The 72,089-nt window shown below is 38.2% G+C and overlaps 1 protein-coding gene and 2 long non-coding RNA genes across 6 annotated transcripts; 2 read left to right on the top strand and 1 right to left on the bottom strand.

Moving 5' to 3' along the window:
- Positions 1 to 32,821: 32,821 nt before the first annotated feature.
- On the bottom strand, positions 32,822 to 37,284 carry LOC138906725 (uncharacterized). Of its 4 annotated transcripts, XR_011414323.1 has the most exons (7): positions 37,006 to 37,284; positions 36,630 to 36,915; positions 36,299 to 36,546; positions 35,189 to 35,397; positions 34,760 to 35,031; positions 34,315 to 34,677; positions 32,822 to 33,177 (listed from the first exon to the last, which is right to left on the bottom strand). It is a non-coding gene; the product is annotated as an uncharacterized lncRNA (long non-coding RNA). The 4 variants fall into 4 exon arrangements; XR_011414322.1 differs by lacking the exon at positions 32,822 to 33,177 and having other exon boundaries at positions 34,246 to 34,677; positions 37,006 to 37,269; XR_011414325.1 differs by lacking the exons at positions 32,822 to 33,177; positions 36,630 to 36,915 and having other exon boundaries at positions 34,246 to 34,677; positions 37,006 to 37,264.
- Positions 37,285 to 51,856: 14,572 nt separating this feature from the next.
- Positions 51,857 to 52,357, top strand: LOC117279663 (uncharacterized). The gene has a single exon (XM_033659219.1). It carries the CDS (start codon positions 51,857 to 51,859, stop codon positions 52,355 to 52,357), a length of 501 nt encoding a protein of 166 aa, XP_033515110.1.
- A 4,685-nt stretch (positions 52,358 to 57,042) lies between these two features.
- LOC138906724 (uncharacterized) lies at positions 57,043 to 61,143 on the top strand. The gene is made up of 2 exons (XR_011414321.1): positions 57,043 to 57,596; positions 60,888 to 61,143. It is a non-coding gene; the product is annotated as an uncharacterized lncRNA (long non-coding RNA).
- The last annotated feature ends 10,946 nt before the right edge of the window (positions 61,144 to 72,089 follow it).

The raw sequence follows: 72,089 nt of genomic DNA, 5'->3' as shown, positions 1-72,089 counted from the left end.
TGGTGGCATATCAATCGAAGTTTTGAACGCAGTGCAATAAGCCCATAATACATCATCCAATTTTCTCGCTCAATCAGCCCGATTAGCATTTACAATCTTGGTCAAAACACTCTTGATTTCTCTGTTTGACACCTCTACTTGCCCACTTGTTTGTGGGTGATACGGAGTGGCCGCCTTATGGAGAACGCCATATTTCTCTAACAATTTTGCAAAGGCTCGGTTGAAAAAGTGGGTGCCTCGATCACTAATGATCGCCCTTGGAGTTCCAAATCGGGTGAAGATATTTTTTTCCAGAAAACCAATGACTCCCTTTGCATCATTCGTTGGGAGTGCTACAACTTCCACCCATTTCACGACATAGTCCACAACTATCAGTATGTACTTATTGCCATATGAGCTGACAAATGGTCTCATAAAATTAATTCCCCATACATTCAATACTTCCACCTCTTGAATTGGGTTCATGGGCATCTCATGTCAATGAAAAATATCCCATGTCCGTTGGCACTCATCACAACCCTTCATCCAAAAGTGTGCATCTTTAAACAACGACGACCAATAAAAGCTCGACTCCAACACTTTAGCAGTTGTTCTTACTCCTCGAAAATGGCCTCCATATGGTGAAGCGTGACATGCTTGCAAAACAGAAGATTGGTCCATCTAGGGGATACACCTCCGGATCATGTTATCAATGCAAATCCTGAACAAATATGGTTTATCTCAAAAGTACATGCGACAATTGTTGACGACCAATTTTTACCCTCCCTTTAAAAATTAATTGTTTATGCTTAATAATTTATAATAAATGTGGTAAAATATTTTCTAATCAGTACTACCTATTATTATATAAATATATGCGAAAGTACTAATTAACAATGTTAAATTAATAATTTGATATTAAATATTTATGAATTATATTACCCTTACTATTTTATAATTATTAAAATAACCTTTATATTTTAATATACAAGTTTTACAATCAATCTAATAAATTAATCTTTGATTTTTAATTACATCGCTTATTACTTTAATTAATCCGAAATTAGTTTCATAATTCAATAAATGAAGTGTTTTAATAAATAAATAATTAGTTACAATAATTTATAATATATATGATAGTTATATTATAAAATGTTTTATTAGAATTAATTATGTTTAATTAAGTTAGTTTTTTTAAGGGGGTTAAAATCTCAACAGGTTACTATTGCAATTATCTAATTAAATACAATGTGGCCATATTTTAAATCAAATACCAACTGAAATAGCCCCACACACCTTGTCTACTTTGGCAATCCATGCCAATCCTTGAGAGCCAATGGCGTCGTGCCACATCACCCGTCTCCCTCAACAAAGAAAACACAAATAGATCTGGACCGTTGCCGTTTTCCTCCTTTCTTTAATCTTATTGAGATCTCATCTCCGTCGTCGGATTAAAGGGTTCCAACAACTTCCCTTTTTATAATTAAAACGTTTTAATAATTTCCATCTCCCCGAAATATCAGGGCCATTGATCAAACGATACAACGGCCCAGATTTCGTCCTTCATTTTAAATCCAGAGACGACCCTAAACCCTAATTCACTTTCCACCAAACGGCCCCCTTATTTCCCTTTCTTCTCTATTTTCTCTCAATCCCATTAACCCCATCAATCCTAAAACCTTGCACAAATTTGTGAAAGGTCACAAATCAAGCCCTAAAACATCCTTCATGTCCCTGTTAGCTGCGAATCTTGCCGGTTGTTGCGCCCCTTCTTTCTCACGGAATCGAGTTTCGACACGTGACAACTCTTTTAAAGGAAAGGGGTTAAAAGAGAGAGTCTCCACCTAACGGGTTTGAGGTGCGTTAAGGCACCTATTTGCAAGTAACTATGGTTTAACTAGTTTGCGTCAATAAAGATCGGGTAAGGGCTCAAATTACCTCGAGGAGAAGGTGTTAGGCATTCCTCGAGGTCCACAACTGTGGGTCCCGACCGAACTCGAATTATATGAATTATTCAAATATTCAAAGAGAAAAACAAGAAGTTAAAAAAGAATCATTATTAGAAGGTCCTTGAGTAAATACAAATAATTGGTTTAAAGACAAGATAAGGGGGTCCTAAGTTTTTTAGCCTAAAAGATCACCCCGTGCAATATAAATAATACTTCATAACTCCCTCGAGATGGGGTGTTACTCGTATTATTTAGCGGGCACAGACTATCATCTCCTGCTACCCGATTACTATCTTTAAGTTTTTTTTTACGTAAAGCGCACTAGTTGATTCTAAATCGTACCTTATGCGTGCACTACCCGTCCCAAAGCTATAGTCCAGGAGGCATTTGGACCTCTATCTTGGGTGGTTCTAGACTTAACTTAGGTTGCTCAAAATGATAAAACTAGACGACATACAAAACAAGTTGGACTTCATGTGAAGGCAATTAAGGGCTCAAGTTAGCCTCCACACTTAGACAACAAATGCACGCAAACAAATTAGGCGTTTGACAGTTTCAGAATTGAGACAAGTTAAAGCCATTAAGCTATATAGACATAGTTTCTATGTGACCTTGGAATTCAAGCGTGCAAGCAGTTTCAGAGCAAGATGCCATTTTAGAACGACCACTAAGAGACTACGCTGTTGCCTACTGATTATAGGTTATAAGAGGTTAAACCTATAAGCATGATATCTAGGTGATTTATACAGTAATTAGCAATGATAATTGCAGGAGAATATTCAGAATTGCTTATTTGGATCCTCTAGGCATGCTTTCTAATAGTGACAATGACACAGTGTTGAAAGTTCAACATGAAACGAGCAAGAAAATCAATAATTAAGACTGATTTTAGATCCTACATGCATGATTTCTATAGTCACAATTGAGGCCGATTTTAGATCCTATAGGCATGATTTCTATAATCAATAATTAAGACGGATTTTAGATCCTATAGACATGATTTCTATAATCAATAATTAAGATCTATAGGCAGGATTTTAAATGGCAGATTAGGTAGCATGTAAATTAACAGAATCCTATAGCGCCTAATGAGTATGCTATAATGCATATTGAGACATTAGTCATTTAATTTCCTATAGGCATGGTTTCTAGCATGTGGAAGCAAAATATGTCAAATAAATTAAATACTTATAGGCAGGTTATCTAACACACACAATAGCAGAACATATTTGAGCAAAGTAAAACACCTATAGCCAGGATTTCTACCCGTTTCAATGCAAGTATAAAGATAAACCCCATTTTTCCAATTTTACTAATACCCCAATTGTTATTACAATATTATTACAGACCCAATGAATGGCATAAATTACAGAGTAAAATAACTATAGTGAGCCTACAGCAGACCAAAGATATACCCAGCCAGGCCAGGCCTTCATTCTCAAGTCCGCATAGTTCACAAGAGTCCAGAAGTCATATCTTCATTTACATAAGGCAGCCAGAAACCAATTGATTCAGCTAGTAGGTGAAAACAGAGTTGAGCAATTAGAACCATGACCCTAGTGTGTCAGAGTTCCCAAGGGCTTCAAGGACCCAGGGCAACGCTCACACTAGGGAGGTTGATAGGGAAAATTCATAAAAAGACTAAGGACCAAATCCTAGTGTGTCAGAGCTCACAAGGGTCTCAATTGGACCTCGAGCAGTGCTCACACTAGGGAGGTCAAATGATAGAACCTATCTAGCCTTGGCTTTCAGCCGACTAAGAATAAGAACTCAAAAGAGACCAGGTAGTAAGTGAAGTAAACCAAGGTTGAGAGACAAAACTAAGGGATATAGACATAGTCAAGTTGCATATATAGCAGATAGTTTGACAAGTTATAGAGTTTAAGAACAAGCTTAGCAAAGATTTAGAAAAATAGGTTCAACACTTAGTGGATAAACAGTCCTACGTTAGCAAAGTCAAGGGAAAAACAGGTTTGCAGGATTGATGAAAAGTATCATACACAGCTCATAATATAAAAGAAAAGGTTCAAATTATACTAAGTATAAGTCCTAGTGTTATGAAATGGTCACACTAATTTGGTGGCAAAACTACATTTAGATATGATGGGGAAACAGATTGCTACAACTACTGGTGAATCAGGGGAGCAAAAACATGCTAAAAGGGACATATTGATAGAGAACTAGTCGTGATTGACAAGATTAAAACATGCTATATAAGCAAGATATAACCACCGAAATTCAGAATAGACTTGTGCCATAAAATTGATGTTAACATTCATATTTTGAACACAATTGACTAGTCGACTAACGAGGATACAAATTATGCAAGTAAAGCATGTTCACACAATAGGATTGATAGCCTTAAGCAAAAGTAAAACACCACTGAGATGCTTACAAGTGCAAAGATCCCAAACAGTAGTAACACATTGAGAAGAATTTAATTTACTCGAATCAAGTTTAGGCATGCTTAGAGCTATCAACATTATGAAGTTAAACGTTAAGTAGACCTAAATATTGAAGTATAATAAACAGATTCGCACACAAAACAACCCAGAAAACTCATTAAATTAACGAACTTCAGAAGTGAAGGCATATGAAAATTGCAGATACATAGGAAAGAAATTACAATGGTTCAGTAACTCACCAGTTAAACGAAAATACAAGAAAGAACAAAAGTCCAAAGTGTTCTGAACATCAATGAGAAGCAACAGCCTAGAATTTAGTGGCCTTGGATTTTAGCCGGCCTAGAACCTATAAAACGTGATAATGAAGAAATAACAGAATAAAGATTTAAATTTTAGTGAGATTATAACGATTCCAAAAAGAGTCCCCTTCTAAAGGGGAATGGGGATGGGTTTATATAGTGACAAAGATTGAACAAGTAAATAAGGAAAAGTGTCAATCAAACATTAGAAAGGAAAGAACATCACATGCAATCGAAATCAATAAGGAAAAGAGAGAAATTTCAAAACCCTAATTTTAGGGAAAGTACAAAAAATCATCAGAATCTAAAAATAAAAAAATCAAACGTTCCACAGAATAAGTTGAATATAGACAGAAACATCGCTTAAAATCAAAGAATCGAACCAATTTTGGTTCGATCTAAATATATCTGAAACCCTAATTTTTAGGGTAAGTAAGAATCAACAGAATATAAACAAATGTTCGAACTCACAGTAGCATAGGTTTTACATAGACGGAATAACATTCAAACAACAGGGATTTGAACCGATTTTGGTTCGATTTTGAGGAGATTTGCTTGCCATGTTTAGGAAAGCACTATAGGAGAGTAGCCAGTACCAGAAGGGGGTCGAGTATGGTAAGAAATGGCCGTATAATCCCATGTCTAGTGGGATTATGAGAGATTTTAGGGGAGGCAGCACTAGGGTTCTTACGAGGGAGAAGGGAGGTGAGGGAATGTATAGGCAGCGGATGAGGGGGAGTGAGATTAGGTTTAGGGGTTTGGGTAGTTAAAGGGGATGGTGTAATGTGGGTCGTTGGCCACGATTTAAAAGGGGTCTTGGGTCGGGTGGTTAAACGGGTCGCGACCGGGTTTAGGGGGTTGGGTTAATTTGGTTTAGGCTGGAGTATTTGGGCCAGTGTATTAGGTACTTTGGGCCATTGTTTGGTCCGAAAATAGGTTTAGTGTAGCTAGTTTTTAAATACCCAATATTTTAGCAAAGAATAATTTATAAAAGTAATTAATAAATAAAAAAATATTATTTGTGTACTAAAAGATTAAAAATAATAACTTAATATTATAAAAATATAAAAGGTTATCTTTTTCATAAATAATGTAATTATACATGCATATGGGCTATTATTGCAAAATGTGTAATTTAGCCTTAAAAATGCAAATGTAATTATAAGAAATGCACTGAAAATATTTAAATTCTCATATTGGTATAAATGATAAGTTTAGATGATTAAATTATCATAAAAAATAATTTGAAGGATAATTACTGGATATTTATACAATAAAAATGCAAAAATAAATTGGTTTAAAGTCTTTAAAAATTATGAAAAATACCTATATATGCTTATAAACTAATGATGATACATATGCACAATTTTGAAAGTATATATATATATAATTATATATAATATGAGAGAAAAAATGGGTATCAACAATTGCCCCTCTTTACCCGGGAATGATGAAAGAATTGTCGGGTAAAGAAATGATGACCGATTTTGACCGAATGGGGTGATTTTGAAAAATATAGGCCGAACCGTGATTTTACAGGAATCATGCCATGTGTAGTTATGGATCCAACGGTTGAAATAAACTAATGGAGTTGTTGTAGGAACGGACAAGCTTTTCTGGACAGGATGATATCGGGATTGTAAATGGATGTATTTGGGGGAGGGGGGAGGGGGTGGATATGGATATTTAAACGGTTATCAGATGGGAACGAGTAACAGACGGTGGTTGGCTTACGTTTGAAATAATTGCAAGATATGAACGTTGAACGGAAACTGGAGCGAAGATTGCTCCCGTTAGGAGAACGGTTACTTCCTGGATTACCTACAAAACTTAAAACACAATGCATGCAAGTATATATGGAGTATTGCGATAATTTAAACATGATGCAAATTCCCTTTAGACCATGAAAGCTGTCTTTGGACGATGGGGATAGTGTCCTCAGACCATGATGTCCCGGGCCATGAATCATGAGATAGGGGATTCGCAGGCCATGAAATGATGTTCTCGGGCCATGAGGATGGTGCCTCTGAACTATGACGCCTTTGAATAATGATGTGCAATATTGAGAGATCCTCAGGCCATGGCATGGTGTCTTCCGGCTATGAGGATGATGCCTTCGGACTATGACGCATTTGGACAGAATCGCAATATTTCAGCCCATGAGATGCAAAGACATGATGCAAAACAAGATAGAGCTTGGTCTAGTGTAAGATCGAGGGTAGAGCTTAGCCCCGAGGTAGAGAATAGTGCAAGGTTTCGAATAGCATAGAATTTGTGGTTATGCAAGTAGAGACAATGTTTCGTCTCTTGCAGGAATGGAGACAATGCTTAGTCTCGTGCAAAGGGAAGGCAGTGCTTAGCCTTATGCAATTAAGGAGGCAGGGCTTAGCCTCATGCAAAGATTGGAGACAGTGCTTAGTCTCATGCAATGGAAGGCAGTACTTAGCCTTATGCAATTAAGGAGGCAGGGCTTAGCCTCATGCAATGAAAGGCAGTACTTAGCCTTATGCAATTGAGGAGGCAGGGCTTAGTCTCATGCAAAGATTGGAGACAATGCTTAGTCTCATGCAATGAAGGCAAGGCTTAGCCTCATGCAAAGATTGGAGACAATGCTTAGTCTCATGCAGTGGAAGGCAGTGCTTAGCCTCATGCAATGGGAGGCAATGTTTAGCCTTGTGCAATTAAGGAGGCAGGGCTTAGCCTCATGCAAAGGTGGAGACAATTCTTAGTCCCTATGCAGGGGAAGGCAGTGCTTAGCCTTATGCAATTAGCCTCATGCAAAATTGAGACAATGCTTAGTCTCATGCAATGAACAGATAATAAGTAGTAGCAGAGTATTTCTTAGCTGGAAATGTGTTTGCGCTTGGAAATTTATTCGTTATGAAGACAGTGATTCTGAGGTGTGCCCGGATTTGAGAATATTTCTTGTTCCTACATCCAAAGGACAATCATGAGTTTTACGGGGGAAGATTGGTTCGCGCCTCCGCCTACCTGCTTTGATTTGCTTTGTATCGAAGTCTTACTTGAGTTACCACGGGTAGCATCTGGTTGTTTCATAAAAAAAATAAAGTTTTCAAAAATGTGCGTGCATATGATGAATGTAGTTATTTAAAATACATTAGTATGCAATATCAGATAAATTAGATTAACCGATGACTGTGACACTTTAGAGACATTGCGACTTCCTTAGAATTTTGAGGGTCCTCCTCAAAATTCTGCCCCAGTTTACTTAGGCAATTCTCTGACCGTTATGCATATGATGACGTTTGCTGGATTTGCTCCGGAATTTTGAAGATCCTCCTCAAAATTTTGCCCCAGTTTCTGGTTGTGGAGAAAATGAAAATTTTATTGAATTGTGACCGAACTCACAAGGCTACCTACGTATCCTCTCTTAAACGGTAATCAGGTTAAGCGTAGTTCAATTACATCAGATGAAGAAATGCGAACATTCTAAACATAATATCTTTTGACTGCGTCTGAATTGATAGGCTTTGGCCAAACCTCTCCGTCCATTTTTGCGAGTATGAGTGCTCTTCCTGTTAGTACTCGGTGAACCATGTAGGGCCCTTTCTAATTGGGCGAAAATTTCCCTTTGGCTTCATCTTGATGCGGGAAGATCCGCTTCAGTACCAATTGCCCCTATCTAGGGTTGACCCTTTGTTGAAAGCTCTGGACATCCTATTTTGATAGAGTTGACCATGACACACTGCATTCATTCTTTTCCCATTAATGAGAGCTAATTGTTCATCGCGGCTTATTATCCATTCTGCATCACTGAGTTTAGCTTCTTGTATAATTCTTAGAGAAGGAATTTCAACCTCGGCAGGAATGACAACTTTGGTACCGTAGACCAGCAAATAGGGAGTAGCCCCGGTTGATGTGCGGACTGTGGTACGGTACCCCAATAAGACAAATGGTAACTTCTCGTGCCATTGCTTGTGGTTGTCTACCATCTTCCTCAGTATTTTCTTGATATTCTTGTTTGCGGCCTCCACGGCTCCATTCATTTGAGGCCTATATGTTGTGGAATTCTTGTGCTTTATTTTGAAGGTCTCGCACATAGCTTTCATTAGGTCACTGTTGAGATTGGCGGCGTTGTCAGTGATGATGGACTCTGGAACTCCGAATCGGCAAACAATACGATCTCTGACAAAATCTGCAACGACTTTCTTGGTTACATCTTTGTAAGATGCAGCTTCGACCCATTTTGTGAAGTAGTCTATGGCCACTAAAATGAACCTATGTCTGTTTGAAGCGGCGGGCTCGATTGGTCCAATGACATCCATTCCCCAAGCGGCAAAAGGCCAAGGTGCACTCATTGCATTGAGTTCATTTGGCGGCACCCGTATCATATTTGCGTGTATTTGGCACTGATGACATTTCTGGACATACCTGATGCATTCTGTTTCCATAGTTATCCAAAAATAACCTGCCCTCAGTATCTTCTTGGCTAAAACAAAACCATTCATATGTGGTCCGCAAGTTCCAGAGTGCATCTCTTCGAGCAGTTTGGAAGCTTCCTTGGCATCAACACACCATAACAATCCTAAGTCTGGAGTCCTTCTGTACAGAATTCCTCCACTTTGGAAGAAATGGTTGGACAATCTTCGGAGCATGCATTTTTGAGTTTGATTTGCATGCTCCGGGTATTCTCCTTTTGCCAAGTACTCCTTGATATCATGGAACCATGGATTCCCGTCTACTTCTTCTTCAACATGAGCGCAGTAAGCTGGCTGATTATGAATCCTTACCGGAATGGGGTCGATCAAATTCTTGTCTGAATGTTGTATCATGGAGGACAAAGTGGCCAATGCGTCTGTGAACTCATTTTGGATTCTCGGGACATGTTACTCTATCTTCGTGAACCTCTTTATCATCTCTTGCACATGATATAGATATGGTAATATCTTGGTATTCTTTGTAGCCCATTCTCCCTGCACCTGATGTACTAGAAGATCTGAATCACCAATTACCAGTAATTCCTGGATATTCATGTCAACGGTCAAATTGAACCCCAATATGCAAGCCTCATATTCTGCCATATTTTTGGTGCACGGAATCTGAGTTTCGTGGATACCGGATAATGTTGACCTGTTTCTGACACCAAAACAGCTCCAATACCCACTCCTTTGAAGTTTGCGGCTCTATCGAAAAACATTCTCCATCAGTCATAGGCTTCGGCGATATCTTCTCCTACAAATGATACTTCTTCATCAGGAAAATATGTTTTTAGTGGTTCGTATTCTCCTCCTACAGGATTTTCCGCAAGATGATCCGCTAATGCTTGTCCCTTAACCGCCTTCTGATTCACATAGAAGATGTCGAATTTACTCAACAATATCTGCCATTTTGCCAACTTCTATGTAGGCATGGGTTTCTGGAAGATGTACTTCAGAGGATCCATCCTTGATATGAAATATGTGGTATAGGCACAGAAGTAGTGCCTCAATTTCTGGGCTATCTAGGTCAAAGCATAGCAGGTGCATTCCAGCAAAGAATACTGTGGTGTGAACTTCTTACTCAGATAGTATATGGCCTGTTCTTTCCTTCCCATCTCATAATGTTGTCCCAAGACACAACCGAAAGTCCCATCTAATACAGAAAATAGAGTAGCAGTGGTCTACCAGGTTCTGGCGAGATTAGGACTGGCGGTTTGGACAAATATTCTTTGATTCTGTCAAAAGCGTCTTAGCAGTCTTCAGTCTAACTGGTTGCAGCATCCTTCTTTAACATTTTGAAAATCGGCTCACAAATCACGGTTGATTGTGCTATGAAGCGGCTAATGTAATTAAGACGTCCCAAGAAACTCATCATGTCTTTTTTGTTCTTTGGAGGTGGCAAATCCTGGATAGCCTTAACCTTTGATGGGTCTAGCTCAATTCCTCAGCGGCTGACGATGAATCCTAATAACTTTCCTGCGGGGACCCCGAAGGCACATTTTGCTGGATTCAATTTCAAATTGTACCTCCGAAGCCGATCAAAGAATTTCCTCAAGTCTGCTATGTGATCTGTACTCTTCTTGGATTTGATGATGACGTCATCCACATATACCTCTATCTCCTTGTGTATCATGCCGTGGAAAATAGTTGCCATGGCTCTAATATAAGTGGCCCCAACATTCTTCAGACCAAACGACATAATTTTATAGCAGTACACCCCCATGGTGTGATAAAAGCTGTCTTTTCGGCATCCTCTTCATCCATCCAGATCTGATGATATCCCGTGAAGCAATCCATAAAGGATTGGAGTTCATGCTTGGCGCAGTTGTCGATCAGTATGTGTATAATGGGTAACGGGAAATCATCTTTGGGACTTGCTTTGTTTAGGTCCCGATAATCGACGCATACTATGACTTTCCCATCCTTCTTCGGAACTGGCACGATGTTAGCCAACCAAGTTGGATATTCAACCACTCTGAGAACCTTAGCTTTGATCTGCTTGGTGACTTCTTCTTTGATTTTCAAACTCATATCCGGCTTGAACTTTCAGAGGTTCTGCTTTACCGGTGGACACATTGGGTTGGTAGGTAGTTTATGAGCCACTATGGACGTGCTCAAACTGGTCATATCATCATAGGACCAAGCAAAGATATCCTCATATTCCTTCAGGAACCGAGTGTATTCTTCTTTCTCTAATGGTGATAGATGAATGCTTACACGTGTTTCCTTGACTGTTTCGGAGTCTCCTAGATTAACTGTTTCAGTCTCATCCAAATTGGACTTAGGCTTGTTTTAAAAGTTTTTCACTTCTCTGACAATTTCCTCGGGTATTATATCCTCTTCCAGATCCTCTGAATCATTATCCTTATGTTGTGTTGTCTCATTACATGTCACAGTCGTAAGTTCATCAGGATATGTAATAATAATGTTGTATAGAAAAATATAAAGAATAATAATAAATACTAAAAAAATAACAATGCACTAGATAAATCTTGAAAACGTCAAACAGGTACGGCTCGATGACCCGAGCAATTATTTCAAAACAAAACATGCTTAAAATAAAATACTGAAAATGTCTTAAATGCTCATAAAAATTGCTTTTAAAATAAATAATGCTAATTGCCAGGCTACCCAGGAACTCGACGGAAACTTGATGGTGCAGCAGTCCAGTTCTTGAGAATAACTCCCTTCTCCACTGTCTGAATAATGAGGCCTTTCTCCTCCTCCTCCTCAACTATCGCACTGCAATCCCTGTCTTCATCATCCAGAAACAGATTCCTTATACCAGCTAGAACTTCATCTTCTTCGGACTCCCATATCAAGTCAGCTTGATGAAATGACTGGCTCAAATGTGGTACTGGTAGCACTATAGGGTAATAAGGACCACGCCATGGTGGCGACCAATTCTGATACTCATGCCAGGTGTATTCATACCCAAGCCCAAAAGTTGTTCCGTGACGCTTTAACTGTATTGGTTTGGTGATCCCCTGGAGATTCTTACCGAGACCTTTTCCAGGCTCATACCCTGTCCAAGTCAATATGCCTTCTATCTTACTGCTCCACCATTTGTCCTTTTCAATTGCGTTGATGCGCTCAATGCGATGGTATGTTTCTCCACCCAACTTCCTCCTATTCTTAATGACCAGAACAGTTTGACTAGTGTAAATGGGATTACTTCCGTCCCTATGGATGATCACTTCCTGATGGTTCCACTCAAACTTCACGACCTGATATAGAGTAGAAGCTACGGCCCCAACGACATGTATCCAAGGTCGTCCCAACAATAGGTTGTAGGTAGCAGATATGTCCAACACTTGAAACTCAACATCAAACCAGGTTGGGCCCATCTGTAGGCTGAGGTTGGTTTCCCCAATTGTGGCCCTTTGAGACCCATCAAATTCTTTCACATTCATACTTTCTGCTCGTATCTCGTGTATGCCTTTACCCAATCTTTTCAGAGTAGTTAGTGGACATATGTTAAGACTCGAACCCCCATCTATCAGGACTCTGGCAATGAACTTATCCTCAAACTGCACTGTGATATGCAGTGCCCTGTTGTGACTTAGTCCTTCTGGTGGTAGCTCGTATTCATGAAAAGTGATCTTGTGGCTTTCCAACACTTGTCCTACCATATTGGCTATCTCTCCATTGGTAATGTTGTTGGATACATAAGCCTCATTCAAGACTTTCATCAACGCGTTCCTATGTGCCTCAGAATTCTGCAGTAGTGATAGAATGGATATTTGAACAGGGTTTTGTTCAAATGATCAACCACAGAATACTCCCTTGCTTGAACCTTTCTCCAAAGATCATCCGAGCCGGTTTCAATGATGGGCTTCCTAGAAGCGGCTTCTTTACTTGTTCCCCCAAAATGCTCGGGCGTATAAACCCTACCAGTTCTGGTCATACCTTGTGTTGCACCAGTTTCTTCCATTTTCCCCTTTCCTTTCCTTTCCTTCTCGCTTTCGCAACATAATCCCATGGTATAACATTAGACTTATAAGACAGTGTAAATGCTACCATCACGGTGAAGGGTGTTGTCACTTCAACCTCAAACGAAGTTGGTGCAGCTACTTCAACTTCAATTGGTGCCTGAGTTTGTACCATGATAGGTGTGAGAGTGACTGGAGATGTTTCAGGATTATCCTTTTCTCGAATGAGTCCAATTGACCCCTCTGGGTCCCATTCTTCATCAGTCTCTATCATATTTACCCCTCCGCCCCTGTGATCCGGGAGAGGATTGTTACGAACATTGGGTGCAGCCTCATTTTCCTGTATGACTTTGGTATCAATTGATGTCTGAATCTTATCCTTTAAAGTACGACACTCATCAATAGTATGATCTTTCATGCCTGAGTGATAGGCACATGTCTTATTTGGATTGACCCATTGAGAGGAATTTTCCATGGAGATAGCGGGAATGGGAGTAATATAACCGGCAACCTTCATTCTCTCGTACAGTTGGTCTATAGGTTCAGCAATTGAGGTGTATTGTCTGGGTGGTCTGCGGTTGAAATTTAGTCTAGGTTTTTGGTAGTTTTGGCTGGCTGGTGGTGAGTGGTAGTATGCGGGTTGGGTGTAATAGGTATGGTAAGTGGTGGCAGGTTGTTGGTATCTGGGAGGTGAAGACTGATATGTGGGTGGAGGTGTTTGGTATGTGAGAGGAGACTTCGGACCTTGGGCTACCATTACTACATCTACTTCTTTCTTCTTGGAGATACCTCCTCACCGCAGGGCCTTATTTGTGGCTTGGAGTGCTTCAAAATTTGTCACCATTCCGGTTTTGATCCCTTCTTCTATTCTCTCTCCCAACTTGATGATATAAGAAAATTTATGGTTTTCAATAACCATCAATCTTTTGTAGCATTGCAGATCCTGAGCTCTGGTGGAGAACTTATTCATCTGTTCTTCTTCCAGCGCTGGCCTTACTTTTGCAGCTTCAGACCTCCACCGAATAGCATACTCGCAGAAAGTTTCCATTGGCATCTTCTTGAGATTTTGAATGTAGAAAACGTCTGGTGCATTTTCTATGTTAAATCTGAACTGATCCATGAAATCTGATGCCATGCTTACCCAATTAACCCATTTCTTTGGGTTCTGGCTAATGTACCAAGACAGGGCGTCTCCATTGAGGCTTCTCATGAACAGCTTCATGTGGATTCTTTCATCCCTGCCAACTCCTACAAGCTTCTCACAATATGTTCTCAAGTGCACCTTCGGATCACCAGTTCCGTCGAACATTTTGAACTTAGGAGGTTTGTAACCCTCTGGCAGTTCTACAACTGGCTGAATACACAAATCTTCATAATTCGAACCCTCAATACCTTTGCCCCCTTCGACATTTTGAACCCTGTCGGTATGTTTCTTGAGTTCCTCTGCCATGTTCTTGATGAGCAGGTCCTTCTCGATGGATTCGGGTATGTATAGGGTCTGTTGTAGGGCGTGGGTTAAGGTTCCACATATATGGGATTGCTTTGGTGGACTCGAGGAATCTGTGCGTAATGGTAGTCATTGGTTGAGTTTTGAGGGTCAGAAGTAGGTTGTGGTGCATTCTGAGGAGTGTGGTATGTGGTAGTTTGTGGGTACTGAGTCGGATGATGATGATGCTGTGGAGGAGTTGGTACTGGTGGAGGATTAGGATTTTAGGGAGGCGTGACGTATTGATGAGGTGCGAGAGGATTTTGCGGGTGCTGGTTTTATGTGTTTTGAGGAGGTGTTGAGTTTTGGGCGTTTTGTTGGTTGATGTCGGGAACATTCAGGGTAAGGGAAATGTTTTCCAAGTTATGGATCTGCTCAATTCCCCTTGTAACTCTAGTATCATTTGCTCTAATCGCAAAACCAAGTTGTTATGTGCCGCCGGTGTACTCCGACCATCCGAAGTTTCAACATTCCCTACATGTGTAGCATTGTCTTTCCTTATACCGCCCAGATCATCCATCTTAGCCTTTCCTTTGTTCTTAGGATCACTTGGAGGAGGAGGAGGTAGAGGACCTCTAGATCTGGTATGATATGTCGATGATGCCAGTATGCGCAAACCAACCTTAGGGGATGGGAATAAACAAAGAAAAGAAGAAAAATAAAAGGTAAACAAGTCAATAAGGAGTATTAAAAGGATATTTACGATATTTAAACACGTATTGCGGAATTCGCATCCTAATTTAGGGACCTCATCGTGCCCAAGGTAGGCCTAGCGACATATAGCTTTGGAGAAAACTTAATGCCGATAACTGCACCATTTCATTAATATGATAAATAGACCAAATCTCTACTAAAATGACAATAATTATAAAGAGTCACTAGTGGCATTTGCCTTATTACAATCAAATTCTACAACGAATCTAGAAAACTTCACCCCTAATCTACTTGGTCCTAGAGGGACCTTCTCCAAGCTTGGCCTTCTTAGCCCCGTCAATCAGATTCCCCAGGTCGCGCATGCCCAATAGCAAATACGCCCTTGCTAGATGTCCTCCTTCATTGCCCTCTGCATTCTGACAATTCGAGACCCTTTTCCTCATCTTTCCCTCAAGTTCCATCAAACCCTGCTCCAAATACTCTAACCTTTCTGTTGATTTAGTAGTGATTCCCCGCCATTCCTTGATTACTTACATGTCCACTTTATGCTGTTCCAAATGCCTGGCCTCAGATTCAAAGACCCTTTTGCGCAACCTTTTTTTTTCTTATGCTTCAGTAGCGTCGTCTATGACCCTATTTCTCAAATCAACCCCTGGCTTGACCTCTCCTGCTATGTCATCGACCAACCATGATGGGTAGAAGTACAGATGGCCGACATGATACCTGTCTGGTTCGATGGTATCTATCTCCATAATAATCTTTTGATGTCACATGTGCTGTGCCTCGAACTTGAATGGAATGACATTCCCTTGGAAATCTGCCTTGTAATGAACCATTTTGGAAACTCGTGGTATAACCTGCTTTCTCCCAGCTTGCCTCATGACTCTGATATGAGCATAAGGATAGATTCCCCTTAATTCGATTAGCACTAGATGAGGAACATCTCTCAACCTGATGATGAATTCACTGCTAGAGATCCACTCGAACGTCCAATGTACATTGTCATCAGTCAAATTTCTAAAGAAAGGTACCAGCTCACAGCGTTTCCCGGTTGTGCAAACCTGTCTGGGATAAAAGTCATTCTCTTCGGATGGTGATAAGCTATGTGGTCATTTCATGGTCGTCGCGGAAATTCTTGACGGTTTTGTCCTCTCTGAAGGTGTTCCAACAACCATATTTTCAGCATCAGATTGCAACCCTCGAAATGCCTGTATCCCGTTTTGCAACGGTCTAAGACTTGGTACATCTCAGCCACGATCATTGGGACAATAGTGTAAGTTTCCCCCTCAATTCCTTCCATTAGGGTCTTAGTGACCATAGCTAGGCGAGTGTGGATCCTTTCTCCTTGTATCGGGAATATCAGCATCCCTAGAAAACAGACAATGAATACAAAAACTTGGCGGTGAGTCCAACCCAAAGAAGTAATGGCAAATTCATCATGGTAAAGGCGATATGACTTGCTGTGACCATAACACTCGTAAAGGAAGTCGAATGGTATGTAAAATTTCTTCAGACAGACTAACTTATCATTTTTCCTAAAACCCATCATTTTTAGGAAACCTCGAGAACTACGGTTTTCCGGTACCAACAAGCCAGGGCTATCCCATGGGAGCCCAGCGAAGCCTCTTATTTCCTCTAGAAGGGGAGTCATTTCTATATCACCAAAACGGAAGACAACCCTCTTCTCATCCCAGAACATGGTTGCAGCCTCAATTAACACATTGTTCCGCTGAATATCTAACAAAGAAGGTAAATTCCCGAGAACTATTTTCACATGATTTTTCTCACTCGGTGAGATATTTTCCCACCAATCTAGCAACAAAGTTGGGATACTTCGAACCATGCTGAACCTGGGGACTTTGTCATGCCCCAAAATCGAGGAGCGCGACCGGCGCTCATCCGAGTGAACCCGACTGAGCAAGCTTGTTAGATTTCATTAAACGCTTCCTTTTCATTCCCATTAACAGTATCATTCAATATTTTCAAAATAGTACGAGTTTATAGATTTAATGAAAAACATGTTGCCAAATACCAACAGTTCTAATCCAATTCCCAACATCAAATACCACCCACAACCTATCTACAGAGCCTCTAAGTACAACTGAAGAGTAATATGGAAATGCCGGCAACAAGTCCCTGGCTATACCTCAACCACAAACTACATGAGAAACAAAAGATACATGACCCCGAAATGAAGTGGGGCTCACAAAATCAGGTGAAAGGAGTATACTGCTATCACTGATCAATGCCACCTACTGTAGAACCACCTGCATCCATTAAAGATGCAGCGCCCCTGGCAAAATGGACGTTAGTATTGTCGAATAGCACTAGTATGTATAGCTAGAAATACTCTTTCAAAATAGAATGCCCATATGATCTATACGTGGAACACATATTATAATGTAATTGAAACAACCTGTACAAACAAGGACAACAAAAGGGGCACCTATTGTTTGCATTAATAATGTGTCTGATTAGACCGTCCTTAGTGTTCACATATCATATTATACACTTATGCATTTCATAGACCGTCCATAGTGTTTATTCATACCGTACATCTATACCTCTTATACACAATACACCTATGCGTTTCATAGACCATCCACAGGATTTCATATCACAATAGATTTCATAACACAATGTACCTATGCGTTCATAGACCATCCACAGGATTTCATAACACAATGTACCTATGCGTTTCATAGACCGTACATAAGATTTCATAACAAAATATACCTATGCATTCATAGACCATCCACATGATTTCATATCGCAATGTACCTATGCGTTCATAGACCTTCCACAGGATTTCATAACACAATGTACCTATGTGTTTCATAGACCGTCCACAGGATTTCATAACACAATATACCTATGCGTTTCATAGACCATCCATAGGGTGCGTTTCATAGACCGTCCACAAGATTTCATAACACAATATAACTATGCGTTTCATAGACCGTCCATAGGGTTTCATAACACAATATACCTATGCGTTTCATAGACCGTCCATAGGGTTTCATAACACAATATACCTATGTGTTTCATAGACCATTCATAGGGTTTCATAACACATTGGAAACAAAAGTACAAATACATACATCTCTTAACCTTTTCACACCACATATCACCTAATCCGTACTTGCAACCACTTACAACATTATTATTTCATTGGCTCTCTTAGCCATATATGTGACTCTTTATTCATGGCACAATGGTCATATTTCATATTCCACACTTTCATTTCTTCCCTTTCATAGATCATCATCATAATTATCAACAAGTAGAATATTTCGGAAATCACAACTTTAAATTCATTAGTAATGAAGGCTTTAAACACAATCGACTTCTTTCCAATAAATGGAGTAAAATGATTGGCAGTCAAAGCACAAGTTAAAATCGTATACAATTTTCACTCATGAATATGTAAGAACGCAAAACACATCGAAAATGACTTACAAAGCATAGCATTAACTAAAACAGCCACATATGGGCATCACTTGAGTTCATAAACTTTTAGCCGATTATATTGTCGAAGTCAATTTTGGAATAGTTGAGTCAAAGCTCATTTCATAATCTTTCTCACATTATTTCATTTCATTGACACCATTGGTCATAAGTATAACTTTCACTATTGGCACGTTGGCCACACTTTATATTCCCAATTTATTGATTTCACTTCCAACCATCTTTATAGGTTATCAACAATAAGACGGTACACATATGAGCAATTAAGAGTCTTAAGAATATTGAGATTTTCTCACACAATTTGGCATTCTAGTTTTCATTTGAAATACGATTCAAGCCACCACATTTTAATACGCAACCCATACTTTGAAACTCACGGAAACATTATGGAATTCAATTCCAAGAGAGAAAGTTTAGCCAACATACCCCAATTGAGCTTTCCTTAAATTACTACAACGTTCCGGAAATTCTAAAAATCCCAATCTATTTGAGACATAACAAAATTGAACCATAATTAGGAAGATATTCATGGTCTCAGCTCATTTGAGTATTTTATCAAACACTAAGTGTGGATTAAGGTTCAAGGTCCTTTTATGGAGGATCCCATCATCCCACAACCCAATCTTTACTATTTTTAGCTCAACAATCTTTCTACACCCTTTGATAACACATGCATGTAAAATAAATAACCCTCTTGCCCAGAAATTATCTTGCTTATTACCCATTTCTAGACAAAATTCGAAATTGATGGTTAAGGTGTAGAATCTTACCTCTAGGAGGAAGACCTAGTGAGTTTCCCTCCTTAATCTTCCAAAACTTGAGCAAGAATTGAAGAATCAATTATTGAGGAACACCTTCTCACTCTAGGGCACTCTCTCTCACTCTAAAATATCAGATTATCCCTAAAAAATGACCCAAAGAGTGTATTTAACGAAATAGGCATGGGTTTTAAAAAGCCATAAATGAAGCTCCAGAACAGGTTCTGCGATCGCATATACGACCGCATAATGGTTATGCGGACCGCATATCGGTCGCATAATTGGTGTCCAAAATGATCAAAAATCTGCGTGAGTCTGCGGTCACTATGCGGTCCGCATAACTGTTATGCGGTCGCATAGTACACCGCATATCAGTTACGCGGTCGCATAGTCAACCGTATAATTACTTCCAACTGACCCAATTAACTGCCTCGCTCTACGGCCATTATGCGGTCCGTAGAGTGATTCTGCTGTCACATAATGGACCACAGAAATACACTTTTCTGCCAAAAAATTTTCTTTAGTTTCCCGTGCATTGTTCAACCCAAAAGGTCCGGCACCATGAAACATTATTTTCTTTGCAAATCTTTTTTATCGGGCTTTACACTTAAGTACTTCGAAATTTTTTCGGAGTGTTACATTTTCCCCCACTTAAGATCATTCGTTCTCGAATGAGGGTAAAAATCCGTCATTAGCATCTTAAGCAACTCAGTTTGTTTCATACCATATTCGAGCAGCCCCATATTTGACTAACTCCCAAAATTTCCAAATAATTTCATCAGAGTTTCCCTTGTAACTAGGCCTATCCACCTGTGAGAGAATCCCTGAAATCAATCCTAACAATATATCCATTACCCAACAACGCATCACTGTATATATCAACTACACCTATCTCAACATTAGGGCATTACATTAACCAAAGTGGTATCTTTACAGGAAATGTACACATTTAAACCATAATGCATAGAAGGTACGTTTTTGAACCACAACTATTTGGTTCTACAAACAAGTGAGAATATTTCCTTTCCTCAACACTTTAGACCTACGAGTGATCTCCTGGACTCACAGGCTTAGCCATAGCACTTGACGGAGACAATCTTAACTTCCGGACTTATCTAACACGGATATCAAATAGTTGCTCCTCATAATCCAATTATCCATTAACATCACCTTCTTAGACATAGACACATAAAATACCGGGTACACGGAGAACAATAATAGGAAAACATCATACTCATAGTTTAGCCTATTTCCTTCAAGATTTCATAAGGCCTATTCTGATTACACATACTTTACCTTTATTAGCAATTCACATAACATATTCATAGAGAAAATATTTAGAATAACCCATTTACTTTCTTCAATTCTAAATCTCTACACCAAACACCCAAACTAAAACTTTTGCGACCCCCAACAATTACTCTAAGATGTGTTAGCTTGAATATGACCATAAAATTTTCTATCCAATATATTTGATCATGGGATGATGTTTCTTCTTTGACATGCTTGAACCTTTAACCTCCCATAGGTTTACTATAATAGGAACAACAAGGTTCGAGATTGGGCTGGAATTATTCAAGAATCCATCAATGTGCCGAGCACGGCATTTCAGGAGGTTATATCCTCAGAGACATGAAGGTTACTACCAATAGCGCTGACATGGTTAATCATTGTATGGCATCATTGATTCGACAAATGAGACTTAGAGTTGCCTAGTAGGCATTGATAATGTAGGGAAAATGTTCATGATTCTAAGATTTAAAAGAAATGAGTCATGAAAAGGACATCAACAATTGTTTCATTCCATTCGTGCCTTATTTGGCAATGGTAGGCCTCAAAGAGAGATAATACTTATGTGACACCAGTCGCCTCTTGGAATGTAGTGAAAATCAGTTTAACTCAAAACTAGAATATTCTAGCACCCTGAATGTGATATGGGTTTCAAGATACGCAAAGTTGCATTACACTCTTAACGGTATTTGACACAAGAAATTTATGCCACAAACCCATGAGAATGAAAAATAAGTTGATCATCTGTAAGATTATTATCTTTCTAACAACTTAACCTTTACCAATAATTGATCCTATATGAGAGGACTAAAGATACGATAAATTTTGTCTTTTAAATCAATATGCTCATCACAAGGTTGTTTAACTTTCAATCACACACAAGTGAAATCATGTAGACAGGACATCTTAATGTTTGGATGAAATCATGTATTGGTTAAAAAGAATGTACACTTTACTATGAGCTAGACATGTTCCTCCCATAATAATTCTCCAGCTACAATACCAGGCCACTTCATGGGTAACTACAATTCTAGAAGCAAAGTGAGTTACACACTCGGACATGATCTAGGTGGATATGAAAGTCGTACTAAGATGGGTGAACAAAAAGATCTTCTTGTGACAAATTCACGAAAACCTCAAATTCCCGAGAAACTTTATACAAATAAGTGACCATTTCAATTGACACGCACATATATAATAGGTGCCGAGATATGCTCTCATGTTACTTGGCAATTAAAAGGATTCATGATATTACTCATAAAGGAGTAAAGTAAATGTTCCAACCATAGGAGCCACATACATCGGAGAGAAAAATAGTGGCTCAAGAAGGACCTCAACACTAGGCCACTATGCATTAGATTTGATACCACATAGTCCGGTACCATGAAATATTATTTTCTTTGTAAATTTTTTTTCCCGGGTTTTACACTTAAGTACTTCGAAATTTTTTCAGGGTGTTACAGACTTCGTGTCTCATTTCTGCAAAATAAATAAAGTTAGTCCTTTTCCCTCTAGATTCGACTATTTACACATTAATGATTAGAATATTAGCACGTTTCTCCAAATAATGCACATATTATGATTGTACCCATTGGGATTTAAGGAAATCCCGGCGGGCTTTGGACAAGGATTGACTTAGAGAGTTATTACGCGGACAACATTCTAACCCATACTAGGTTTAGACATGATGCATGCACAGTTAATATAAGAGTGGGGGTTTTTAGAAGAGTCTAGACCGGTACCCTCAAGTAGACAACTTGAAAGGGGAAGGCACGGAACCGGCGATTGCACCGCTGATCGACTAGTTTTACCGCAAATAAGCCTTTTCAAATTTAAAAGGGTGATTTAGGAAGAGCGCGGATACTCATCAAGCGCCGCTATGGTATTACTTACGCACGAGTGGAATATGATGTGGAGCATGCTTTATGTAAAGATAAAACAACATGTTGTCAAGTATTTTGCATGATGAAGACAATAAACGTAGTATTAAATGGAGCGTAAAGACATAAAAAGAAAGGAAAACAAGGAAGAAGTTAGTTCGCGTAACGTGAAAGAATTGCAATAAAGCAAGCAAGGGAGGTAGGGGTAGGGAGAGACATGATGTAGCAAATTAAAAAATAATTCGGAGCAAGTGAACATGATTAGAAAATAAAGGAAAATGCACATTGTAAGCAAAGATTTGCATATTAATACAAATTCAAAATAAAGGGAAATAGGGGAAAGAGTGTGCATGTAGCCATAAAAAGGGAAACTGGAAGCGGGATGTTCATGTAACGATAAAGAACAAGGAAACACGTTCATCAAAAAAAACTAATTCATATAGACCAAGTTCGCTATGGTAAGAGCTTAGAAAATATCCTCAGCAGAGTCGCCATGCTGTCGCGCCCCTTCTTTCTCGCGGAATCGGGATTTGACACGTGATAACTCTTTTAAAGGAAAGGTATTAAAAGAGAGAGTTACCACCTCATGGGTTTGAGGTGTGTTAAGGCACCTATTTGCAAGTAACTCTGGTTTAACTAGTTTGCGTCACCAAAGATCGGATAAGGGCTCAAATTACCTTGAGAAGAAGGTGTTAGGCATTCTTCGAGGTCCACAACTGTGGGTCCCGGCCGAACTCGAATTATATGTCAAATAATCAGAGTGAAAAACAAGAAGTTTAAAAAAAATCATTATTAGAAGGTCCTTGAGTAAACACAGATAATTGGTTTAAAGACAAGATATGGGGGTCCTAAGTTTTTTAGCCTAAAGGATCACCCTGTGCAATATAAATAATACTTCGTAACTCCCTCGAGAGGGGTGTTACTCGTATTATTCAGCGGGCACATACTATCATCTCCTGCTACCCGATTACTATCTTTAAGTTTTTTTACCTAAAGCGCACTAGTTGATCCTAAATTGTAACTTATGCGTGCACTACCCATCCCATACCTATAGTCTAGGAGGCATTTGGACCTCTATCTTGGGTGGTTCTAGACTTAACTTAGGTTGCTCAAAATGATAAAACTAGGCGACATACAAAACAAGTTGGACTTCATGTGAAGGCAATTAAGGGCTCAAGTTAGCCTCCACACTTAGACAACAAATGCACGCAAACAAATTAGGAGTTTGACAGTTTTAGAATTGAGACAAGTTATAGCCATTAAGCCTTATAGACATAGTTTCTATGTGACCTTGGGATTCAAGCGTGCAGGCAGTTTCAGAGCAAGATGCCATTTTAGAACGACTTCTGAGTGACTACACAGTTGCCTACTAATTATAGCTTATAAGAGGTTAAACCTATAGGTATGATAGCTAGGTGATTTATACAGTAATTAGCAATGATAATTGCAGGAGAATATTCAGAATTGCTTAGTTGGATCCTATATGCATACTTTCTAATAGTGACAATGACACAGTGTTGAAAGTTCAACATGAAACGAGCAAGAAAATCAATAATTAAGACTGATTTTAGATCCTACAGGCATGATTTCTATAGTCATAATTGAGGTTGATTTTAGATCCTATAGGCATGATTTCTATAATCAATAGATAAGACTGATTATAGATCCTATAGGCATGATTTCTATAATCAATAATTAAGATCTACAGGAAGGATTTTAAATGGCAGATTAGGTAGTATGTAAATTAATAGAATCCTATAGGCATGGTTTCTAGCATGTGGAAGCAAAATATGTCAAACAAATTAAATACCAATAGGTAGGTTATCTAACACACACAATAGCAGAACATATTTGAGCAAAGTAAAACACCTATAGGCAGGATTTCTACCCGTTTCAATGCAAGTATTAAGATAAACCCCCTTTTTCCAATTTTACTAATACCTCAATTGTTATTACAACATTATTACAGACCCAATGAATGGCATAAATTACAGAGTAAAATAACTATAGTGAGCCTACAGCAGACCAAAGATATACCCAGCCAGGCCAGGCTTTCATTCTCAAGTCCACATAGTTCGCAACAATCCAGAAGTCATATCTTCGTTTACATAAGGCAGCCAGAAACCAATTGATTCAGCCACTAGGTGAAAACAGAGTTGAGCAATTAGAACCATGACCCTAGTGTGTTAGAGTTCCCAAGGGCTTCAAGGACCCAAGTCAGTGCTCACACTAGGGAGGTTGATAGGGGAATTTTAGAGAAAGACTAAGGACCAAATCCTAGTGTGTCAGAGTTCACAAGGGTCTCAATTGGACCTCGAGCAGTGCTCACACTAGGGAGGTCAAATGATAGAACCTAAGTAGCCTTGGCTTTCAGCCGACTAAGAATAAGAACTCAAAAGAGACCAGGCAGTAAGTGAAGTAAACCAAGGTTGAGAGACAAAACTAAGGGATACAGACATAGTCAAGTTGCATATATAGCAGATAGTTGGACAAGTTATAGAGTTTAAGAACAAGCTTAGCAAAGATTTAGAAAAATAGGTTCAACACTTAGTGCATAAATAATCCTACGTTAGCAAAGTCAAGGGAAGAACAGGTTTGCAGGATTGATGAAAAGTATCATACACAACTCATAATATAAAAGAAAAGGTTCAAATTATACTAAGTATAAGTACTAGTGTTATGAAATGGTCACACTAATTTGGTGGCAGAACTACATTTAGACATGACGGGAAAACAGATTACTACAACTACTGTGAATCAGGGGAGCAAAAACATGCTAAAAGGGACATATTAATAGAGAACTAGTCGTGATTGACAGGATTAAAACATGCTATATAAGCAAGATATAACCACAGAAATTCAGAATAGACTTGTGCCATAGAATAGATGTTAACATTCATGTTTTGAACACAATTGACTAGTCGACTAAAGAGGATACAAATTATGCAAGTAAAGCATGTTTACACAATAGGATTGATAGCCTAAAGCAAAAATAAAAAACCACAGAGATGCTTAGAAGTGCAAAGATCCCAAACAGTAGTAACACATTGAGAAGAATTTAATTTACTCGAATCAAGTATAGGCATGCTTAGAGCTATAACATTATGAAGTTAAACGTTAAGGAGAACTAAATATTTAAGTAAGATAAACAGAATCACACACAAAACAACCCAGAAAACTCATTAAACTAATGAACTTCAGAAGTGAAGGCATATGAAAATTGCAGATACATAGGAACGAAATTACAAAGGTTTAGTAACTCACCAGTTAAACGAAAATACAAGAAAGAACAAAAGTCCACAGTGTTCTGAACATCAATGAGAAGCAAGAGCCCAGAATTTAGTGGCCTTGGCTTTCAGCCGGCCTAGAACCTATAAAACGTGATAATGAAGAAATAACAGAATAAAGATTTAAATTTTAGTGAGATTATAGCGATTCCAAAAAGAGACCCCTTCTAAGGGGGGAATGGGGAGGGGTTTATATAGTGACAGAGATTGAACAAGTAAATAAGGAAAAGTGTCAATCAAACACTAAAAAGGAAAGAACATCACATGCAATCGAAATTAATAAGGAAAAGAGAGAAATTTCAAAACCCTAATTTTAGGGAAAGTACAAAAAATCGTTAGAATCTAAAAATAAAAAAATCAAATGTTGCACAAAATAAGATGAATATAGACAGAAGCATCACTTTAAATCAAAGAATCGAACCAATTTTGGTTCGATCTAAAGAGATCTGAAACCCTAATTTTTAGGGTAAGTAAGAATCAACAGAATATAAACAAATGTTCGAACTCACAGTAGCATAGGATGAACATAGACAAAATAATATTCAGAAAACAGGGATTTGAACCAATTTTGGTTCGATTTTGAGGAGATTTGCTTGCCATGTTAGGCAAGCACTATAGGAGAGTAGCCAGTACCAGAAGGGGGTCGAGTATGGTTAGAAATGGCCGTATAATCCCATGTCTTGCGGGATTAGGAGAGATTTTAGGGGAGGCGGCGCTAGGGTTCTTAGGAGGGAGAAGGGAGGTGAGGGAATGCAGAGGTGACGGATGAGGGGGAGTGAGATTAGGGTTAGGGGTTTGGGTAGTTAAAGGGGAAGGTGTAATATGGGCCGTTGATCTCTGAGATCAACGGCCATGATTTAAAAGGGGTCTTGGGTCGGGTGGTTAAACGGGTCGTGAGCGGGGTTTAGGGGGTTGGGTTAATTTGCTTTAGGCTAGGGTATTTGGGCCAGTGTATTAGGTACTTTGGCCCATTGTTTGGTCCGAAAATAGGTTTAGTGTGAGGCTAGTTTTTAAATACCCAACATTTTAGCAAAAAATAATTTATAAAAGTAATTAACAAATAATAAAAATATTATTTGTGTACTAAAAGATTAAAAATAATAACTTAACATTATAAAAATATAAAAGGTTATCTTTTGCATAAATAACGTAATTATACATGCATATGGGCTATTATTGCAAAATATGTAATTTAGCCTTAAAAATGCAAATGTAATTATAAGAAATGGACTGAAAATATTTAAAACCTCATATTGGTATAAATGATAAGTTTAGATGATTAAATCATCATAAAAAATAATTTTAAGGATAATTAATGGATATTTATACAATAAAAATACATAAATAAATTGGTTTAAAGTCTTTAAAATTATGGAAAATTATGAAAAATACCTATATATGCTTATAAACTAATGATGATGCATATGCACTATTTTGAAAGTGTGTGTGTGTGTGTGTGTGTATATATATATATATATATATATATATATATATATATATATATATATATATATATATATATATATATATATATATAATATGAGGGAAAAATTGGGTATCAACACCGGTTTCCATTCCATTTCCATCGATTGGATTTGAATCTCAAATGCGACACCCTAGACCTAAAACTATGTAACCTGAAAATTCATCAATCCTTCCTATGTTCTGTCGAATCGGAAGCATGCATGGCTATTATCTTCAACTTCATCATCATTATTCTTTGTCCAGAGTTCAAATGCAGTGACCTCTAGACATTAGGGTTTGACCGCTGGATCGAAGGCTTTAACAGCCATCCCCTCGTGCCCAGTTGAATATCTTCATTGTTTCCCCCTATTTTCCTTCTGATTTCACATGTTTACTATCATCATCTACCCTATCGTCACTCTCCACTATCTGTTTGAACCGATTGAAACCCTAAGTGGCTTGAATGCCACTATAAATAGGGCATTCAATGTCTCTACCTAACTGTTACGACCCAAAATCTCAACTTGTTGTGATGGCGCCTAACACATTATTAGGCAAGCCGACAATCACATAACAAATATGAATTGAGTTAAAAACATGGTTTGATAAGTTCAACAATGGAAAGTCTCATAAATAACTAATAAAAACAACTACAACTCAACTACAACAAATCCCAAATTCCTAGTGTCACCGAGTACATGAGCTTCTAATGTCAACATAGTGTAAAACTCTAGTACAACTATCTGAGAAAATAGAACAGTACTGAAATAAAATGAAAGGAAGGAGAGTTAAGGTCTGCGGGCGTCATAGCAACTACCTCGAGGTCTTCAAACAGGTACTATCACCACTCTAGCAACCACCGCGTCCAGATGTACCTGAATTTGCACATGAAGTATAAAGTGTAGTATTAGTACAACCGATCCAATATACTCAATAAGTAATAGGACTAACCTTGGGCAGAAAGCAGTGATGAACTCAGAAAGATACAGTCTTAATCAAAATAATGACAACACAGATATAACAAGATAATGACAGTAATAACTCAGAGAACTTCCATATCCAGCTCGTACATAGTACATAAATTTAGGCATGCTTTCAAGTTCAATAATTTAAGCTCAACACTGATAAAATATGCCAAGTACAACTAGCATGGGAAATGTTGCTTCTCTATGCCTACATATCAAATGTAATGCATCATAATGACAATCCCAGGTACTCACACTCTCTGAGTACTCAATCTGTCAATCTCAAACTCCCACTCATTACACACAATGACTCAGCACTGTACGGGTGCCTGTGCTCACTGCTGGTATGTCAGACTCCGAAGGGGCGGATCCTGCCCAAGCACTAATATAAAGCCTATAAGGCCTGCTGCGACGTGCAACCCGATCCATAATAATAAATAAGCCAATAAGGCCTGCTGCGGTGTGCAACCCTATTAAATAATAATAATAATAATAATAATAATAATAATAATAATAATAATAATAATAATAATAATAATAATAATAATAATAATAATAATAATAATAATAATAATAATAATAATAATAATAATAATAATAATAATAATAATAATAATAATAATAATAATAATAATAATAATAATAATAATAATAATAATAATAATAATAATAATAATAATAATAATAATAATAATAATAATAATAATAATAATAATAATAATAATAATAATAATAATAATAATAATAATAATAATAATAATAATAATAATAATAATAATAATAATAATAATAATAATAATAATAATAATAATAATAATAATAATAATAATAATAATAATAATAATAATAATAATAATAATAATAATAATAATAATAATAATAATAATAATAATAATAATAATAATAATAATAATAATAATAATAATAATAATAATAATAAAATAATAATAATAATAATAATAATAATAATAATAATAATAATAATAATAATAATAATAATAATAATAATAATAATAATAATAATAATAATAATAATAATAATAATAATAATAATAATAATAATAATAATAATAATAATAATAATAATAATAATAATAATAATAATAATAATAATAATAATAATAATAATAATAATAATAATAATAATAATAATAATAATAATAATAATAATAATAATAATAATAATAATAATAATAATAATAATAATAATAATAATAGATATAAAGCCAATATGGCCTGCTGCGGTGTGCAGCCCGATCCACAATATCACTCACAATCCGGCTCTCAGGCCCCAACTCAGTCATCAATCTCTCTAGTCTCACGAGCTCACAAATCTCGTACCACTCAATCCAAACAATGATAGCATGATGTAACAGTAAATGACAAGATAGACTAAGATATGATATGCAAATGAATAAATATGACTGAATATGCAATTGCAACTTAAGAAAATAACTCAACAACATAAATGACCTCAATGGGTCCCAACAGAATAAGAAAATAGCCTAAACATGATTTCTAACATGGATCACAACTCAATTACTCTAACACGTAGGAACTACACGGATAAAAACAAGACTAGATAACTGAACAGTACCACAGAATCAACCAAGTTATAATTACCATGGTGCGCGCCCACACGCCCATCACCTAGCATGTGCGTCACCTCAACACCAACCATTTAACACGTATTTTAGGAGTGGCACGAGTGACTGTGAGGTTTGCCCGAGGGGCTGTATATGAGTGATGTTTTGCCCGAGGGGCTGTTTATGATTTCATCATTTTTGCTCACCTTTGCATTTTTCCTTTGTTTGAAAACTGTTGAAAAATATCTTTAAATAATTTTTACTGGAACTGGGTTTAAACGAGATATTTTGATTCAAATCCTGATTTTAAAAGCATGTGGTATTTTACTGAGATTTCCTGATATGAACGTTATATGCTTTATTGCTCGTCACTACTGCTCAGTCTTTATTTATTGTTGTTACTTACTGAGTTGGCGTACTCACGTTACTCCCTGCACCTTGTGTGCAGATCCAGGTGTAGCTGGATACGGTAGAGGTTGTTGATTGTTCTGATTGCAGATTTTCCCGGGGATAGCAAGATAGCTGCCTGGCGATCGCAGCTCTGCTCTTCTCCCTCTTATCTTCCTCTAGTTGTATTTAGCTATTTTCCAGGTTGAGTTAGCCTTGATATTGTTAGACAGATTGTTGTAGATGCTCATGACAAATGACACCCCGATGTCGGGCTTTTCATTCCGCACTTTTATTTTGATTTGAACTCCTTTACGAAGGTTTTTATGTTAAATAACATTGAAATTTTCTTTGAAATAAAAACATCAGTTTGTTTTGGAAATGAGTCGGCTTGCCTAGTTCCACGATAGGCGCCATCACGACAGGGGTTAATTTGGGTCATGAAACTTATGGAGTACATTGGGTCGATTGTACTCATACTACACTCTGCACTTCTTGTGTAGATTTTGGTACCGGTCCCAGTTGTCCGTGAGGCGTATCAGCTCGGATTGATATTTGGAGACTCGAGGTAGATCTGCTGGCGTCCATAGACCTTGAAGTACCCTTCCACTTCCCCTATTTACTGTTCTTTTTATTCGAGACAGTTGTATTTATTTCAAACCCTATTTTGTAGAGATTCTAGAAGCTTGTGAACTTGTAACTCCAGATCCAGATTGTATTTAGATATTATTGGTTTTATGTCATTTTGTACTCCGTTTTTGCTTCATTTTGGCTTAATTGGTTTTACTTATTTGAATTGATTAAAAAATTGGCTTAAAGATCCTCTAACATTGGCTTGCCTAGCAAGTAAAATATTAGGCGCCATCACGGCCCCGAAGGTGGAAATTTTGGGTCGTGTCAAATTATGAGTGGAAGATGATAATAAGTTGATGATGTGAGCATAATCGGGTGAAATCAGAAAGAACAGAGGGAAAACATTGAGGATTTTTTACCTGAGAAGAGATAAGGTCGACCGTTGAAGTTCTCAACCCATTGGTCAAGCCCTAATGTCTAGAGGTCACTATTTTTGACCTCTGGACAAAGAATCGTGATGATGAAGCCGAAGATGCGGCTATGCATTCCATGGATTTGAAAGACCATAGCAGCAACACAGACGATTTGAGGTTTGATCGTCTAGCTAGGGTTTTCGGATTTAGGGGATTTGGAATTTAATGATGGAATAGGGAAAGTTTCAGTGAGAGTCGTGGGTAATGAAGACAGAAAGGATGATTTCTGGTCATGATTCATGACCTTGCACAAATTAGTGCAAGGTTTTGAGATTGATAGGTCTGTGGTATTGAGAGAAATGAGAGAGGAAGGGGAAAGGGGGCGGCCGAGCCTTTAGGGATATGATCAGGGTTTTGGGGGATTTGGTGTTGGTCTTTAGGTTAATATAGGGAGATGGGATCTTGGCCATTGGATCTGATAATCAACGGCCCTGAAAATCCGGGCATTAAAAGGTTTCTATGAAGAATTCTGGTGGCAATTGGATCCTTATGATCCAACGACTACAATAAATTCTACTGGGTGCTTCAAATTAAAAAGAACGTGGAGTTAAAAATCATGGGTCGTTGATCTTAGAAACGGACGACCTAGATCAATTGTGTTTGTTTTGTGTGTGATGGAGACGGGTGATGTGGCGTGATCTCATTAGTTTAAAGGGAATGGCATGGATTGTCGAGGTGGATTGGAGGGGTTGTTTAGATTGGGTCGTTTCGGATTGGGCTTGGTTATTTGGGCCAAAATTAATTTAAATGGTAGTCACTCTATGTTTAATTAAAGAATTACAATTATAGCCTTTTAGTCTTTTAACCCCTTTGAAATTAATTTAAATAAACTTAATCATTTTCAATAAAATATAGCAAAAATTACAATTATTAAATATACTACTAATTATTGTAATTAATTATTTATAAAATACCTTGTCTTTTACATTACGACATTAATTTCGAATTATTAACATAATAGTCTAATTAACTAAAAATTAAGGTGTAATTCATTAAATTAATTATAAAGCCTATGGGAGTAGTTGACACAACAAGAAAAATGGCCTTTAAGGAAGGGAAATATGGTCCTAATTAACTAATTGCGACGGGAAAAAGTTGGTCGCAACCAGTCGCAATAGCTTCCGCCGCTAAAGGTCAATAATGATGGGTCCAAAAACCTGGTTGTTAAATGTTTTTAGAGAAGGATAAAAAATCTAGTCGTTAAATACCTGTAGAGACTACATATCTCGTCCCAGTAGATGATTAATATATTATTAAAATTATATATTTTCTCATCGTAAAACAGTTTTAGCGACCACCTTTCTCTTCCCTATTAGACGATAAATATATTTTGGAAAATATATATTTTTCGGTCGTTAACCCGTTTTAGCGACCAGTCTTTAATTGGTCGTTATCTTTTAGAGACGAGCATCACTGGTCCCTATTTAAAATAATTGTATTAACTTTAACGACCGTATTTCTAATCTCGATCTTATTAATCACAAGTAGTCCTAAAGGTCGATATCACAAAAAAGTTATTTTTATCAACAAATATCAAATTGTTATTGAAATCTAGATATAAAAAGGTAATAAAGTTATTAATTACAATGTTAACATCCCATGATGTTAGTTTCAATATTTGCTCGACACCTTAACAAAAAAACTTAGCTAACATCCTGAGTTAGACTATGATGTCAAGTTTTACGTAACATTCTTAGCAAAATAATAATGAGCTTGTGTATCTTTCAAACTTGCATCTTGACTTATAGCTTCAATCTTCAAAACTTGTAAGTACAAAAGTTTGAAAAGACGATGAATAACTATTGGTAAAACAATATATGTAAATTTACAGTAGTAATGGTTAAACCGCTTACCCCAAAAGCAGTCTAAATTCATCAGGTGTTATCAAGCAATATCAACAAGGCTACAAGAATATAAAAAAATTAATTAGAAAAATTTTGAAACGATAAATCAAACTTCGGTCAGATTGACCACTGTCTATACAGAGTCCTTTTGTTTCTCTCTTATCATTCATAGGTTATCAAATAGACCTGTCAGATTCAGAGCCAAAGTCACCAATAAACTCAAGGAACAAGTCTTAGAATGTATACCGGAAACTCAAGCTTTGGGAGTAAATTTATACTTGTCAGGAACTAAGAGAGTCGAACTCCATTCACATAAATCAAGTGATAACAAGTTGACTAATTAAATCTAAGAACAATTACAAATATAACTAGAAAGATCATAACACTTCACAGACAATAATAACAAGAATCAAGGTACAAATACCAACAAAAGATTAAGATGCTTAGCTGAACACTAGAAACAAGATACATCAGCATCTTAGCGCTGGTGTCAATAAAAATACCCTTTTACTGTTCGAGAAAACAAAGTTCTAGGCTTTACTTCAAATGGCACAGTATTTATGCTGAAGGCATATCGATTTCTATCTAGCAGGGGTTCCAGCAATTAGTACTATTTTGCTAGGATAAGGTAAATCCTCGGTGATAACATTCCAGCTTCCCCTTTAGAAAGTGAATGCATGACACTCTTAATTTCATGTGGAAAGCTTATCTTGCTCACTTAATATGTAAATGAGATGAAACTTAAAATGTCAATGGTATTTTGGAATTAAAATCTAGTGTATGAGGAGTTAATAACTCTTATCATTTTGCTTTAACTGTACTGTGGATGACAACCGGGTCGGGCCGCTTTACAAACACATTATCCCACCAGCCTTTGCTCCAAGTCTTTTATTTGTTGGGCTGCTTTGGAAGGTAAAACTAAGAGCACCGAATAACAAGCTTATAGCTAAGATGGAAACGAAGATGAAATAACAAACCACTTGAATTATAACTTGAACTTGGTTTAGCAATATAGTTAAGATGGGAATGAAGATAAAAACACAAGGACCTTCCAGTATAACTGACAAGGCTTCGTCTGCCCATAGTATTTAATTTGAAGGAATATAAATGCATGAATTCAACAGAGATAGCAATAAGATAGAAATGACTATATAAATCAGCAAAAAATTTAAAAAGAAGGGTATATTGTTACTAACTTGGTCAGCAGACAAAAATAGTGGTCATTCAGTTGAAACGTGCGATGTCGAAGGCAAGACATGTGATTGTTTAGCAGTGAAGAATTCCTTTATTTTCCTCATTTCTTTCATCTCATCTTCTAAGGTAGACAAGCGATCATGTAAGGATTTGTTTTCCTCATTCAAAGATTTATTTTCCTCTTGAGTTGAACGTAGCGCGGACAGTAATTCAGCCTTTGAAGAAGTTCCACCTTTCAAGTCTTTCGCCTTTATTCCACCCCCAAAGCCAAATACATGGCTACGAGTTTGAGGTCGACAACATTTTTCTACTATCTCTATGGTAAGTAGAGATGGATCCGATTGAGCTATTTCTTCAATCTGAGCCTACAAAACATATGAAAAAATATTTTATATTAGAACCCATAATAGTTTCAAGTAATTTACATATTCAGTTTACCAAACATACATGTTTTTCAATTGCTTCAGGTTCAACAAGCTTGTTATTTTTCTTACGAGTCTCAAAGAAAAAATTGTTACCAAATTTAGTGAATTGTCATCTTTCCCGCCCTTTACATCAAAGGCAAACATGTCAAAAAACACCTCGTAAATATGTCCTTTAGGAAATTAGAGATTTTATGATAATACCTTTTGATAAATTATCTCTCGAATAGGCTTGCTACCAATATGATGAAGCATCTTCAACTTAGCTCGGTTTGCTGCATTCCTATTGCTTCTCGCCTTTGTGAAACAATAAGCTTAAATATAATTATTGTAACAAATTTAAATAGTATACTTAGGTTTTGTTCTAGATATAGCGGAAAAAAGATATCTGGTGCTAGGGGGAATCAGACTACAGATGCTTTGGCGAAATAGACTATTAAATTGTTGTGCATACCTGAAAACTTTCAGAAGAAAAATGTTCCTTTACTAACCACTCCCATTCTTTTTGTCTACTCCCTTTGGAATATTCTTAAGAGCATGTTGGATTGGCTTATCCTACACATATTTTGCATGCAAGTGTCCTCTCCATTTGTTCCATAACTCTTTCATCCATCCCAAGATATGATCACGATGATCATTCATGGCAACACTCTCAAATTTATCCTACAATAATCAAAATATTGGTTGAGTTAGTGCGTCACAAGAGTTCTCCTTATTCAAGGGTATCAGTAAAAGGGCAAGAATACAATCAAAGAACCTTCCATACAAAATGGAGACAGGCAACACATCACTGTTCATTTTCCAGGATCCAGGTGTAGATAAAATTGTTTGGTCACGGACTCACGGGAGAATATTGAACACAATTCAGGCTTTACTAGAACCTTACTGGTTGAAGCTCAAAAAGGCATATTCACAAACATAAGAGAGCAAAAAATTCCTGTAATATCTTTATTGTCCTCTACATTACATATCTAAAACCTTAGAAAGATTTATATATTTAGCTTTAACTCCTTTGCAATAAATTGTAGTCTGCTAGATATAATTCTATTTCTATCATAAGCTATAAAATGATCGTGTGGTAAAACAATTTAAGGTTTGTCGTATGCTATAAAAGATAAATTGTTAAAGACGAAATTCTATCTATCAACTGTCAAGTCGTAGAATTGATATATTAAAGTCAAATGCGCGCAATTTCAGCTAAGATCAGCCTACAATTAACTTGTATCAGCACAAAAATTTGGAAAACTCTCTGGCCTCGACCATGGAAAGAATCTCAAAAACTTATGATACATATAAAGTAGCATGCTTCAGCTACCTAGTACTGACAAAGAACATTTTAAAGAGGACAAAATGGCAAATATGCAGTAGCAATTTCATGTGTGAAAAAGCAGTTAGACTCACACATATAATTGACTGATATAACAAAATACTTGTAACAAACATAACTAATCAACTAAATTAGCAATTTGACATCTATTACAACATAGCCACATTTCACAGTAATATACTTTCCAGTGTCATCACGCTCAAAATGCACAGGCATACTCTTAACTACATTTGTTACCTCAATAGCTGCCCACATGTGATTCAACTTTTCTTGCTTAATATCATTCCACGATGATACTCCCAAAGAACACATATTGCGGTCACGAACTATTCTGCCCAAGTGCCTCGAAAACAATTTGCTATTTGCTCAAACCGTTCGATTGTTGTAAAAGGTTACTTTCAGCTTTTGTCCGACTTCAAGTGATGCAACTTCTTTGCACTTGTTCCTACCTCGAACTCTTTTTACCTTTCCAGGATTAGATGAACCTACAATTGTATAATTTTGTAAAAACTATAGCAACAAAATTTAGTTCTACAAATTAATAACATATGGATTCAAAATGTCATACATGTTTCAAGTGTTTGGGAGTGTTGTATAGCTTGATCAGTAGATGAAGGCAATAAAATATTGGTTTGCATAAGCTCTTTCTCAAGAACCAAGTAGTTTCTATCCATTGTACGACATTTCTTGATTAGAAGACATGGTAAAATTCGATCTTCTGCTTTTAGAAGGAGTTTGCATACGTTGATTAGCAAAAAGAGCATTCTTATGGAAAAATCCCACCTCATTTTCAGAAATCCCTAAAGAGGAGCACAAAGATGTAGGTGTTTGCTCCCGTCCCTTCCTTATAGAACCTGGACCCAAGAAGTGATATTAATAAAAGATTTGGCATTTATTTCAGTTATATATGTAATTAAAAATACAACCGATTTGAAAAAACTTACTTGTTTCAACTTTTTGGGTGTATCGCTTAACTTGATCAGTAGATGGAGGCAATGGAATATCAATTTCCATATACTCTTTCTCAAGAACGATAGGGTTTTTATGTATCATTCCTTGACCAGCAGATATGGTAGAGTGTTTAAGCCCTTGTCCTCGTCCCTTCCCTATAGCACCCGGTGAAAAGAAATCATATTACTAACACTTAAGCATTTAAATTTAGTTATGCAAATTAAAAATATTAGATTTAAAAAATAGTATTTGTTTCAATTGTTTGGATGTATTGCTTAACTAGATCACTAGATTGAGGGAATAAACTCAGTTGGCATATTCTCTTTCTCAACCAAAGATCTAAATCCTCGTCCTCGTCCTTGTCCCTTTCTTATAGCACCTGGCGCGACAAATGCATATTTGGCAGCAGTCTTCATAGTTGATTCCACCTCATTTTTAATCTTTGATGGTTTCATATTGAACCTGAAAAGAGCCAAAAGTAAAAAATAATTAAGAGAAAATGTGTGACAATATAATATTTTAAAAAATCATGTCATCAGAATATGTAATAATGAATATAATAATTCATAAAGAGATACTTCACCTCATTATTTCTTTTTCGTTTCGTCTGTGAAGGATTTTCTAAGTCTATAATATCATCATCCATTTGTTTCACAATCTCATAGGAATCACGAGGTTGAGTCTTCCTCACTACATGCCAACCTTTGTTGGAATTATCATTAGCATAAAATACTTGAAATGCTTGCTCCGCTAAAACAAAAGGCTCATTTGTTTTCAAAAATCTCCCTGGATTAACACTCACGAAGTACTCATCCTTTTTAACTCCTTTTATTTTATCATACGCATCAAACCAATTACATCGAAATAAACAAATTGCAATTCAATCAATTCTGTTAAAACTCCATAGTAATCAATATTCTCACTATCTTTATCATTCTCACCAACTACAACAACACCACAATTTTGAGTCCTTAACTTTTTATCATAATCCTCTACATGAAATCTATATCCATTAACAATGTAACCATTAAAATGTGTCGTATATTAGGTAGGACCACGTGAAAGTGAGAGCGGATCTTCCATGATCCGACTATCATCTCCTTTATGCAATTGTGCAATCTATCAACAAGATTAAGTTGAATACTTTAGAATGAGTAATACAATATTAAAATGTAAAATTTGACGTTTATGTATTACTCACCCTAACTTTAAACCATTCAATAAATTGTCAGTTCCATTCTGTATCAGACAAGTATTGCGCAGTATCCACATGAGTTTGTGCAAACACTCTACAAAGTTAAAGTGAACCATCAATGTCATATAGAAAAAAAATACCCTAAAGAAAATAAGGAAATAAGACGATATGAAAAAACTCTCCATACTCAAGATAAGGTATGACTTCATCACAATTCTTCAGTATGTATATATGTGCTTATTCCAATTCATTTGCTTCAAGCTCACATGGATCTTTAGCTCCTAGAGTTCTTCCAGGTTGACAAAATATAGATAATCCTCCATTATATTTTTTTAACCCCCCATAATAATTTCGTTCAGGACGATTGAATTTTGTGTCAATCTTATGCAGTACCTTGAACATAAGGTCATACATTCATTTGCAATGTAACCCTCTACAATAGAACCTTCTGGACATGCACTATTACCAATGAGAGATTTCAAAAAATATAGCCATCGTTCCACAGGATACGTCCGCCGATAATAAATAGGTCCAGCAATTTTAGCCTCACTAGCTAAATGAATAGGCAAGTGCACCATGACATCAAAAAATGAAGGAGGGAAAACTTTTTCTAATTTGCAAAGTGTTATAGGAATTTGTGCTTCAATATGTTCTAAGTCATCAATCCTTAAATCCTTTGATCCAATCACATTAAAAAATAAAGATAACTCAATAAGCGGTTCACACACTTCTTTGGACAACATACCACGAAGTGCAAGAGGAAGTATATGCTTTAGAAGAACATGGCAATCATGACTTTTTAACCTAGATATCTTGTGATCTTTCAGGTTCACACATTGAGAAGTATTAGATGAAAATCCATCAGGAACTTTTAAATTCTTTAAGAAAATGCAAAATTTGTGCTTATCTTCGGGAGGTAAAGTATAACATGCAGTTGAAACTTCAACTTTCTCCCCTTCTTGGATGGGGTGCAATTCTGGCCTAATGTTCATTTCTTGAAAGTCTAACCGAGTTTTAATTGTGTCCTTGGTCTTTCCTTTGACATTCATGATTGTCCCCATTATATTATCATATATATTCTTTTCAATATGTATAACATCCAATTGTGTCGCAACAAAAGAGATTTCCAAGATGGAAGTTCAAAAAAGATGATTTTCTTGTTCCAATTGTACTTTCGATTTTCGTGTGATATCTTCTTTCTTTTCTTTAGATCATTTGTTAACTGTATCACTTCAAGATCTTGCATTTGATTAAGTATCTCAATACCAGAACGCATTTTTGGTGGGAGCCTTTTCTCTTTTGTACCATCAAATGAATCCTTGTCATTCCTCCATTTGTGACTAACAGGAAGGTAACGCCGATGACCCATAAAGTACTACTTCTTACAGTTAGCCAATCGAATCGAGGAAGTGTCTTTATTGCAACATGGACATGCCAATTTTCCTTTTGTACTCCATCCAGATAAATTTTCATATGCTGGAAAGTCATTGATGGTCCATAACAAAGAAGCATACAACTTAAAATTCTGTCTAGCTGATGCATCAAAGGTCTCAATATCTTCTTCCCACAACTCATTCAGTTCCTCTATTAAAGGTTGAAGATATGTATCAATTGCATCTCCTGGACTATCTGGACCAGGAATAAGCATTGACAAAATAAAATTTTCCGGTTTCATATACAATCAAGGTGGTAAATTATAAGGAATAAGAACAACAAGCCAAATGCTATATGAGGTTTTTGAATTCCAAAATGGCTGAAATCCATCACTAGCAAGTCCAAGTCGAACATTACGAGGCTCAGCTGCAAATGAAGGATGAAGTTCATCAAATGACTTCCATGCCATTGAATCAGCTATGTGCCTCATTATCCATTATCAACTCATTTATCCTTATGCCATGTCATTAGAGTAGATGTCTTTGTAGACATAAACAACCTTTGAAGCCTAGGCTTTAATGGAAAATAACGTAAAATGTTTGATGCTATCTTCTTACCTTTTTTATTCCTTGTTTCCCCGCTATGTCTATCTATCTTCCATCTGGACGCACCACAAACTTTGCAAGAATCAAGTAAGCTATCCTCCTTCCAGTATAACATGCAATCATTAGTACAAGCATCAATCTTGTTATAAGAAACTCTAAGGTCTTGAATTATCTTCTTTGTCTCATAATATGAATTGGGCAAATTGGCACCATCAGGCAATAACTCCTCTTTTAACATTTTTAATAACATTGTAAATGATTCATTACTCCAACGACCCATACTTTTGATGTGAAGCAATTTAATCAAAGAGGAAAGCTTTGAAGCTTTAGAATTTTGGTACGGTGGCTGCTCAAAATCCTTCAGTAGCCTGTAAAAATTTTTCGCTTCAACATTTGGTTCCTCCTCAAGTAAATCGTCACAACCAGCATGTGTAGTTCCTCCATCAAGATTAGGATATAAATCTCTCAACAGTTCTTCACTCTCACATTCTTCTACTTCATCATCATCTTCATCTTCAGATTCTGATAGTGGCTCACCTAAATTTTCCCCGTGATGATACCAAAATGTATAATTTTGAATTATTCCATATACTTTCAAAGTGTCTCAACTGTCTTACGAGTTTCTAAAGTTGTATTACAATATTTGACACATGGACATCTTATTTCATACTCTTCTCCTGTTTTGTGAAAAGCATAATTCAAAATTTTTTGCACTCCGATTAAATAGGCTTCATCAAGCTGATTATCAACAAGTTGTATCCATTGCTTACTAGGTGCCATAATCTTAGAGAGTAGATAAAAATTAGATTTAATAAATAAATAAATGACAGGAAAAATACTAAGATGAACACAACTTATTACGATAAGATGCACACAACTGTGTTGAACTCTAAGGTCGCAATAAGGGATTAGGCTCTTTTTTTTTTCAAGTTATTGCTTTGTAATGTACAATCAGATGGCACTAAGATAAATAAAAAATTATAAATTAACTTGTAATTAAGATACTAGTTCCTAAACATGTATACATGGTTTCTTCTGCCCTGCCCCGAGATCGAAGTAAGTACTTAAACCCCAAAAAATTCAAACAATATACTTGACGACACAAGATCATAAAAAATATTGATTGCGACTAATAATACTGCTTGTTAGTAATTGGTGTGAGATCGTGAATTTCTCTGAACTATTGCTCATGCTATGGAAAAGACAAAATATGAAGACTCTAACATCAAATTGAAGGAACACGATCCAAAATACCACTTCTCTTGCCAATTCACAGCTGATTTGATTGCAATGAATTCAACAGATTTCATTATCACAAGCAATATCAAGAAATAGATGGAAGGCATAAGAATTGGAACTATGAAAGCAAAGAGCTAATTGTTAAAATTGTTAAAAGTCCCACATCGGTGGATGACAATTTTTGAATAGAAATTTCACCCTATAAAAGGAGGCCTAATGTTTAGGATTTAAATACACCTCTCATTTGCCTTTTTATCTTCTTCAGGCATTTGTATCTTCTCTCTTTAGTATTATTTCACTTATAATTTTGGAGTGAAATAAAATATTGATTGTGTCCGAGGAAGTAGGCAAAATTGGCCGAACCTCGTAAATTCTGGTGTTCTTTTATTGTTGTCTTATTGTCTTGTTTATTATTTAGTGGTTGTCATAATTTTTGGTATAGTAGTTGTGACTCATTCACACTATATACATTTGGCTTCCGCAACAATTGGTATCAGAGCCAAGGTACTGTCTAAGTATGCTCTGTGGTTGCAGCATAGTCTGATCTTCCACATCAGAAAAGATCTATCTTGGTAACTGAGTCAAGGTTCTGTCTGAGTATGCTCTGTGGTTGCAGCTTAGTCTGATCTTCCACACCAGAAAGGAAATAATCTTGATTTGTGTCGTCAGCTACTAAATAATATTTGTGTCAAAATGGGAGACAGTAAACAAGAAGAATCTACATCAAGTGTCAATAATACGTCATCGTTGGCATCTTCGCTTATGACAAGAATTGTGTCAAATGCGAAATTTGCGGTAGAAATTTTTGACGGGTCAGGACATTTTGGGATGTGGCAAGGCGAGGTTCTAGATGTTCTTTTTCAACAAGGGCTAGATCTTGCCATTGAAGAAAAGAAGCCAGATGTTATTGGAGAAGAAGATTGGAAAATTATCAATCGTGTTGCTTGCGGTACCATTCGATCCTACCTTGCTAGAGAGCAGAAATATCCATACACAAAGGAAACTTCTGCAAGTAAATTATGGAAAGCACTGGAGGATAAAATTTTGAAGAAAAACAGTCAAAATAAATTGTACATGAAGAAGAGACTGTTTCGCTTCACCTATGTTCCTGGTACCACAATGAATGAACATATCACCAGTTTCAATAAGTTGGTCACAAATTTGCAAAATATGGATGCAACTTTTGATGATGGTGACTTGGCCTTGTTGTTGTTGGGGTCACTTCCTAATGAGTACGAGCACCTTGAAACTACTCTACTCCATGGAAATGACGAAGTTTCTCTCAGAGAAGTTTGTTTGGCTTTGTATAGCTATGAACAAAGAAAGGGAGAAAAACAGAAGGGCGGAGAAGGAGAAGCACTAATTGTGAGGGGTCGTCCTCAAAATCAAACGAGGACTAAGAAGGGAAGATCCAAGTCGAGATCTAGACCCAGCAAAGATGAATGTGCCTTTTGTCAAGAAAAGGGGCACTGGAAGAAAGACTGTCTGAAGTTGAAGAATAAGGCTAGAAATAACAGTGGAAAGGCCATTATGGATTCAAATGTAGCTGATTGTGATGATTCAGACTTCTCATTAGTTACGACAGAGTTATCAACATCATCAGACATATGGTTGATGGACTCGGCTTGTAGCTATCATATGTGTCCCAACAAGGACTGGTTCGTGAATTTTCAAGAAGAAGAATATGGAGTCATCCACACAGCGGATAACAGCCCTCTTACCTCATATGGCATTGGTTCAATAAGATTAAGGAGCCATGATGGAATGATCAAAACATTAACAGATGTTCGATATGTACCGGGTTTGAAGAAGAATCTCATCTCTGTGGGAGCCCTTGAATCAAAAGGGTTCAAAATCATTGCAGAAAATGGAGTGATGAGAATATGCTCCGGTGCACTAGTAGTAATGAAGGCCAATCGGAAGAACAATAACATGTACTGCTATCGTGGTAGTACAGTTATTGGGACAGCAACAGTGGCATCCAGTGATGACAAAGAGGCAGAAACAACCAGGCTATGGCACATGCGCTTGGGACATGCTGGAGGGAAATCCTTGAAAGCTCTATCTAATCAAGGATTGTTAAAAGGCGTAAAGACTTGCAACTTGGAGTTTTGCGAGCATTGTGTCAAAGGAAAACAGACAAGGGTTAAATTTGGTACAGCGATCCATAATACTAAAGGCATTTTGGATTATGTACACTCTGATATTTGGGGTTCTTCCAAAACACCTTCATTGGGTGGGAAGCACTATTTTGTAACCTTTGTTGATGATTTTTCCCGAAGAGTGTGGGTGTATACAATGAAGAGGAAAGATGAAGTGTTGGGAATTTTTCTCAAATGGAAAACGATGGTGGAGAATCAAACAGGCAGGAGGATCAAGTGTATTCGCACAGACAATGGAGGTGAATACAAAAAATGATCATTTCAATAAGGTCTGTGAAAATGATGGCATCGTCCGACACTTCACTGTCAGACATACACCACAACAGAATGGAGTGGCAGAACGTATGAACCGGACTTTACTGGAGAAGGTACGGTGTATGTTGTCCAATGCTGGCTTGGGCAAAGAATTTTGGGCTGAGGCAATTACATATGCATGCCACCTCATTAATCGTCTACCATCTGCTGCTATTGATGGCAAGACACCATTTGAAAAATGGTATGGAAAACCTGCTGTAGATTATGACTCTTTGCACGTGTTTGGCTCAATTGCATACTATCATGTGAAAGAGTCAAAATTGGATCCGAGAGCAAAGAAGGCTATATTTATGGGGATTACTTCTGGAGTCAAAGGATACCGCTTATGGTGTCCAGAGACAAGGAATATTATATTCAGCAGAGATGTTACCTTTGATGAATCTGCCATAACAGATAAGGTGACAGTTGAAGATGTCAAACAAACTGGTGGTGCATCAAAGCAGGTGGAGTTTGAGGGAAAATTTATTTTTCCTATACAAGAAGCAGAGTAGGAAACTCATGAAGATTACCCTCTGGAAGAAGAGCCAGTAGAGAGGGAGATTCCAACTCAGGAACCTCGACAACAACTTGAATCAATAGCAACCAGCAGGCCAAAAAGGACAATAACGAAACCTGTTCGTCTCATAGAGACGGTTGCTTGTGCAACCTCAATTGTAGCTGATGGTGTTCCTACCACTTATAAAGACGCAATCCAAAGTTCAGAAGAAGATAAGTGGAGGATTTCCATGAATGAAGAAATGCAGTCCCTTCATCAGAATCATACATGGAAATTGGCCAATCTCCCGAAGGGAAAGAAAGCAATTGGGTGCAAATGGGTATTTGCAAAGAAAGAAGGATTTCCTAACCAAGAAGATGTTCGCTACAAAGCAAGATTGGTGGCCAAAGGATATGCTCAAAAGGAGGGAATTGATTACAATGAAGTATTTTCTCCAGTTGTAAAACATTCCTCCATTAGAATTATGTTGGCTTTGGTAGCACAGTTGGATTTGGAACTAGTTCAGATGGATGTAAAAACTGCGTTTTTACATGGAAACTTGGAGGAGGAAATCTACATGACTCAGCCAGAAGGATTCAAAGTTGCTGGAAAAGAAAATATGGTATGCAAACTTGAAAAATCGTTGTACGGATTGAAACAATCTTCTAGACAATGGTACAAGCGATTTGACAAGTTTATGTTGCGGCAAGGGTACAAGAGAAGCAAATACGATCATTGTGTGTATTTGCGCAAACTTAATGATGGTTCCTTTGTATATCTTCTCCTATATGTTGATGATATGTTGATAACTTCCAAGAATTCGGAAGAAATTGATAAGTTGAAGATTCAACTGAAGGAGGAGTTCGAGATGAAGGATCTGGGTGAGGCAAAGAAAATTCTTGGCATGGAGATAATAAGAGATAGACGTTCAAAGAAACTCTGTTTATCTCAGAAAGAATATTTGAAGAGAGTACTACAACGTTTTGGCATAGATAAGAAGACTAAGCCAATTAGTACACTACTTGCTCCCCATTTTAAGCTAAGTACTACTATGTCGCCAAAGGATGAAACTGAACATGAGTATATGTCAAGGGTACCATAGGCAAATATTGTTGGTAGCTTGATGTATGCAATGGTTTGTACGAGACCTGACATTTTACAAGCCGTTGGAGTTATTAGCAGATATATGCATAATCCAGGAAAGGAGCATTGGCAAGCTGTGAAATGGATTCTACGGTATATTCATAGTACTGTAGATGTTGGGTTAGTTTTTGAGCAGGAAGGCAATCGGTCTGTAGTTGGATATTGTGACTCAGATTTTGCGGGTGATCTGGACAAACGAAGGTCAACTACTGGTTATGTGTTTACTTTTGCAAAGGCACCAGTTAGTTGGAAGTCTACTTTGCAGTCAACAGTTGCTTTGTCTACAACAGAGGCAGAGTACATGGCTATTACAGAGGCTGTGAAGGAGGCAATTTGGCTTCAGGGGTTGCTAAAGGAGCTTGGTATTGAACAAAAAAATATTATAATTTTTTGTGATAGTCAAAGTGCTATTCAATTAGCGAAAAACCAAGTTTATCATGCAAGGACGAAGCACATTGATGTTCGGTATCATTTCGTACGAGAAATCATAGAAGAAGGTGGAGTCACGGTGAAGAAAATTCATACTACGGAGAACCCTGCTGATATGCTGATAAAAGTGGTGACTGCGGTCAAGTTTCAACATTGTTTGGATTTGATCAACATTGTTGAACACTAAAGATTGAAGATGAAGACACAGCCAAAATTTGTTATTGAGAGAAAATTGAAGATGTGAAATTTTGCCAAGGTGGAGATTTGTTAAAATTGTCAAAAGTCCCACATCGGTGGATGACAATTTTTGAATGGGAATTTCACCCTATAAAAGGAGGCCTAATGTTTAGGATTTAAATACACCTCTCATTTGCATTTTTATCTTCTTAAGGCATTTGTGTCTTCTCTCTTTAGTATTATTTCACTTGTAATTTTAAAGTGGAATAAAATATTGATTGTGTCCGAGGAAGTAGGCAAAATTGGCCGAACCTCGTAAATTCTGGTGTTCTTTTATTGTTGTCTCATTGTCTTGTTTATTATTTAGTGGTTGTCATAATTTTTGGTATAGTAGTTGTGACTCATTCACACTATATACATTTGGCTTCCCCAACACTAATAAGTAGGCACTCATATATATTTCAGCATTGCTCTTTCACTATCATCGAATACACACCACTACTCAGTAAATGTATTTGCTCAAAAGTTTGCAAATTTATGGATCTCATTCTTGAATACTTCAACCTATGCAGTAAAGATAGACCGGGACAGTATGAGAGCCATAGTGCTAGTTTTTAACATCTATCAGAATCATGTTTCCTTCTATTTCTTTTTTTGTATAGACACACACTCATATTTCTCTTGCTTAGTTATATGAAAGAAATATATTTGTGAATACACCGTTAAAATTTCTTATGGTATTACTAATACTACTGGTAAGACTAGGAGGTTTCATATTACCTAGACGAAGGACAAAAGTTTGAATATCATTCGCACAAAATTTTATGGTACAATTCCATAATAACAGCAAGGGAAGGAAAAGAGCAATCAATATATCTAAGACTACTTTCTTTTTCAAAAACAATATATCCAAAATTACTTTCAGATGCAACCGTGATGTTCAGGATAAAAAGCTAGCTGCAGAAACTACAAAGTAGGCAGAGACCAATGCCATCATTGATATATAATTATTCCCTCTTTTGAGAACTATCCATAAATACGAATAACATCATTGAACACATCAACTTCCAAACAGAACTTAACGTTCAACTTTTTGCCAACTAAGATGAGGAAGTAAAATTTATAAGCAACTGGTGAACTTTTAGCCATTTAAGAAATAATTATCTTTTTCAAAAAATACGCTACAAACATGAATTAACTAATTCGTCAGACACACAATACGCGACAAACATGAATAAACTTCAGAGAAATCAATTTATAAAATTAGGAATCCCAACCCAATAATATTTCCATTGATTAATTGACCTACACATGTATATTGCATCTTCTGTCATCTACCTAGCTTCTTCGGCGATTAGGATACCGAGTAGGTGGAATTTGAGAGGAGATTTTGCCATATTGTCAATATTTCCGCGGAAGCTTTTTTAGGCCCGGTTGCTAAAAATGTATTCTTGTTTGACAATGCCAATTTTATGTTCAATTTAATTCTCTGTAGGTGCTAATGTATATCATGCTATAATTTGCATACAGGTGAAGCTAAGTCATATTCAAAAGTTTCCTACACGGAAAGATTCTTATTTATGGTCATGTCTAAGTTTGTCCCAAAAGTTGACGGGGGTGAATAAACCTGATAGTTTCAGTATTTTGTTACTTATCAAGGAGAATAAAAACTTAAAACGAAATTGTGAAACCTTTTACCAATTTAATGTTAGAGAAGAAGAAGAAGAAAGAAGAAGTCGAATATAGCGAAGCAGTAAAGCGAATTCCAAACGGAGGATGAAAAACAGGGTAGACCTTCGATTCTCAAATCAACAAATTCGTAACCTTTGCTTTCACAAAACACAAATTTTGAGAAATGGATAGAGGGAGGCAGAGCTGCGTGCGTTATTGTGTTTAGAGACTAGGGCAGAACGATGAGTTGTGTTTTGGAAAAACAGAGACTTTCTTTAGTTTTTGGAATTTTTAATTTTAGTAAATTCGTTTTGGCGCCTAGTTTTTAGAAAATAATATTTTTTAATATTTTAGTATTGTATTTGGCGGCATTCTCTCCCGCTCATGGCCCCTCAATTATAATTTGGGACCAGTTATTAATTTCTGTAGGGACCAGATTTAATACCTTCGCAATAAAATACATAATTAAGGACCACAATATAATTTCGCCGCTATACATATACATTTAGAGACGGGATTATTAATTTGTCCCTAAATGTTGGTCGCAGATACGCCTTTTTCTTGTAGTGTGACTTGTAATGTAGTATGCATCTCCGCTTGCTGCGAGAAGTTGCATTGGAATGTAAAGTATCTCCGCGTGATGGGGTGATTGTACTGAAATATAAAGTATCTCCGCACGATGGGAGTTTCTATCTTTGAAAAAGGAATGTAATCATGCATGTAAGCTGCATGAGCAAATCGTCAAAACATTTGAGAAAAAAATAAAGAAAAAGGAGCATGCCCAAGAGGTACTCTTGACTGCGAAACTAAATTGTGGCCGTTGATTGTTGGTGACGAGGTTTGCAACTATCTATTCTGATCTCCGATGTGGCGGAGCGACGGTGTGGATCGCTCCTGTTGGCGAAGCGAACAACTTGCTATATACAGGGCTTCGATTGGCGAAGCTGAGGCTCGATTTGTACAAGCCGCTCCGATCAATTGAGCTGATGATTTGCTATATACAAGGTTTCAATTGGCGAAGCCAGCGGCTCGCAATATACAACATGCTCCGTTGAGTTGAGAAGACGATTAGCTATATACAATATACTTTTTTCTGTGTCAGCAGCTTGGTTCCAAGATACCTACAAGGATCTGAGAGTTAGTTTTAGTTATATAAGGAAAACATTTGAATAAGGAAAGAGGGGTGATAATTACGAAGGAATGGCTGATCAGTCATTGCCCTAGTGTGTTCCAGCACTTCTTTATGTCCAGTTGGTCCAGCATTCAAAGAAAGATTCTTAGCAGGGCGGTGTTGATTTGTGTCGAACGTAGTTCTGGATTTGCCCCTATCCCGATGAGGTTATGCCATGAAGTTCGGTAAGTGGAGCGAATTATGATATCTTTCGAAAAAATTTGAAAAATCTTTTGCTTTATGGAAAATGTCGTCGTTCATAATTATGACATGTTTCAGAAGTTCCTCAAATGCAAGCATTATTTCTTGACGACTTTGTCATGTTTATGTCGATCCTCCACGACGCTTCTCATGACGTGGCCTCTTACCGCTGCGATTTCATCCTAATCTAAACTAATGCATTACAAAGGTTTTCCTAGGGTTATGACCGAACCCTTTCAGGTTACCTGCGTACCCAAAACAGAATCAAGTCTAAACGTAGTTCGTGCGTAATGATAAATAAAATATGATGAAGATGACCGATCATGACTCAGGCAGCCTATGTATCCTAATAGAATCAGGTCAAAACGTAGTTCGATTACAATAGATGCAAAATGATGAGATTGAAAATGAAGTGGCAAAGTCTAACTCAGATTGCCTACATATCCAAATGGAATCAGGCAAGAGCATAGTTTAATTACAAAAGATGACTGAATCCGATGCAGATTGCCTACGTATTCCTTCCCAAGGAAATCAAGTCGTGGCATAGTTCCGACTACATATAAAATGATATAAGGATTTTCTATTACAAAGAAATGGGAGAGAGAAAAACCGCGCCCTGTGTGGGTTGCCTTCGTATCTCTCTGTGGGAAATCAGGTCGAGTGTAGTTCTGTTACGACCAAAACCTAACTCTATTGTCTTCAAACGTAGTATCTCTTGATTGCGTCTTAGTTGATAGTCTTCGTGCTGACTCTTCCGTCCATCTCTTCCAAGATCAGAGCTCTTCCCGACAACACTCGGTGGACCACGTAAGGACCTTGCCAATTTGGTGCGAACATTCCTTTGGCCTCTTCTTGATGAGGGGATATTTTCTTTAAAACCAACTTCCCCAGTATAAATTGGCAAGGTTTCACCCTTTTGTTGAATGCGCTGGCCATCCTATTTTGATACAACTGACCATGGCATACTTCGTCCACTCTCTTTCTCGTCAATGAGCTTGAGTTGCTCCTGTCTGACTCGTATCCATTCTGCATCGTCTAACTTGGCTTTTTGAATGTCTCTTAATGTTGGTATCTCAACCTCTATAGGTATCACAGCTTCAGTGCCATATACCAACATGTATGGCATTTCCCCAGTGGATGTCCTCATGGTGGTCCGATAACCCAGCAAGGCAAAGGATAATTTCTTATGCCATTTCCTATGATTGTCCACTATCTATCGTAGAATCCTCTTGATGTTTCTGTTGGCCGCTTCAACTGCTACATTCATTTTCGGCGTATAGGCTGTAGATTTACGGTGGACAATGTTGAACTTCTAGCAAATTTCTCTTATGAGATCACTATTGAGATTGGATGCGCTGTTAGTGATTATTGACTCGGGTATCCTGAACCGGCAGACAATGTTTTAACAGACAAAATTTGCCACTACTTCCTTCGTAATGGCTTTGTATGTAGAAGCTTTGACCCATTTGATGAAGTAGTCAATTGTTACCAAGATGAAACAGTGCTCATTTGATGCGGCAGGCTCCCATCTATTGTAATCAAAAGCCTATCAATGAAAACTAAAGTTTGCTCCGTATCGAAATGTGTTAAAATATGATTGTTCGTCAAACATTCGCGACATAGGCCTACCTCTGGCAAAGAGAGGTCCTTTGTATCTTAGGAAATACGCTTATCTAAATACGTGAATTAATTGCTCTATGTGCTCATATTTGTGCAATCTCTAAAACTAACTTATACTTTTCCTTATTTTCTCGCTTTATTACTTTATTTTATCCCTAAAGATAGAGTTGGTTTGTGTTGATACATAAACCTGCCTGAGACACCGTACAATCTGAGATCCAAGGGGAAGATATTTGTAACCGATGACCCGAACGGAACTATTCTAGTAATAGCCGACAACCCAGGGCAACGGGAGAAAAGAACGATGCCCGAAATGATGAGCACGTTGACAGAATGGCATAGGAAATGGAGTCACTAAGAGAAGAAGTACAAAAGATCTGGAAGCTGGCACATTTGGGCATGATGATGCTTTCGAAACCATCCCGCTTCTCTTCCTTAGATTCAACCCTTGATCATTTCCCTTAAGCAACCCGACAAGCAACCAGTACTCCAACCGTTGTCACTACAAATCTTGCAACCCAAGTTGTACCACCATAACCCCCGCTAATCCGCTAAACCCCCCTATTTATACACCTCGTGTCCCGGATTATGTCCAAATACCACAAAATTCACCAGCCACCACCAATTTAGTTCTCACCCCTCCTCGTGACAACATCACTTTTGCCAACAACCATACCCAACACATACCTGCGGCACGCACTGCCACACATAAGCGGTATGTTCCACCTGTATATTCCACCTCTTAAACTACCTTTATCACGCCCGTCACGGCCAGAGTGCTCTATGAGATTGGCCAATATGCTGAGATGGAGAAAGAAGTAATATATAAGGTAGAGGAGTCAGTGTTAGAACAACCGCGAGTGTTGAGAAAACATATGAAGAATCTCCAGGTTTCTTAAGAGAGCGAGATCCTAGATTATGAGGACTTGTGTATACATGATGTTGACATGCCCGCAGGATATAAGCCTCCAAAGTTTGACCATTTTTATGGAATAGGTGATTGTCATGCTTATTTGAGGGCCTACTGTGACAAGTTGGTCGGAATAGGAAGAAATTAAAAGCTGAGAATGAAGTTGTTTATAAGAAGTCTGACAAGAAAAGCGCTTACTAGGTATACCCGGCAAGACCCAAGGAATTGGAGAGAGTGGCAGGACCAGGCGGAGGATTTTATGAATCGCTTCAGATTTAATACCAAGATCACTACAAAAAGGTTCGCTTTGGTGAATTTGCAGAAGAAACCCTCGGAGTCATTTCGAGAGTATGCCCGCCGCTGGCGGTCGGATACCGCCAGGACCCAACCTTCATTGGATGATAATGAGCTAAACAAGCATTTTATCCGGGCCCAAGAGGGGATTTATTGTGAAAATATGATGGGTCAAAAATTTCCCGAGATGGTTAAAATGGGAGATTTCTTGGAAGAAGGTATCAAGTCAGGTAAAATACAGTCAATGGCCATGCTGCATGCTGCCATCAAGGCTATACTATCTGGTTCCATAGGTAGTGGGAAGCAGAAGAAAGAGGAAGTAATGGCAATTGTCCCCTACTATCGGTCAAGGCCCCCTCGCTGAACCAACGTTTACCCTATAAACACCCATACCTCACATCAACCCACCTATGCCCTAGTATATAACACCCAACCATACTACAACGCTCAACCTAACTACAAAACACCGCTCACCAAAATAGACCCGCCTATGCACCCAGGCCACGCCCAAACTTTGAAGAAAGAAATCCTAAAAACTTCACTCCAATCACTAAACCCTTAGCTTAATTATTTGAAAGGTTAAGAAGAGCCAAATTGATATACCTAGTGGAAGGGAAAATTCCTGACTAACCCTTCAAATATTTTGACGCAACAAAGCGTTGTGCCTACTATTTTGGTGTTCTTGGGAATTATACTGAGGATTGCTATAGACTGAAGAATGAGATCGAGCTGCTAATCAAGAATGGAGCTAGCCATCCAGTGTACCCCAGCTCCACCAAATGTAAACCGTAACTCATTGTCAAACCATCGAAACTAAGGAGCCAACATGATTGCATTGGATGAGGATTATGATTTTAATGGGACCATCGTCTTTATTGGGAATCCGAAGCTGTAAGAGTGCCACCTCGAGTTCCTCCATTGATTATTGTACAGCTGAAACCTCCTGTGATGGTTCAGACATATCAACAACGGTCCACCCCCACCATTAGAGATGAGAAGAGCCTAGAATACAAAACAGTTTCATGAACTTACCAGTCAAATAGAAAGGGAAAAATGACGGACTCTGCAGCTGCTCATGGGATGACTAGATCAGGAAGGTGTTACGCTCCAGAAGAGGTAAACTGAGGGAACCTGAGTAGAGAACAGAACCAAATAAGAAACACAACAGACACTGAGGTGGCATAGTTTGGGAGGAGGATGTCGGTTAAAGAGTATTCTTTAGAGGAACAGTTAAGGAAGACCCTTGCTCACATATCAATGATGGATTTGTGGATGAGATCCGAAACAGTCATAGGGATGCTTTTGTGAAGTGTGCCAAGAAATACTACCAGCGAGGGATTAGCGACAACTATTGGAAAGATAGTTGAAACAAACATGATTTCCTTTCAAAGAAATGAACTTCATGTAGAGGGTATTGATCACAACAGAGCTCTGCACATCACAGTCAAGTGTGGGGATATAGTCATATGTCGAGTTTTTATCGACGGAGGATTCGGAGTAAACATTTGCCCATTCTATACTCTGCAAGAATTGGTATTCATTTGAAGGAAGTGAAAGAAAGCCATGTAAGAATAAGGGCTTTCGATGGATCGCAGAAGGATGTCATCGAAGAAATCTACTTAGCCTTATAAATTGGATCAGTTGAGTTCCTGATATTGTTTCAAGTGATGGACATTTCATCTTCGTACAACCTGTTGCTAGGAAGGACTTTGATACATATGGTATCGGCAATTCCTTCCACTCTTCATCAGTTTATGAAATTCGAGTGGGATTGCCAAGAGATTGTGATACATGGGGAGTGGAGCCGGTCAACTTACATGGAGCATGTGGTCCCTTTTATAGAAGGGTTAGATGGGGTCACCTTTCATGCTATCGAGATCATGCAATTAACAGAAATGGAGAAGAGTGAGAAGAACCATAGTATGCAGTCACTATACAGGTGGAAGAATTCAATATGAGAGATGATGAAGTATGGGTACCAACCAGGGACTGGGCTAGGAGCCCGATCAGATGGGAAAATAGAGCCAACTGAACCAAAATGGCAGAAATGTACTGCTGGCTAGGGGTATCAACCTACAACTAGAAAAACATATGACGGTAACCCTGGGAAGAAGGCTTTTATACCAAAGCATGTTCCGGGACCGGGTCAGAGCCCACCACTAAAGGATGACATCATTGACGAAATGGGAAGATTATTCGTGATTTTGATTGAGGATTGTTGCGGCGAAGCTGATATCAAGACACCGACCATTCAGGATGCCGAACCAGGAGAGACCTTGTGTACCGATCCGACCAGTCATTTTGAGAATTTGCACTTCATTCGGTGGTTTGGAGGAATGAGTAGATTCGGATGTTGTATTATGACAAGTGTGTATCGTTGGTTTAAGTTTTTGGGTGATTCAGAATTAGTTTGGAAGAATGATTTTCATGATAAACGTTTTAAGTTGGAAGAGTTTACCAAGTTTGACTTTTATGTATTTGACCTCGGATCAGAGTTTTGATAGTTCCTTTGGGGTCGGATAGTGATTTTGGACTTGGGTGTATGCTCAGATTTGCATTTGGATGTTTCTATGAGGTTCAACACAATTTGGCAAAAGTTAGTAATTTGAAGGTTTGGAATGTTCATAAGTTTATTCGAGAGTTGACTTTGATGATATAGGATTCGGATTGTTGTTACTGGAATTGAAATAGGGTTTTTATGTCATTTAGAACTTGTGTGTAAAATATGAGGTCATTCCGAGTTGATTTGATATGGTTTGGCACGAGTTTTGGAAGTTGAAAGTTCAAAAGTTTATTAAGTTTGATTTGAGGTGTGATTTGTGGTTTTGATGTTGTTATGTGTGATTTGAGGGATCGAGTAGGTTTGTGTTGTGTTTTGGAACTTGTTGGTATGTTCAGATAGGGTCCCGAGGGGCTCGGGTAAGTTTCAGGGTGGTTTCGGACCTTTTCGGAATTGGTTGCATTGCTAGTTTTCTGCTGTTATCTGGTGTCTCTGGTGTTCTTCATGATTGTGAAGTGTGTTTTGGTCCTCTGGTGGTTTTTTCATCCTGGACGTGGCAAATGGTACGCGTTCGTAGAGGTTTTGATTGGTTACAGTTCGCATTCATGCATGGGGCATTGCGATTGCGTAGTGTTGTGCGAGAGCTTGAGAATTCTTATCTCGTTCGCGTATGTCAGGTCACGTTTGGGGAGCTTTGGCATCTGTGGACATTGCTTTCGTGTGGCCAGTATCACGAACACACAAAGCATTTTTGGTGGTAGTAGCAGTTGTTCTTCGCGATTGCGAAGGAATTCCTGCGATCGCTCTAGGTATTGCTATTCAGTGATTATAAGTACTCTATTTTTGCACTTTGAGTCATTTCATCACATTTTATGCTAGGGAGCTCGGATTTGGGTGATTTTGCAGGCGATTTTCAACACATGGATTGGGGTAAGTATTTTCTACTCGATTTTTATTATATTCCATGATTCCATCTTCGATTTTGGCATTTGATTGATTATTCCAAACGAGAAATTGGGGGGGGGGGGGGGAGGGGTTGTTTAAATTTTTCTAAAGTGATTAGTTGAATTTTGAACATCGATTCGGAGTCGTGAATGAAATTAGTATGGTTGGAATCATATTCGAATGAGTTTTCGGAATTGATTAGTCTTGTCGGTATCTGAGATGCAGGCCCGGGTTTGACTTTTTGGTTGACTGAGTATTTGAATAAAGATTCGACCTTTATCATTTGGGTTGGTTTCCTTTTGCATTAATTCATGTTTTGATTTGTTTTGCTTGTTTCGAGCCGTTTGGAGGTTGATACACGCGGGATGGCTTTTTTAGAGTATTGTTTGGCTTGCTAGGTATTTGTTTTGGCTTGTTCGAGGTAAGTAACTTATCTAAACATGGATTTGAGGATATTTAACCCTGGGAACCATCTTACATGAGATGTATTGGGGTGATGCACATGTTAGGTGATGGGTGTGTGGACGTGCATCGGCGTAATCATGATTCAAGTTGACTTTTACACTATTACCGGACTTGTTTTGCTGTTATATCTTGTTATATCCGTGTTCTTTTTACTTGTGTGATTATCTGAGCTGCGATTCACGTTAGAAGTCATGTTTAGGCTATGTGATTATGTTGTTGAGACCTATTGAGACTACTTCTATTATTTTGGGCTATCCGATTTAAGTATAATTATACACTCAGTCATGATTCTATATTTGCATATAGTATCTTAGTCTCTGTTCATTGTTCGTTGTTACATCACACATTTCTATTATTTTTTCGTTTGTGGTACCGTTAGGGCTGAGTGATATGAGATTGTGAGCCTGTGAGACTTGAGAGCCCGATGACTGTGGTGGGCCTGAGATACATGTTTAGAGCATGTTATGTGGATCGGACTACACGCCGCAGTAAGCCATATTGGCTTTATTATTAATATATGGATCGGGTTGCGCGCTGCAACATGCCTTATTGGCTTCTTCTTCTTCTTCTTCTTCTTCTTCTTCTTCTTCTTCTTCTTCTTCTTCTTATTATTATTATTATTATTATTATTATTATTATTATTATTATTATTATTATTATTATTATTATTATTATTATTATTATTATTATTATTATTATTATGATTATTATTATTATTATTATTACTTCTTTTATACCAAAACATGTTACCGGATAGCTACAACGATACTACATAAAAGGTTTTACGACGACACTAGCCCTGTCAAGACACAGTTCTGACAAGCATACCCTAAACCACAATCCTTCTCATGACTCTTTCAACGCCAACCTGGCTAACGCGAGTCTTACAAGGACCACCGGTTATATTTCCATAAATAGGGTTTACTGCCTTGACCGTTAAACTACCTGGGGTCTATAGTCTCAACCTTAGGACCGTCAGATAATACAATGCTTAATTGCAACAAAACATGTTATGAGTAGCTTAGTATGCCTAAGTTCAATACAACACAATTCAACCTATCAGTTAGGTTGAATGGATATCCATATTAAAAGAAAATATAAAGAGGAAGAATAGCTGGGTACCCCGAGGTTGTGACCAATAGTCGACCCTTTTATGATTTTATTTCAAATAAAAAAAGAATACAAGAATGTTTTTTACAGAGTAAGAGAGAGAGAGAGAGAGTTCCTAAAAACCTTTCTCCAGAAAAGCCTCCTTCATAAGCTAGAAAATGAGATCCTTATATAAAGGATCTTCTACAAAAACCAACAAAATCAAAAGTAAAAATGGCCTACAACAATATTTAAACGTGGACAACAAAAAGCAATAAAACAAAATAGATACCCGACATTATAAAATGGTGGGACCTTTGGTTTATTAAAGTCTTTTGTCTTCTTACCCCAATTATTTGGTGGCGGGGCCTTGTGCTTTGTTAAAGTTTTTTGTTTTTATTACCCCAATAATTTTGAGAGATGGGGCCTTCATCTTCAATCTTCTTCTTTTCCTTTATTGTTATTGGAAGATTCTTCCACAATATTTTAGAATTGTTGCAAATATTTTTCGATTTCTTCTGCATAATCAATGTTTTTAGATTTTCTGCTATCACAGTTTCTTCTTCCATGGTATGGCATTTTGATGACATGGATATATCATCTGGTATTTACACATCTATGTTCTTCATAAGATCTTTCTTTACTTCTTTCATATATGCAGCCAATATTTCTGATTTGGGCATAGTTTTGAAGCTTCTTGGTTATTTGGCTGAATGGACTATTCTCCATTGGTTCTTCCGTTAATGCTTCTTATTTTTTGTATTTATTGATTGCTTCTTTGACAATTTCTATTATTTCTTGTCCATGGAGATTCCAATCGCTGTTTTTCTAAAGTAACGTATTCCAGAATTTTGTATAAAAAATTCTCTTCAAAAATGGAAATCCATTTGTATCATTATGAACTTCCACAGACCATCTCATTATCCAAGGAATTGAAAAATGTATAAAGAAATACATTAATCCAATCTCTGGATAGAAGATATTACTTCTCTGTAACTCAAGTATTTTAGGGGTTACTTCCACCCATTCAGTATATGAACTCTTATAAGTATCCGGTAGAATTTTTAATGAAGGACCATATGACATCCACCATTGACCGAACCAATTCGGTATCTCTTCTGTAAAATTATGAGAACAAATCTTTATAAACCAAGAATGCTTCTTGTTAGGTTTTCATATAATAAAGCTTTATGAAAGCTATCAACATAGTCCCATTGCTATTGCACGAAGAGCTTTTCTAACCCTTTCAGCAAAGAGTGTTGGGAGTCCATCAATAAATTTAGACTTCAAGTGAGTACTATTACACTCTGGTAATTCCATTACTCTAGATAGAAAAAAACATCTTTATATCACCTAAAAGATGTTAGAGTCTTACATTTAAGGTTTTAAAGCATAGTCATTAAGGTCTCACTATTGTCTGTCCATCTTCCTGAGAAGTGTTCTATAAAATTAAGAACTAAAGAATAGACAATATTTTGAACATTTTTTCCATTTTCTACTTTTATGGCACTCATTATTTATGCGCTTAGTTCATTTTTTAAATAAATTTCCCACTAGCCTTTCAATTTGCAAGTAAAACCTGCTACTATCATGTCAGCAATGGTTTTCTCGAAATTCTTATTAACCTTGCAGATAGTGCTATACATAAGCGTTCTATTCATAGATTTATGTACCATTATAACTTTCCGAGTAATAACTAAAATCAGGTTCCTCCAGAAATACATCTTGAGGAGTTGGCCTAGGATAATAGAACATCCTTTAGACTGGTTTTCGAGCATACTTTTCTGAGATATTATTAATCTCATTAGAGAGTTTTACTCTCTTACTTTCATCAGATAGGTGCTCTAAATTTAAAGGATTAATTTTAATCCTTCAAATTTTTCATCTAATAATTTCTCCAAGTCCTCTAGACTTTTTAACTTAAAGTCTTTGACCTCAGGAGGAGGTTGGATACTTGCGGTAGAAATTTACTCTTTACCTTTTGTAGTATACCTCTTAGGTATTTTCTGGACTTCTGTTACTTATTTGTCCAGTCTTTCATTAACAGAAACAATTTGTTCACCCAGAATATATAACGACCCGGTCGGTCGTTTTGAGAGTTGTGGCCTCATTCTCCCATTTACTTCTCCTTTTATGCTTTATAGTTATTATGTGACTTGCTAGGGTGCTTGGTTCGGGCCGTACTAGAGGATTGGACTGGGGACTGTGGAGCGTAGATGCAGAGGGTATTCGACATGTGCGGACTCTCACCTGCACTTGGAGGGTCGCAGAAGCGGAAAAAGGAATGGTGAGGCTGGTCCGCAGAAGCAGATTATTTGCGCAGATGCGCGCCCGCAGAAGCAGGGGTTTCGACCACAGAAGTGGTTGGTTAGCTTAGTGGCCTCCACAGATGCGGACGATGGACCGCAAAAGAGGCTAAAGTGGTCGCAGAAGCGAGAATGCTGGTCAGATTATTTTAAAATGAGGGTTTGCAATTTTGCTTCATTTTAAACATTTCAAGCTTGGGTTTGGGCGATTCTTGAGAGGAATTTCGAGGGGTTTCTTAAGGTAAGCCCCTTATGTTCATTTTGTATCAATAATTTTGTTTCCCCATTGCATTTCCCACCTAGTTTGTATGTATTTAAGGTAGAATTTGGGAGTTTGACGCTAGGGATATGGATAGTTGAATTTGGAGATTTGGGTGACGATTTGGTGTCGGGTTTTGGTAAATTACGTACGGTTGGACTTATGGATGAATGAGCTTTTCGGGTTTTGTGACTTTTAGTGAATTTTGAGACATGGGCCGGGCGGCCGGCTTTTGAGTCGATTTTTGACTCTTAACTAATAACTTAGTATTTTCTTATAGAGTTAATTCCTTTAGCCCGTGTTGATTGTATCGAATTATTTGTGGCTAGATTCGAGGCATTCAGAGTTTGTGTCGCGAGGCAAAGGTGTATTGGAGTAGAGATTTGCTCCGATTGAGGTAAGTAACAGTTTTATATTTGGTTCTGAGGGTATGAAACACAGTATTATGTGTCATGTGTTTGGTTTTTAGGTGACGGGCGTGTGGGCGTACACCATTGGAATCTGTTGTTATCAGTACATTCTCCGTGTATTAGAGAAATCAAACTACAAATCAAGTTAGAAATCATGTTTAGACTATGTGTTGGCACTGTAGGGACCTACAGAGGTTGTGAACATGTTGAATTATCTGCTAAAATATTGTTTTGCATATTACATCTCAGTCTCTATTGGTCGTTATTGATACATTATATCATTTTTGTTTGGGCTGATTATCATGAGTTCTAAGAGCCCGAGAGACTAGAGAGGTTGATGACTGAGTGAGGCCGAGGGCTTGATTGTGAGGATATTTATGGGATCGGGCTACACACCGCAGTATTTTGCATTGTTTTATGCCATGATTGGCTTGTTATAGCGCTTGGGCTAAAGGAGCCCTTTTAGAGTCTGTACACACCCCTAGTGAGCGTAGGTACCTACTGGGTGCGAGTTCCGAGTGCCGAGTGCCGAGTGCTCAGTGTCGAGTGCTGAGTTATTGAGAGGAATGAGTGACTATGAGGAATGAGTGATGGTGAGGTTGGAGTGAATTGGAGGACTGAGTGACTGTTGCTCTGAGAGGATGCATTTGAATTTCATTTCTGTTGCACTTCAGCTATCATATATCACCGTCTTGTAATTTCTGAGAGATATAATATTCTGTTTCACCTGAACTTGACAAGGATTAACTGTTGTGGCCTACATTGTCAAACTTGAAAGCATGCCTAACTTCCTATGTTTAAATTACTGTATTGAACTATAACTGTAAAGCTTCTCACTACTTTCAGTCCTTTATTTAGTCTTGTTACTTACTGAGTTAGTTGTACTCACGCTACATCCTACACTTCGTGCGTAAATCCAGGTGTTTCCGGACACGCTGGGTGTTGATTACTTCGCACAGTCAATCATGTGGAGATTTCAAGGTAGCTGCCTGGCATTTCGCAGACCTTGTCTCTCCTTCCCTATCTTTCCACTTTATGTATTTAGTTTCAGACAATTATAGAAAGTACTATATGAATTGTGATGTATAGATGCTCATGTACTCAGTGACACCCCGATGTTAGGAATTTTCATATTGGTTTCGACTTTCTATCTATTTTGAGAGTTTTGACCATTTAAACCCGTGTTATTCTTATTTTTCATTTTAAAATGTGGAAGTATTTTGAAGTGTCGGCTTTCCTAGTACCACATTAGGTGCCATCACAACGGGCTAAGTTTTGGGTCGTGACAAGTTGGTATTAGAGCCTAGGTTACATAGGTCTCACGAGTCATGAGCAGATTTAGTAGAGTCTTGCGGATCGGTACGGAGATGTCTGTACTTATCTTTGAGAGGCTGTCGAACCCTTAGGAAACTTCACATTTTTGTATTCTTGTCGTGCAGATTTGTTGATTCCGGTAACTAAACATCTGTATTCTATTCTCTTACAGATGGTGAGGACACATGCTACCGGATAGGATGGAAAACCACCAGTACCACCAACTAGGGATGCGAGAGGCCGAGGTCACACTAGGCGCAGAGGTGCAGCTCGTATGGTAGCTAGAGCAGCACCTGCAGATCCACCAGTCACTCCAGCTCAGGAGCAGGTACCAGATACGGTTGAGCCAGTGGGGCTAGCTCAGGCACCAGTTGTGCCCATTGTGATTCCAAGCCTTCAGGAGGCCTTGGCTAAGATTTTGACGGTGTGCACTAGCCTTGCTCAGGTGGTCTTTGTTCCGGCTACAGCAACCACTTCTTAGGCCAGGGGAGGTACTCAGACTCCTGCCGCCCGTACTCTAAAGCAGGTGATGCACGGACTCCAGACACTGGGGGGTACTACCAGCCCAGCCGGTTGTAGCTGCTTTGGCCTAGGTGGTCCCCATTATGACTGATAATGAGCAGATAAGACTAGAGAGATTTGGGAGGCTCCAGCCTCCATCATTTAGCAAGGCCAAGTCGGAGGATGCCCAGGGTTTCTTGGATAAGTGCCAACGGATTCTTCGCACGGCTGGTATTCTGGAGACAAGTGGGATCTCGTTCACTACTTTTCAGTTCACTAGGGTTGCGTTCAGATGCTGGGTGGCTTATGAGAGGCGCAGGCCGGTTGGTGCAGCACCACTTTCATGGCAGGGGTTCTTCATCCTCCTTTTGGAGAAGTTCGTGCCGCAGTCTCGAAGGGAGGAGCTGCGCAACTGTTTGAGCAACTATGTTAGGAGGGCATGTATGTGACCCAGTATGAGATGAGGTTTTCTAAGTTGGCTTGTCAAGTAGTTTGGTTGGTTGCCACTAACAGGGAGAGGATTAGAAGGTTCATTGATGGCCTCACATATCAGTTGCGTTTTCTTTTGACTTGGGAGAGGGTATCTGGTGCTACTTTTGACGAGGTGGTTGATATTGCTCGGCAGAGAGAGATGGTCCGTAGTCAGAAGGGTGGGGACAGGGAGGCTAAGAGGCCTCGTGGATCGGGTGGTTTTAGCGGTGTTCCTTTTGGGGGTCAGTTCTGCCATAACAGGGGTCGTCCTTATAGGCAAGCTCAGACGACTCGTCCATCTCACCATGGTGTATCATGCAGCCATGGTTCATTCAGTTCTTATCAGGGTCAGTCATCTCTCAGTGCCCTTCTAGCTCAGAGGTCGTCCTCTGCTCTATTGGTTCAGGGTTCATCTATGCTAGGTCATTCTAGCAGTTATCCCGGTGCTCGGGGCTACCTTCAGTCCGCACCACCAGCACCAAGGAGTTTTTTCGAGTGTGAGGAGTTTGGGCATATGTGGAGGCAGTGTCCTCATCGTCCTGGAGGTCCAGTGCAGCATAGGAGTTAGTCTGCAACTTTAGCACCAGTTATTTCACCACCCACACAACCAGCTCGGGGTGGGGCTCCGTCAGTTAGGGGTCGCCCAAGAGGGGGAGGCCGATCAGGTGGCGGCCAAGCCTGATTATATGCTATTCCTTCCAGACTAGATGATGTTGCTTCAGACGCAGTAATTATAGGTATTGTCTCAGTATGCCACAAGGATGCCTCTGTATTATTTGACCCTGGTTCCACTTATTCATATATATCATTGTATTTTACTCATTATCTGGATATGCCCCGTGAGTCCCTAGTTTCATATGTTCATGTATCTACACTAGTGGGCGATACTGTTATTGTGGAATGTGTATATTGAACGTGTGTAGTGACTATTGGGGGATTGGAGACTAGAGTTGATCTCTTGTTTCTTAGTATGGTTGATTTCGACGTGATCTTGGTATGGATTGGTTGTCTCCATGTCATGCTATGCTGGATTGTCACGCTAAGAACGTGATATTGGCGATGCTGGGGTTACCAAGGATTGAGTGGAGAGGTTCTCTAGACTATGTTCCCAGCAAAGTGATTTCATATTTGAAGGCCTATTGGATGGTTGGGAAGGGTTGTTTATCTTATTTGTACTTTGTGAGGGATGTTGGTGCCAATACTCCTACTATTGATTATGTTCCGGTGGTGCGAGATTTTCTAAATGTGTTTCCTACAGACCTGACGGGCATGCCACCCGATAGAGATATTGACTTTGGTATTGACTTGGTGTCGGGCACTCAACCCATTTCTATTCCTCCGTATTGTATGGCACCAACTGAGTTGAAGGAATTAAAAGAGCAGCTTCAGGAACTTCTTGATAAGGTGTTTATTAGGCCTAGTGTGTCTCCTTGGGGTGCACCGGTTCTGTTTTTGAAGAAGAAAGATGGTACTATGCGGATGTGCATTGGTTGTAAGCATTTGAACAAAGTTACAATGAAGAACAAGTATCCTTGTCGCGCATTGATGATCTATTTGACTAGCTTCAGGGAGCGAGGGTATTCTCCAAGATTTATTTGAGGTCTGGGTATCACCAGTTGAAGATTCGGGACTCGAATATTCTAAAGACAGCATTCAGGACCCGTTATGGTCATTATGAGTTCCTTGTGATGTCTTTTGGGCTAATCAACGTCCCAGCATCATTCATGCATCTGATGAATAGTGTATTTTAGCCTTATCCCGACTTATTTGTCATAGAATTCATTGATGATATCCTAGTGTACTCTCATAGCTAGGAGGAACATGCTAGCATTTGAGGATTGTGTTGCAGCGGTTGAGGGAGGAGAAGCTTTATGCCAAGTTCTCCAAATGTGAGTTTTGGCTTAGTTTAGTGGCGTTCTTGGGGCACGTGGTGTCTAGTGAGGGGATTCAGGTGGATCCAAAGAATAGAGGTGGTTCAGAGTTTGCCCATACCGTCCTTAGCTATGGAGATTTCTCGGCTTGGACAATTATTATCATCGCTTCCTGGAGCATTTCTCGTCTATTGCATTGCCTTTGACCAAATTGACCCAGAATGGTGCTTCTTTCAGGTGGTCAGATGAGTGTGAGGAGAGCTTTCACAAGCTCAAGACTACTTTGATCACAACTCCAGTTCTAATTTTGCCTTCAACTTCTAGTTCTTATACAATGTATTGTGATGCTTCTCGGATCAGTATTGGGTGTGTCTTGATGTAGGAGGGTAGAGTGATCGCTTATGCTTCACATCAGTTGAAGCCCTCTGAGAAGAACTACCATGTTCATGATTTGGAGTTGGCTGCCATCATTCATGCATTGAAGATTTGGAGGCATTATCTCTACGGTGTGTCTTATGAAGTATTTACGGATCATCGGAGCCTCCAGCACTTGTTCAACCATCTCCGCTATCGCAAATTTAGATAGGATTTCAGGGGTTCATGGGAGCAGTTTCTGTCGCTCGCAGAGTTTGCCTACAACAACAGTTACCAGTCAATCATTCAGATGGCGTCATATGAGGCTTTGTATGAAAGACAGTGTCGATCTCTGGTGGGTTGGTTTGAGTCAGGTAATCTAGTCTATTAGGTACTGACTTGGTTCAGGATGCTTTGGACAAGGTTAAATTGATTCAGGATTGGCTTCGCACGGCGCAATCTAGATAGAAAAGTTATGCAGATAGGAAGGTTCGTGATGTTGATTTCATGGTTGGGGAAAAGGTATTGCTCAAGGTTTTACCCATGAAGGGTGTTACGAGGTTCGGGAAGAAGGGCAAGTTGAGCCCTCAGTATATTGAGCTGTTTGAGGTACTTCAGAGGATTGTAGAGGTAGCTTACAAGCTTGCCTTTCCACCTAGTTTGTAAAGTGTGCATCTAGTGTTTCATGTTTCTATGCTCTAGAAGTATGTCGGCGATCCGTCTCATGTTTTGGATTTCAGCACGGTTCAGTTGGATGGTGATTTGACTTATGATGTGGAGCTGGTGGCCATTTTGGATCGGTAGGTTCGAAAGTTAAGGTCCAAGGACATAGCTTCAGTGAAGGTGCAGTGGAGAGGTCAGCAGTTGAGGAGGCCACTTGGGAGACCAAGCTAGAGATGTGGAGCAGATATCCACCCTTATTTGAGGCTCCAGGTACGTTTCTAGACCCGTTCGAGGACGAGTATTTGTTTAAGAGGGGGAAGATGTAACGACCATTGTTGCCCCATTCCCCTATTTACTGCTCCTTTTATGCTATATAGCTGTTATGTGACTTGCCGGGGTGGTTGGTTTGGGCCCGGAGAGATTTCAAAATGAAATGAGATACTTAGTCTCAAAGTTGGAAGCTTAAGTTGAAAGAGTTGACCGGATGTCAACTTATGAGTAAACGACATTGGAATAGAGTTTTGACGGTTCAGTTAGCTCCGTTGGGTGATTTTAGACTTAGGAGCATGTCAGGATTGTGTTTTGGAGGTCCGTAGTTGAATTTGGCTTAAAATGGGAAAAGTTAGAAATTTGGAAGTTTGACCGAGATTGGACTTTGTGGTTACCGGGTTCGGATTAGAGTTCAGAGAGTTGGAGTAGGTCCGTGATGTCATTTGTGACTTGTGTGCAATATTTGGGGTCAATCGAACATGATCTGATAGGTTTCAGTTTCATTTGAAGAATTTGGAATTTTCTTAGTTTCAATGGGCTTGAATTGGGGTGTGATTCTTGTTTTTGATGTTATTTGAGGGCTCGACTAGGTTTGTATTGTGTTTTAGGACTTGTTGGTATGTTTGGGTGAGGTCCCAGGGAGCCTCGGGTTGATTTCGGATGGTTTTCAGATCAAAGTTTGAGTTTTAGAGATTGCTGTAGGTGAAGCCTTCTGGTGCAACTGCACCTGCGCACCATTGGTTGCATGTGCGAACTCACAGAAACGAGCTAGGGAGCGCATAAGCGGAGGATTGGACTAGGGACTGTGGAGCGCAGATACGGAAGGTATTCCACATGAGGGTCGCAGAAGCGGAAAAAGGGGTAGGGAGGCTGATCCGCAGAAGCAAATTGTTTGGGCAGATGCGCACCCGCAGAAGCGGGGGGTTTCGATAGCAGAAGTGGTCGATCGGCTTAGTGGCCTCCGCGGATGCGGATGATGGACCGTGAAAGCGGTGCCGCAGAAGCAACTAAAGTGGCCGCAGACGCGAGAATACTTGGCAGATTATTTAAAATGAAGGTTCGTGATTTTGCTTCATTCTAAACATTTCAAACTCGGGTTTGGGCGATGCTTGAGAGGATTTTCCAGGGGTTTCTTGAGGTAACTCCATTGTGCTAATTTGTGATCAATAATCTTGTTTCCCCATTGAATTTCCCACCTAGTTTGTGTGTATTTAAGGTGGAATTTAGGAGTTTCAGGCTAGGGATTTCGAGAGTTGAATTTGGGGATTTTGGTGACGATTTTGTGTCAGAGTTTGGTAAATTTGGTATGGTTGGACTCGTGGATGAATGGGATTTCGAGTTTTGTGACTTTTAGCGGATTTCGAGACGTGGGCCCAGGGGCCGGCTTTTGAGTTCATTTTTGACTCTTAATTAATAAGTTAGTATTTTTTATGGAGTTAATTTTTTTAGCCTGTGTTGATTGTATCGAATTATTTATGGCTAGATTTGAGGCATTCGGATGCCGTTTCACGAGGCAAGGGTGTATTGGAGTAGAGATTTGCTCGGATTGAGGTAAGTAACAGTTCTAAATTTGGTTCTGAGTGTATAAAACCCCGTATTATGTGTCATGTGTTTGGTTTTGAGGTGACGCACATGCTAGGTGACGGGTATGTGGGCGTGCACCATAAGAATTATGACTTGGTCAATTCCATGGAACTGTGTAGTTGAATAATTTGTTGTTATCCGTACATTCTCCTTGCATTAGAGAAATTGAACTACAAATCATGTTAGAAATCATGTTTAGACTATGTGTTGGCACTGTAAGGACCCACAGAGGTCGTGAACATGTTAAATTATCTGCTAAAATGTTGTTTTGTACTCAGTCATAGTTTTACTTGCATATTACTTCTCAGTCTTTATTGTTCGTTATTGATGCATTATATAATTGTTATTTGGGTTGATTATCATGATTTTTGAGAGCCCGAGAGACTGGAGAGGTTGATTAGTGAGTGAGGCTGAGGGCCTGATTGTGAGGATATTTATGGGATCGGGCTCCACGCTGCAGCATGTTTTATTATTTTATGCCATGATTGGCTTGTTATAGCACTTGGGCTGAAGGAGCCTCTGCGGAGTTTGTCCACACCCCTAGTGAGCGCAGGTAACTACTGAGTGCGAGTGCTGAGTGTTGAGTGCCAAGTGTTGAGTGATTGAGAGGAATGAGTGAGTGTAAGGAATGAGTGATGGAGAGAAATAGGAGGACTGAGTGACTGTTGCTCTGAGAGGATGCATTTGACTTTCATTTCTGTTGCACTTCAGCTGTCATATATCACCGACTTGTAATTTTTGAGAGATATTATATTTTGTTTCACCTGAACATGACATGGATTAACTGTTGTGGCCTAAATTGTCAAACTTGAAAACATGCCTACCTTCCTATGTTGAAATTACTGTAATTGAACTATAACCGTGAAGCTCGTCACTACTTTCAGTCCTTTATTTAGTCTTGTTACTTACTAAGTTGGTTGTACTCATGCTATACCCTGCACTTCGTGTGCAGATCCAGGTGTTTCCGGACACTGTGATTGTTGATTCCTTTGCATAGTCGATCGTGTGGAGATTTCAAGGTAGCTGCCTGGCGTTTCACAGACCTTGTCTCTCCTTCCCTATCTTTCTGCTTTATGTATTTAGTTCCAGACTATTATAGACAGTACTTCCAGAATTGTGATATTTAGATGCTCATGTACCTAGTGACACCCCAATGTTGGGAATTTCTTTATTGGTTTTGACTTTCTATCTATTTTGAGAGTTTTGACGATTTAAACATATGTTATTCTTATTTTTCATTTAAAATTGTGGAAGTATTTTGAAGTGTCGGCTTGCCTAGTACCACGTTAGGTGCCATCATGACAGGCTAAGTTTTGGGTCATGACACTAATATAAATATTTGTGTAATTATTCTGCGTGAGCATAGTATTCAAATTCGTAGCAATAATTTTGCAAGTATCGTCTTCAAATAATATTGAAAAAGTTGTAAAATAAATTACTTTATCTTTTTCTCCCATTTGAAAAGAGCTTTGTGGGGGAAAAATTGATTTAGTGATTTCACCATTAGTGAGTTTATAATCTCTCTCTAACTTGAAAATATAACTATCAATATATTTAGACATAAACCATGGTACAAAAACAATAATTTTATTGTGACCACTAATATCATTATAAAAACTATTTTGGAAGAAAGTTATTAACTTCTCATCGAAATTGTCAAAAAACCAATTTCTGAAAAGTTCCCATCTCGATTTTTTAAATTCTTTTGAAATCAATTTTCTTGCCGGCGAACCCGGACGAAAATCTATTTGGTTTCTATCCATTTAAACTATTGAAAAGATCTATTTCGGATTCAATCGGATCAGGAATAACACTAGCAATATTATTTGAGCTAATTATTATGACCTCTATTCTGTTATTAACTCTAATTTGCGAAGTAGATGCTCTAGATGGAAAATCTACAGTTATTAATATTATTATTATTATGTGGATCGAGCTGGAAGCTACAGCATGCCATATTATCTTTTGATTAGCGCTTGGGCATGATCAGCACCTCTGGAGTCTAACATACCAACAGTGAGCGCATACACAGTGATATATATACACATGTGCTCTGGTGAGGGTCTTTTGAGCCAGACACCCGTACAATGATGAGTGATTGTGTGTGTGTGTTATGGAGTGGGGGCATTGAGCCCAGCATCTTGAGTGGGCTGAGAGTGAGGGTACTTGATGATAACCTTCTGAAACCATTTATTTGACATGTATATTTGGCATATAGGCATATAGATGTATTTTCCTCATGCTAGATTGTATATGACATTTGATGACTTGACATCTATATTGACATGTAGACACAGTGACATACTTCCTCATACTATTTGGTGAAAGAAAAGTCTTCTCTGATGTTGTAAATTAGAAAATACATTTCTTTTTGATAAACACACGTTTAATCAATTTTTGTGGTAAGAGTTCGTCTTTAATGATATACTTGAAAAACATGTCTACTTTCCCGCAGTGATATACGAGTTGAGAATGATAAATCCTTGAGCTATTTGCTGTTATTGTCATTATTTTATCCTGTGTTATTATTATTGGCCATTGGTATTGGACTCTAACATCCTTCCGAGCTCGTCACTACTTTCAACCTGAGGTTAGGTTTGTTACTTATTAAGTACATGGTGTCGATTGTATAAATATTACACTTCTGCACCTTGCGTGAAGATCTTGGAGTTGATATTGCTGTGTATGACAGGATCTGGCATTGAAGACGTACCCGCGTTCCGATTATAGCTGCCACTTGTCCTTGGTATCTTTAGATTTACAAATCTATTTATGTATATTTCAAACATATGATGTATTTATTTTGTACCAGCTTTGTAAATTCTAAGTCTTAGGAGCTCATGATTTGTACTACCATTCCTTAGAATTTTTTATTGAAGTTTAGTTATTTTATTCATTGACTCATATGCATCTTTTTTTCTGGTTCTGGTGATGCTGTTATTTGTTTCATGATTTCTTTTGATGGTACTGATATATTGCCTCTTTTGATTTTCTTAAGCCGAGAGTCTTTCAGAAATAGCCTCTCTACCCCTTTGGGGTAGGGGTAAGGTCTGCGTATACACTACCCTACCCAGACCCCACTAGTGGGATTTAACTGGGTTGTTGTTGTTGTACTTCTATGCTTCTTATTTGGGCCGTGTTGACTGTTATTTGGCTTACCTAGCGGGTTAATTGGGATAGGTTCCATAATGACTAGCCGGATTTTGGGTCGTGACAAGTTGGTATCATATCTCTAGGTTCATAGGTTGTACGAGTCATAAGCAAGTTTCTAATAGAGTCTTGCGGATCGGTATGATGACGACCATACCTATCTTCGAGAGGCTACAAGGCATCTAGGATAAACTTCTTATCTTTCTTTCCTAGTCGTGTCACATTGATTCATCTTGAAGCGTATCACTTTGAATTCCTCCCACTTACTCATATGTTATGTGAGCGCTTGGTATCGGCTGTGCATCGACAACTTTTAATTTCATGGATAAGGTGTGGGATGTGCTTCCTATGTTTTGGTGGTGGGCCAGTTTGGAGGACTTGAGGCCAGGATTTGACTGCAGCTTGGGCTCGGTGGTTTCAGTTGTTCGAGTGTATGCTTTTGAACTCCTATGTCTAGTAGTGTCCCTAGGAGTGGGGATGTTGGCTCAATGAGTGGTTGGATAGCTATATGATGAGTATTATGTGACTTCGTAATGTGTTCAGGTAGTTTGGATATGACGAGAAGAGTTTGCTTGGGACGAGAAAGGACTATTGGGTGCTTGGATTCTCTTTTGATATATTGTAGAGTCTCGTGTTATGAGCGTGTTAAGAATCTTTCATGTTGTTCATTTGTGGGATGAAGTAGATTCTTATGTCTTGTTGACGAGTTCAGACTCGGGAAGATTTAGTGATTGCATAGTGGTTGTGGCCACAAAAGGGCATAGAGAAATTCTAGTTTGAGGCTAAGCAGGTGGGTTATCTCCTGCGGGATGTTCTGAGGTTGTGTGATTCTTATGATGATTCTGTGGAGAATTTCTTTCTATCGGTGGGTTACATGTGTTGCAATTTGAGTTTGAATCGCTTGAGGAAGTTGGCTTGACTTTGATGAGGGTGAATATGAGTTTAGCAAGTGATTTGAGGTATTTTTATGATTAGTGCTACATGAGTTCATGAAGAGTTTGGTTGAATTACAGTGCGAGATCATGGCAATTATGGAGTAAGGGTATTGTGGGATATTGGATGTTATGTTCTATGGCTTTGAGCCAAGTGTGGTAGCATGCTATAGATGATCCGATTACATAGTCATGTGTTGGTTTTGGATTGAGGTATACCTGTGTATCGGTTATAACTTGAAGAAGTTTGTTTTGCGGATGACTGGAGAAAGGGAATTGCTGGATGCATAATGTGCTATACTGATGTGGTGAGGCTTTGCCGATGTTTTGTGACAATACATTTAGGATTGGCGACCTGCGTGACTTGGTTGAGTTAGAGGAATTCAGTTCTAATGGCTTGGTTATGTGAAAATGGGTTTTGAAGAGTTCTCGACAGTGTCGACTACGGTGTGGGGCAGATGTATTCGTCTTGGATGATGAGTATGTTATATGTTGTAATTTTTCTCTTGGATGTGGGGCCTAGTTGTTGATTTTTGGTTGATTGAGTATGTATCCTGCTTTTGACTCATAGTTAATAATGGGATTCTCGTGTTTTCATAAAATGGCATGATAGATGAGGTGTGTCGTATGAGATTGAGGATTGTATGTACAAAGTTGTGGTTTAGTTTGAAGGGAAATACATGAAATTTAGACATCACATACAGTTGTTGATGTTTAGAAGAATATTGGTACTAATAAGTATCACTCGAGGAGGGTGCGCATTTCAGTAGATGCACCGTGTTGGGCTTGTGGATGCTTGACTGGTATTACGGTAATCACCTAGTTGCTCGACTACTGATGTTCAGATTTTGATATGGGCATGGATGAACTATGGAAGTATTTCACGTGGGATGATTGAGTATGGGAGATGAGTTAGTAATTCGAGTGGTGGAGATAGGATCAGATATGGTGATTCTTGTATTCTAGAGATTTGGAGACAGGGAGGGTTCTCAGAGGCAGATTGTTCCTTGGT

This window comes from Nicotiana tomentosiformis, chromosome 2 (assembly GCF_000390325.3).
Source record: "Nicotiana tomentosiformis chromosome 2, ASM39032v3, whole genome shotgun sequence".
Classification (NCBI taxonomy): domain Eukaryota; kingdom Viridiplantae; phylum Streptophyta; class Magnoliopsida; order Solanales; family Solanaceae; genus Nicotiana; species Nicotiana tomentosiformis.
The sequence above is the reverse complement of the archived record's forward strand: the minus strand, read 5'-3'. Positions and strand labels throughout refer to the sequence as shown.

What these genes read in the sequence shown, in the direction of transcription:
- LOC117279663 (XM_033659219.1), top strand. Translation starts at nt 51,857, where the DNA reads ATGAAGTTGTTTATAAGAAGTCTGACAAGAAAAGCGCTTACTAGGTAT.